Here is a 72089-nt window from a genome sequence, read left to right as displayed (position 1 = left end):
CATAGGGTCATAGATTATTTCTTCCTCTTGCAGTTTCCAGTTTCGTTTTCATAATGATTGGTTGCGTTTTGGAGGAGGAAACAGTCGAGAGCGAAACCACGATTTTAGAGTTTTTTGCGTGGGAATTTTAGTCCAAGCTGCTGTCCTTATCTCACGCATATACTCCCGCACACCGCAGCGCGACAGAAGCATAGCTTAAAAAATTCGAGATTTGAGAAGTTGCTCAGCTAGGAATTGCTCTTAATCAACAACTTTGATCCAACTTTGATTTTAAAACATATAGCTATTTAAATGTTGTACCTTCTTTTTACCTATCATTAAGAGGATACGGGAGGTGAGATTTAAATATTTTAAGTGAATATATCCGTCTCGCTAACGGAAGCGGCTCCTAAAACTAGTGTGATAAGGACAACTGACTGTTTCCTCCTTCAAAACTTAACCAAAAGTAACGACATTTTGAGATTTAAATGGTAATGAAATTATCTGTGATGGACCGTTTTGCTTTTTAGGCTAATTGATGTCAGTTTTGAATACCGTTTTTACGAATATTTGAAGTGCCGCTAGTGCCTTAAAAAAACAAAAATATCAAATAACGCAAAACAGTTCAACACAGATATTAATAATAATAATCTGCGTTGAAAAAATCATTGCTCTAGCTTCAAAAACCACGGAGGGAACAGCCGAGTACGTTTGTATGGAGAAATGGCCCGCAAATTAGGGCCAGCATGAAGAAAAACTGTTGTGTTACAACGAATTTCATATCTGTGGAAATGTTATAATTGCGTAATTATTTTATAACATCAAATTATAGTAATTATTAATTTTGTTTTTAGTATCTTTAAGTGATTATTTTCTTACTTGTAATTTATTTGTTTAAATAAATAGGCCCTTTTTTTTTAAAATAAACATAAAATTTAATTTTGATCACACTGTGTGATCAAGCCACAATGGCGGTCGAAACATGGTTCGTATACCGCTCGCTAAATTGCACTAGAAAATAAATTCCCACTTGTTACCACCAAACCAAGTTGATGGTAACTAGTGGGATATTTTTCTTCCCGGTAGTTAGGTAGTTACTAGTGGTAAAAGGTGGGAAGAAATTCCCAGTAGTTACCACTGGTGGTAACTAGTGGGAATAACCCACAGTGACAGAAAATATTGTATGGCATTTTTCAAAATCGTTCACACGGCGTCTATACGGGAATGGGAAAGCCGTCTAGCCTATATATTTATTATCTGTAAATATCTTATTAGAATTATATTTTAAATTATTTGGATATAGTTAAGTTAATGTTTTGCGTAACCGTATCTTTAATATCTTTACAGTATATGGTGCTACTGTACCGCACTAGTACGAAAATTAGTATATTACGTTACTATGTCGAACATTTAAAATTTTAAAGGGCCATATGTACTGTAAAACGTTGTACGATACCTGTGCGAATTGGTAATTCGCAACTCGTGTCGATTTAAAACACTCCCTTCGGTCGTGTTTTAATTTATCGCCCCTCGTTATGAATTTTCTTGTTTTCGCACTTGTATCGTAATGTACTATTACAGTCACTGGGCTACATGGTTTTCAGTATAGGCACAATTTAAATTACTGACGTATGTATTTTAGTCACTGCGCGTGGCATGTTTCAGAGTCCTTAATAATTTAGACCGAAAAGGAAAGTGTCGCGCATAATGACTAACAAAATGAGTCGTGAATTAAACAACCGTGAAATTTAGTTAAGTTATACGATATGAGTGTGACGTGAATTTGAATTATGTTGAAAATAAGATTGTTTTCCTTATAGCGATCACACACAAATTTTAAAACAAAAGTTGTCACTCCTGTGGACCATAGATAACCGCATATTGTGCAATTAGAAAAATAATATCATTGCAAATCGCAGCAATACTTTTTTACTATTGGGTCATTGATCCAAAGTGACGGCAACATCGACCGTGACGTGAAAAATAGAATAAATGCGGGATGGATGAAATGGCGACAGGTCTCTGGAACAACTTGCGATCCACGAATGCCCCTTAAACTTAAGGGGAAAATCTACAGGACGATCGTGAGACCTGTTGTAATGTATGGATCAGAATGCTGGGCGACGAAAGTGACGGATGAAAGAAGAGTGCACGCAGCGGAAATGAGAATGTTGAGATGGATGTGTGGAGTGACGAGAAAGGATCGGATTAAGAATGAGTATATAAGGGGAAGTTTGAAAGTTGCACCGGTAGCGGAGAAGATAAGGAGTGGTAGGTTAGCGTGGTATGGGCATTTAATGAGGAGGGATGAATGCCATATAGGAAAAAGAATGTTAGAAATGAATGTTGATGGACGGAGAGCGGATGGTAGACCCAAAAAACGATGGATGGATTGTGTGAAAGAGGATATGAGAAAGAAAGGAGTGAGTGCTGAGGTGACGAAAGATAGAGGAGAATGGAAGAGAAGAACATGTTGTGCCGACCCCACATAAAGTGGGATAAGGGCAGGAGGAAGAAGAAGACTTTTTTACTATTTACAAACTGCACAAACAAGTAAAAATTATATGATTTCATTTCATTTATTTCATAATAATAAATTAAAGTATAAATTATGCTATGTCAATCTACACGAATTTATATTATGATCGTCAGTATATATAATAATATATGTATAATGGTACATGTACTTATAATGATTTCCGATATAATTACTTGGCCGTCACTAATAGGTATTTATTGTTTGTTTTACTTAATGTATTTCATCTTGCCCTGTCTGCTATTAGAAGTAAGATAGATAAGATACCAGTGGCACTGCAGGCGATACCTGTAGTCCCATACAAACAGAACTCTTAAATATCACTTAGGTAGCTGTACCTACTTCATAATAGTACATTACTAACTAAACGAAAAATTGCGTAAACATTCATTATTCTTGGTCGCACTAATAAATGTAGATTGTGAAATTTGCACTTGAATCGTCTAAACGAAAAATTGCGTAAACATTCATTATTCTTGGTCGCAATAATAAATGTAGATTGTGAAATTTGCACTTGAATCGTCTGTGTAACTATATTTTCAAATGTTGTACGCGTTTGTATTAATTAATCGGAATATGTGATATACGGCACCAGTCATGAAACCTACCTATACCTACTATCTATAAATATAAGTACAACATTTAAGCTACTATACTTAGGCCAAGTTTGGTATCGTTTTCTTATACATCGATGATGTCGCATTAATTTAGGGTAACACATAGATACCATTCCGAAGCAAAACATATAAAATATACCTAATAACCTTTTTTTAAATTCCTCTTGTTAAGGGGGGTAGAAGTTTTTATGGGGAATTAATCGATTTAGAAAAAAATTGGTATAAACTAATTAAACTCAGACGTCACCGACTGCATCAAAAAACTAGATAGCCACTTTTCAAATATATCTTAGGAATTTTTGTTTCAAAAAAAGCCCTATTTGACTTTTTATATCGTGTACAAACGCAACTATAAAAGTAATATTTCCATCTTCATCACTTAGACGGTTGGCAGTCCTCAACTGTGCGTTTCTCCAGAAACTTCCTACCTCGTACAGCTAAACTGTGGAATGAACTGTCGCCAGTGTCGCCTGCGGTATTTCCGGACCGATACGACCTTCAAACCTTCAAGAATAAAGCGTACTCTCATCTTAAATGCCGGCAACGCACTTACAATTCCTCCTGTGTTGCGGGAGTCCATAGGCGGCGGTAATCGCTTACCATCAGGTAATCCGTCTGCTCGTTTGACTCCTATAATATAAAAAAGTGCACGCGATTAAGTCCCGTTGTCAGTTTTTAAATTATGACCGTTAGTTATTGTATTGAAAAGTATATTTATTTACACGTAATAAAAATGAAAATAAAATATTAATCACAATTATCTGTGTCAGAATAATATTCACAGTTTATTTATTTAAAGTAAATTACGGAGATTAATCCTAAGAAAGGATCAAAAAGGAAGAGCGAGCTAGCTACAAGGTATGCAAAAGCAATTTAGTCGTTTTAGGCGAGAGATTGGCAGATTATTAATCCTTGCGCTCCGCTGACTTAAAAAGAAAAGTGTTAATAAGAGTAGAAATAATAGCCGTTGTAACTTTGATTAAGATTAGATTTAAGGAATAAAACGAAGTCGCTGCTCTCTCTATGATATGCAGTGTTATAAAGCAACACAATTGTTATATTTAACCGATATTCATAAAGGAGTCTCTCGTAAGAAAGACCCAGGAAAATTTAAATAATTAGTCTCTATGGTAAGCAACTAATTAGTTATCCTTAGGGCCTTCGTGAAAACTAGTTATAATTGGGATTATCAGTCAAACTAGTTTTCGCGAAGTGCCTTGGTTAAAAACTGAAAACTGTTTGAACTAAGTTAATTGTTCATAAAAATATTTTTTATTTAAAACTACTTGTTGCCTTGTTACTGTCTAGACGATGCACGTAACGTAACAAAAAAAAATTTTTTTTTTCTATGTTGATGACGTTACAATCCTAAAAGTCGGTTCTGTTCTAGCGCTCGCCGGCCGCTGAAACGGCACGTTCGCTTCGCTCGCTCTGCTTCGCGCGCTATGTATTTGATCTCGGTTAACCTAACACGATCCTCCTCAGTTAAACTAGTAATATCTGGGAGGGAGACCGAGCGTTGCTCAGAAAACATAAAATTTCAAAAAAAATCCAGAGATAAGACCTAATAGCTAGATTGATTTTTTAGCCACCGAAAACTCCCATATAGTAAATTACATCGAAATCGTTAGAGCCCTTTCCGAGATCCGCGAAATATATAAATATACAAGAATTGCTAGTTTAAAGGTATAAAGTATTAACTAGTGAAAACGCGTTTTCGCTAAAAATGGCTTTTTACGGTAGCATAGGTACCTATTCAATATTCAATACTACGATACATTGAATAGGTAGACGAGGATTATACGATCGTGAATGGCGCCTTTGCCGCGCCGCGCTCGAAAACCTATTCACGACATCACGACATCGCCAGTTTGAATCGTACATAACGAAAATTGGCACATATTGAAACGCCTAATTAAGATATACATCTGGAGCATCGCTTTGTATGGGTGTGAGACGTGGACAATGAGGCAGAAGGATAGGAAACGCTTGGAGGCTTTTGAGATGTGGTTGTGGAGAAGAATGGAGAGAATAAGTTGGACTGAGAAAAAAACGAACGAGGAAGTGCTGGGAATTGTTGGAGAGAGGAGAAACCTACTGAGGACCATAGAGAATAGACGAGGAAAAATGATAGGTCACTTGATAAGACACGACACTTTCTTTAAAACTATTTTGGAAGGCAAGATCGAAGGTAGAAGAGGAAGAGGAAAACCACGAGCAAGTTACACGCAGCAACTAAAAGGAAAAGTAAATGTCGTGTCTTACAGGGACCTAAAGAACTTGGCCGAGGACCGCGAAAACTGGCGTCTACTCCACCGACAAGAGCCATGCTCTTAAATGATGATGATGATGATGAAACGTGCTGATCAGATGCTTATCGAGGTTTATTAATGAGATATCACTTAGATACTTACCTAAAGTTGCGTCAATCAACCAACTGTTACCTACTCCTGTCAATTGATCTGATTTTCTTCTTGACTGTTTTTGTAGGATTTAGTAACAATTTGAAGAATGTCCGAATCGTTCCGGGCAGCTACTTTTAATTCATCGGTTAAGTTATGCATGTAGATAACTATCTACCTAATTATTATTTTTTCTACGTGTTGTCTCTGGGACACTTGCGCCATCCAGGGTTATTGGTTTAGCCACTAACTCAGGGTTAACCGGTTAAACGCGGAGTTGCCAGTACAATTTAAACCTGGGTTAACGGTTAACTCCAAGTTAGTGACTAACCCAGGATTGGTACAAGTGGCAATTTTTTCTCACTTGTCAATTATGTCAGTACCGTCGAGCAGATTTATTGAGCAATAGTTTTGATTACTCGCATCAAACTAAACCATAATACACCGATAAACATCAGGTTTACGGCTAAAGTTCATTGATCATAAGACGTATAATTTAAATAGTAATTAGGAAGCATCGATCACGCTGCGAACTGTCAACCCTCCCCGACTGCGTCATCAATTTTGCTGTGGGTTTCATCTTCGTAAGGTACACCTATTTCGGGTCCATTGAATAAATTTGAAACAACACTGCTTACTTAAGGATCTTTATAATTCTTATTTTCTGAGGAAAACAGCGACCACGTAGCTAAACGGAAAGGTCCCAGTGACAATCATTTGTGTGTTACTCGTCTTATGTTTGGATTGTTTCTAATATGAAGTGTTTTTTTTTTTAATTTAGTACTACGTCTACTATGCTTATGTCATTATAACGGTATCGATATAACTTGACGACTTTCACCTATCCTTTGGTCTAGCAGGCCAATTCGAACGTATCCTGCCATGATGTCATTCAGGTATCGTGCATTTAGCTCGTACTTGTCCATGTATTGGCGCAAATGAAACGCACGATAACTAAGTGAATGACATCATCCAGGTATCATTCTGATGTCAGTGTACGTTCGAATTGGCCTGTGAGGTTTAGGTATAAGATTATAAGTAATTAAGTAAAACATGAAATTAAGAGTCAAAGTAAATCGCTTACCATCATATCGTATACTCGTTTGCCTCCTAATATTTAGGTATCATAAAAAAAGATATTCAGTCAAACAATTACGGGCAAATATAATAAATACACAGTGAAAGAAATTTGTAAGTATTTATCAAAATAACCCCAAGATCAGGTTCATTCCAACCATAAGCCATAATTGCTATCAACACGAGACATATGTATTGTATACCTTCATATAAATGTAGTCCCAAATAGAACTCAAGGGATTGCCTAAGTACTACTGAGGATTACCTACTCGTATCGCATCAAGAGCTCGCTATACAACCCAGAGCTTAGACACATGAGGCCTACTTAAGTTATTGATTAGGTGTTCAGGTCTCGTATGCAGAAATAGAACACTTTGAGGATTAATTTGGTAGCATACCTACTTGTATGGCTACCATCTCTATCCAACATCCAGTCAAGGTGCTTCTAGCCAGTCAGAATCAGAATTGATTTGTACCTATAACTTGGTACGAGTATAACATAGGTTTAATGGGTGTTTAGTATCGAGGGAAATATTCCTTAAAGATAGATCTTGATCGTCGAAGATTATTTTATTCGTATAAGCTTAACTAGACTAGAGGCAACACTATTTTCCTCTACTAGACTAGTGTGACGGTACTGAGGAGGTTGACATTTATAGGTGATGGGTGGTAGGTTGAGTGGCCGTCCTTAGTAACGATGAAAATTACATGGAAAATACATGTTTCAACGCCCCTATATTTTTCAATAAAATACAGTATATTTCCTTGCGGTTCTTTGGGTGAATCTTTCGCAAGTTTAAGTTTTTTATGTGTATTATACAATATATTTTTCGCATTATTATATTATATTATGAAAAGTGACTCGGAATGTATTGGCTCTCATACAAACAGGTGAATTTCATTACCATATCACGGGACCATGGGGTTTTTCATTAATCAAATAAATATTAATTAAATATGTAAAATAACCGTATAAAACAGATATAGACCGATTCATGCCTTGCTTTCTTTCTTTAAAATAGATTGTATTAGTTTTTTATAAATCAGGCTTCGTACATAAACCTAACTTGGGGTAAGATGTTTCTTAGCTCTCAATGTTAGTTTGATTAGCAACACGATAATGTAATGTTAAAATGGAGGTGTATTTTGCCATTCATACGAGTTTTTACGCCCAAATATATTTAACTGACTGCCCTAAGAAACTACATATAGGTACATATGTGCCTACCTACTAAACCAATTTGCGTATCCGCCCTGTGCCTACATCCCCTCACAGACAAAACAAAAGCAACAACTAACAGTGATAAAAGTCTAGTACTGTCACATTAGGATGGACAACTTCTCCCTGCAGGACCATTAAAACAACAAACCCGTGAAATGTTAAGTAATTATAATAAAGTCATGTCATAAGACATAACTCATGCTAAAGAGTAAAAGTTTGTTAACCCTTCTTTAATAACACGTCGTGTCATGACGACAACATGACCACTTGTGTAAAAATTAAGTGAAATTGGTGATTATGTTACAGGCAGCATCAAAAGTAGCAAATCAGACTACGCATCAAAAGTATTTATACGAGTATTTTTGCAGTGCCTTGGTGAAAATGAGTATTTTTCATTGAATAGTATTGTCAGTCAGTAATAGTATTCATGGTTTTCACCACTTTTCACCCAGAGTCAAAAATAGGTGCGACCACGAGCGAAGCGAGGAGCGTCTTAGGTTATCCGTGAGCAATCAGCGCCAGAACCAACTTTATATGTGTTATAAATTATAATGTTAATGTTAACCATGAAGGTCTTGTAGAATCAGACCGGCTGGTTTCAACCTCGATAAGCTAGGAGATCCTGAAATATGGGGGCAATTGTGCAGGCCGCGCATTCTGCTGCAGTGGCGAGGCAAGACCAAAATTGTATGTAGCAAGGTACATTTAGCGAGGCCCTTTGGTAGCGCAAGAAATAACGAACAGTTTTTCGTTGTCCGATATATACTTCTTTGAGGCGCGAGGCGAGGCCCTCGGACGGCGAGGCTGTAGGCAGTTGGCCCACGCCTAACACCGCCTCTGCAGTGCCGGATTAAGAAATTTTGATGCCCTAAGCATTTCTAGATCTTGGTGCCCCGTCTGCCTAGGCTCATCCAGATTACATTGACAACATTGTTTTTTTTTTGGTAAATTAAATGACGTTCATGGTCGAATTACTGCTGCAATTTGTATTTTCAATCCATTACTTATTTTATCAAGGAAATTGACAGTGCTGCAGCAGTAACGTTGCAACAGTAATGCTGGTGCAGTCGCCATCCTAATGTCACCTTTATCAAAGCATGCGTGAACTTAATGACTGAAATTACCTATATCTATGATTGTGTACTTGCCTTTCCGGCTAACTATGTGATTAAAACCTGCTTTGGTTCACTTCACAATTAAACCCTAGAAGTAACATGACTAAAAGTAACCCGAAAGTTACATAAGGACTAAGGCCCAGAGGCAATTGTAAATTCGTACGTGCGACGGGGAGACAACACGTTGAAAGTGGTTCGCGGTTGACCTTCAGTTGTTTCTACCGTGGCGGGCAATCTTGCAGAACTGCAGGATAGCAGTGCTTGGAATTAAACCAATGGTGGCAATAGTCAAAAAACGATTCCAACGGCCATGCTCTTCATAAGGTTGAAGATCCGGAGTGTCCACTTGGCGCTTCCAAGCAAGACCTAAAGGCGGAGTTCGAGAGAGCTGGGTTTTGTAACTGACTGAAAAAAATACCCAGTGTAAGCGAGGACTAAGGCCGAGCTCCACACAGGGTTGCAAAGAGAGGTTTTTTGAGAAGCGCATTCATGTGAGGCCAAAGGTCGAGCTTCAGCAGGGCCGAGCTCTGGCAAGAATCTATGGCCAAGTGTCTTAAAAAACTAAGTCGAAAGCCGAGCTCTTCATAAGGCTGAAAGTGCGGTCGGATCTGCGCTTTTATGTATGAGGCGAAAGGCCACGCTGCAAGAAAGCAGAACTTGGAATTGACAAATTGTGTGAATGAGGCCGAAGGCTGAGGTCTTCATAAGGTTAGACGCCTGGAGAGTCTGATGGCGGCGCGCTATAAAAAAAAAAAAACAAAAAACAAAAAAACCAATGGCGAATTGTAAACAAGGCATAATGCCCAGCCGCGAGAGACGAAAGCCTGGATTTGGACAAATGACCAAGTTTATGTGAGGCTTAAAGCCAACTTTTGCATAAAGTAAAAAGCCGAGTATGAATAAGACCTAAGGAAATCGAACCAATGTGATCATGACTCTCCTGCTGCTCGGCATTTGGTCTCGCTCAAACGGGCACTTGATTAGAGTTAGTTGCAGCCGATTAAATAGGCGTTTCGAACCGAGGATTTCCTTTGGCAGGATTCGCCCCTAGGAGTTAGGACCCAAGGGTTGATTTAGTTAAGAAGTGAAGCCACCAAGTTTTGTAGTGTACATCTTTAGAGGAGAGGGGTGGGCTCTCAACTTTATCTTGATATCTACATGAGTTAATCTAGTAGGCTATGTTTGGTATCGTTTTCGTATAAATCGGGAATGCCGAACTCATTTACGAGTATGGTATCACATTGACACCATTTCGAAGTGGAAACATGTAAAATTTTCATTGATTTTTTAATATTCCCCTTCACGCTTCAACCGCTGAACCAATTTAGTTGAAATTTGGTATAGAGATAATTAGTTTAGTCCCCAGAAAGGACATAGGAGAGTTTAATCTAAAAAAATCATCGCTAAGGATGTGTAAAGGAGGGTGGAAGTTTATACGTAACTTAGAACCTAAACTTAAACAGTTATTGACCTCCGACTGACCCACTTCGCCGAAGCTGAAATAAACCTGAATCAAAAATTACATCTTAGGAAAACAAAGATTAATTCTGCTAAAGGAAACCTTTGGTTCAAATAAAACCGTATGCTTTTGGTTTTCGACCTTCGTGGGGCCCCGAACCGGCACTTTAGCCTTTGATTCCGTCATCAGTTTTTTTATCATACAACTTTGACAATTAGTTCGCACGATCGCGGCTCTGCAGCTTGGCCTTGTGCAATACGTCGCAAACCAATTTGGTGTGCAAGAGCTCGGGCAGCATGAGTGACAAATTCCGATCCTCGAAAACCTGTTAAGACTTCGGTGCGAAGCCGAAGGCCGAGTTGCAAGAGAGCGAAATTCGGACAGGACATAATTATAAATTAAGACAAAAGTGTAGATCTACTATTAAATTCGACACTCCGAGAAGGCTGACGAACAAGCTCCACGTAGGGTTGAAGCCAAATAGCTTTCTAAAATTGAGCTCTACTTTGGGTGTCCTAAGCTGTAAGGCCCTTTGGCCCAAAGGCTGACAGATTTACAGAATTCTGGAAATCAAAAATCAACCACGAACCAATGGGTAAAGTATGAGGAAAAAATCAGCATATTGCAAGCTTGATGGAATGGGCCTCCTCGTAGGGGCAAAGGCCTGCGTTGGAGACGCGCTTACGTGCCCTGTACACGACGCACAAAGGTTCATGTACAAACTACCCGTTTTTTTGCCAACGATTTTGGTGCCCCCCTAGACGTGGTGCCCTAAGCAAGTGCTTATTTTGCTTAATGGTTGATCCGGCACTGCGCCTCTGCTGCTGCCACTGCTCCTGACACAGAGGATGGGATGCAGAAGCAATGAACTGGAAAACTGGAAGACTGTTCTCAAATATGGTCAGGGCTGTGGGGTCGATTAAAATAATTTAGTTAGCATCACTGACGCCTGTCTCGGAGTCGCAATTCACCAGATGTGTCAGAAGTGGAGTGAATTTGAGAAGCCTTACTCGAAATCTTAATGAAAAGTGGTGGATGGAAAAAACTAGGTTTTGCAGTGGCTATCTGATACGAATTAGCTTGGTGCCTTTTATGACGAATTGCGAAGACTGTTATTAGGCTCTACCAGCGGTAAAAATGTACCTCGACTAATTGCTGCTAAGTGTAAAGGATGCGGCGTGTGCGGCTGATCATTTCAACCAGTCGCTAATTGGGGACCGATACGAGTTGGTTGCACCAAACCATCTGCCACCATTAGAGTTTGCTAATTTTTATTATGTGGGTAGTTTACTGTTTTCAGTTTAGATTTTTTTTTCACTTCAACTATGGTGTGAGGTTAGGTACCTCCAGCCTCTTCCCTCCTCCTGTATCGAAAAAGTGCTGATGTCTCGAACGCATGATACCTAGTTTTGTTCGTACACACCCGTATAGTCGCTATATCAGATATATCGAAGCGGCTAAGGTGCCTCTATTGCCAAGGCTTTAGAGTGCGTGTCCAGATATGTTTGACCACCTCGGTCGCTCTGGCATATCTGATAGCGACTGCTCTCATGACATGTATGTTGTATCGAGGACAGTAGGTATTTCATAGTATAAATCTACTGCGACGGAAGGCAATAAAACATGTGTTTAAGCATTACTTGATAATTTATTTATAAATACTTCTTTGACCAATACAAAATTGAGTGTTTCCAAAAACAAATATTCAAAACCCTTTTGAACGCCAAGAACCACGCCGGTGGCGAACAAAGATGTCGTTACTATTCGGGCCCAAAGCGCCAAGGACAACTATAGGTGTTATGACGTACGCTGTCAAAGTTATCTTTACACATTCGAGTAAAGTTTACATTAGCTCCCTTGCGCCCGGGAGTTTAGCGTTTGGGTTTATGACATAAAGCGTTCAAAGGGTTAATACTTATTCAGTCATGTACGCGTATTACAAAAGGTCATCTTTATCTATATAACTAAGGCTGAATATCTAAAATAAGAAATACCTAGTAATATCTTAACATGATATTGCTTTCAATAAAGAAAAAATACATTAACTAGTTCTAGGCCACCGGTGTCACATTGTAAGAAATACTTAAAATACCGCAGATTCAGCCAGCAGGCTTTTTGAAAATACATAGCGTTTGTTAGACCATAAAACGAAGTTAAAATTTAAGAAAACCGGTTTCGAATCGATGAAGTTACTAGTATATAGAGAAATGCCTCGAGATTGCTATTAAAATTTTTGGCAACCGTATTTTGATCTAAAAAAAATGCTACGAGTTTTTAAAAACTCTGCTGGCTGTACCTACTGCACTTTAAATAATGTATAAGACTGCCAGCGATGACTGTGATCTTGTAAGGAACCATTTCAAGTTTTCCGTCACTATCCTTGACTGTGTGGTGGTTGCACCGACCCAACGCCGTCAACGGCCTTTAATTCCAATTCTCATATGCTTACAAGACAGGTTAATTGGCCACATTTATTTACGTTAATAAACTGTAACTGACTGAAATTATTTATGTACCAAGTCAAAATGCATTCAGCAAATATTGGTGTGACTGAATATCACCCAAAATTATTGATTTTCATTCGATCAGTAGCAGCTTAAGCAGCTTTTAATAGACAGATGGATTTTTTTAAAGCTAAGAGTTCCTCAATTTCTTTTTTACATAAACCTACATCAACTGGATTTTGTATATTTGTGGAAAGTTAGCTACACTGGGTATTCGTTGCAGGCGGTTAAAAGTTAAAACTAAAAGAGTGTCCATAATTGTGTTGTTAGAAAAGACCTACTTTTAGCGACTTTTTTTACGAAATATTTATACAGTATGGAACTAGTGTATCAAAAATTGTATCCCTTTTTCAATCAGATTACAAAAAAAATGGCGAGAACCCCTTGGCTCGCTTAGATGCGTAAAATCTAAAGGCCCATCCAGATCTGGGGAATGCTTCCCTAGCGCGCCATTTCATATGACACTGCCCGCGCTCTGCATATTATACATGCGAGCATTTACAGAACTTTCGCAAATAATTAATTGCGGGCTAGCGGTGCATTTGCTAGATTTGGACGCACCTTTATGGACGCGCCCATACATCAACGAAAATTAAAATAGTCCAGAAAAGAAGGCTAATACGAACGCTCGCAAATCACTCGAATATGCAAGAGCGAAAGGCAAATAGATGAACCAACGAACGTGGTTCGCCGTTACAGCCAAGGTCCTCACGCCTGGACGGCAAGCAACGTGTTGGCGTATTGGAACTCGGGGCTATTCTCGTACTCCGACATGTCCAGGGCCACCTCGCAGCTCTCGCGGACCACGGGCCGAGGGTCACTTAAATACCTGCAAAAACGAGGACAGTGGCGATTAGTAAATTATTCTTATTTATTGTGTCTTTGGGCTTTTACGCTGTAACTCACTTTTACACTGTAAAGGACCATGGGCACCTTTGTATGGAGCCTGATTCACAAACAAACAGAAATGAGAGTTAGGCCATTAGATAGGTATCTCTATGTACTTCATTTCGTTCTATCAGCCCCAACCGTAATTCCAGAACTGAGATATTTGTATTTTAATCAAAATGTTACCAGCTGCGAGCGTGGCAAAGCATTTACAATCGCCGCGCTCGCCCTGCGGTGGACTCTATTGCCTAGGTAATAAGGGTGATGACATTTCAACTAAGATACAAATATCTCAATACTGCAATGGAATTCCGCTTGGTTCCCATAGAACGAAATGAAGTACATAGAAATAAATATCTAAGGACCTAATGCTCAACTCTGTTGGCTTTTGGGCCATTTTAACGCATAGTTATTATCGCATTATGTAGCTTTATGCTTAAATTTTCAAAGTAGGTATAGTCAACAGCAGAAGTATAGTTACCAGGCAAAATGTTCACAATGATCTAAGCACAACTTGTTAAGAGAATAAAAATAAAATAGTGCAGACTATTTTGGACACTTGCCCCACTCAGCCCTCTGTTAAGTATAGGGAGCGTGCATGAACTGTAGGAGGCAGCACAGGAGCTGTCAGTTTTTTGGCGCGAGGCGTAAATGTGATGTCTATTGTTCTGATGTAGCCCACAAGATGGCAGAACCTACTATGCACAAGAAAACAGGTGACGTATAAATGTACATGTTTATGATTCCGATTCAAGCCACAAGATGGCAGACCCTCCAACGCGCACGGTCCCTATGACTATTACGACATTATGAGAGATGTCAATGTCACATACATAAAATTGTTATCATTCTTTGTATTTCTTAAATGCTAAGAATAGAGGCCTTTGCCGAAGGGCAAGCAGACAAAGAATACAAAAGATGGGAGATAATAGAGAGATAATGTGCTACTGTTCTTTGTTCTGTAAATAAAGGCTATTTTATTTTATTTATTAAATGCTAAGAATATAATTAATTGAAAGTTTATATCAAGTGTTTCAATGTAATTTTGAGTCCCCACAATACCTTTTCAGAACCTCAGTGCACTCTTCAGTGGCAATAGAGCCCATGGCCTCTGCAGCCTCATGGCGGACCATTTCATGCTCATTTGTGTCTTCCAGGGTTTTGACCAGGAAGGGCACACTTCGCTCATCCTGCATCTGGCCGAAAACGAAAGCTACCTCATGCCGAAACAGGGCACTGTTGGCTTTGAAACCTGAAAGACATTTTTTTTTTTTTACATACATAATAAGGTACTCAAGTTGTCTAAATGTTTTATCTCAGTGGTAGATTAGTCTTGTAACAAATAAAAGTTGTTGAATTAATGTTTTTTGTTGTCTCATTTTATAGTGTAGCTTTATCTGACATTCACAAGCGCATTGAAAAATAAACTCTATCTCTTCATCAGTACTAAATGGCTTATTAGAAAATAGGTATTTCTGAGGTTTTATTCTAGACTACTGGATAAAATAGAATCAGGGAAATTCTGAAACAAGAACAGGTCAAGAGCACCCTACACCGGTGAGCATGTATGAGAAACATTATGAAAATGAAGGAAGCGAAAGAGATATGTCAGGATCATAGTGGAAAACCTTGGTCTGTGCATACCTAAACAGGCATGATTATATGTACGTATGTAAAATAAAATCATTAATTCATAGCAGATAACAAAATAAAGTTCTTAAGGGTTCATCCATTAACTATGTGACACGTTTAGGGGGAGGGTCAAGAAATTGTGACATGTTGTGACAAGGGGAAGGAGGGAGTAACAACTCTGTGACGTCACTTCCAGGCCGCACCAATTGGCCCAGATGAATTGTTGTAATTTTCAGGCCATTTTCAACCATTTACCAATGTCACTAGTGAATATTCTAAACTACTGACATTGCTATTAAAGTATTCCAATCAAAAATACTACCAGTCATAATCAAAAAATCTATAGTAGCAAATATAAATTGCTTAACAGTAAAAGAAGTGCTTTCCAAAATTAACAGCTTACCTTCGCCTAAAGCCTTTATGCTTTCAGAAGTACCAATATTTCTAAGGCTAAACATAGCCCTATACCTCTCAAATAGAGGTTTAGTCTCATCCATCAGTGTCTGACTTAACTTAGAAATATCACTCTCTGTGCTGGGTGGAGCTGGGTCCACAGATGCATACAAGCTCTTTGATAGGTTTTCTTTCTCGGTATCATTTGCAACCCAATCTAGTCTTTGTAGAGCTATTTGGCATGTCTCCGCTACTTCGACTGCTGGGTCTTGTTGGTACTTCTCAAGCAGCTCACGAAGGTTCGGGTCACCAATTGCACCTAGAGCTTCACCTGAAATCATAGATTGACATATATTTAATAAGAGTTCATTAGTCCCTGTCTGATGGGGCCAAAAATGCACTAGTGCTAGTGATGAATTAAATATTGACTCAAGTGATATTTGATGTTGATATGAAGCAACTTCTAAATCATAATAACAATATGTGACTCCTCTTTCAACAGTGATGCAGTTATCAACATCTACTTAATAGTAAGTTTCACCTTCCTCACACTATATCCTCACGCGTTATACGTCAAACCAAATCGTCCCCGAAAATGAGATAAAGTGATGGATACTTTTATCTCAAATTGGACTATAATTTTATAACTTTGTAAACGTGCTTCATATAAATACAGCTTATCATAAGTTATCGTGTACGTGCAATAGAACTAATGATAAGAATAAACTCACCAGCCTCATGGCGCACTATGGGGTCTTGATTCTTATCCTCCAACACGCTTCTCAGAATCGGTATTGCTCTTTTATCCTGCATTTGGCCTAAACAGTAAGCTAGCTCGTGTTTCAACAGCACCGATTCATCCCCGAAGCACTCGCTTATGCGCTCAATCGCCGACTCGCCGCCAATATTTCTGAGTGTAAATAGCGCCCGAAAACGCTCTTTCATCGGCCGCGATGCATTGTTGAGAACCTTGCCGATACTCTCAACAGCAGATTCACTAACGTTCACCATCGTAGAAGTAATAAGAAAGAAAACACTAAAACGTGGTCTGTGACTAATAAACAAATGAACATCTGCGATCTGCGAATTCTCAATTCAATTCTGCGACTTCTGCTTGGACCGAACTGTCATATGTCAATATTGTCAATGTCTAAATGACAGCTGTAGCTGTTTCAGACACAAATAAACTCGCCCATACAATGAAAAATTTGAGAACAAAAATGTTATGCTTCAATAACAAAGATATGAATTTTGTGTGGGAAGACAACCTTTCGGCCTCATTCACAAGAGAGCTTAAAAAGCGTTGCGTTTAGAAGTTCTGTATGCCAAATTCGATTTAACATGAATTTAACCGCCAACGCTTAAAGTCGAAATTCCGACAACGTTATCCATTTGTGTCATTCAAACGCTTTTTTAACGCGCGTTCATTTTTTAAATTTGCCGCCTTTTTCTATTGTTACTTAAGCGCCAATTACATCCACAATTCCCGATATCGGGCTCGATAACTGTGCTGGGGGCCTACCGCGAAAATCGAAGTTCGTCAATTGCGGGCATTTTTCTCTGTCACTCTAATGACGTCTTAGAGAGAGTAAAAGAGAAAAATCCCCGCAATTGGCGAATTTCGGTTTTCGCGGTAGGCCTCCTGAGCTGATGATTATACGATTGTTTTCCGTTTCACGGAATATCAGCACATCGTTAACAATATTTGTTATGTAAGAAATACTTTGTCTCTAACTGCCAAAAATGTTCAGTGTTTGATATTTTTTGCATTTGAACCATTTTTTTTACATTTCAAATATTGTAAACGAATGATGATATTTGGTAAAATAGAAAAATACTCTTCTTCGGACCCGAAATCGGGTCTGTGCTATAACCGCGAAAATCGAAGTTCGTCAATTGCGGGATTTTTTTCTGTCACTATTATTTCGGTTTTCGCGGTAGGCCCCCTGATATCAGGCTGCGTACCCAACGTGTCAATCGTTAACGCTCCGTAGCGTATATGGAGTGTGAATTTAAGAGGAGTGAAATCTCTTATGGTAGAACTGTTGCAAGTGTCCAGCTGTCAGCTATAAATAATAGTTCCTAATCTCTCCAGAGTAGCGCTAGAGTAGGGGCGCTAACCTAGGCGTTATTGACGGAGCGAAGTGCGCTGTCTATAATTTGTTTTTTTTTTGTTCAAGTATTCTAGGTAATGTAGTGCTATCTATTTAAGGTTTTTTGATGACACTTTTTGGTACATGGAGATTTATTTCCTTTACTCCACCTTCCATAGTAGCGTATCGTAGTCATTTCTCTCTCTACCACTGTTCCATATTAGTGCGACAGTGGCAGTTGCGTTTTTTTCGCTACGGATCGTTAACTATTGGCACGTTGGCTACGCGGGCAGGCCTGATAAAGTGTGGATGTAATTGGCACTTTAGTGCAAAACGCCATTATGATAGCGATGTTGCCACTAAACGACGTAGTCTGAATCATATATTGAATAGTAGGTCTGAATATCCCATAGAGCTACAATAAGTAAAAGAACAAAGATCAAATAATACAATACTCACTAGGGGCGGCAGATGTTCTTATGGAACTTTCAGTAGAAGTAGCAGAGAAAGAGACACAGAGCGCTATGATTGTTTGTCCTTGTCACAGTTTCATTTTTTTTATACCAAATTGCAAATTTTAGTATGGTTTATGGTGGGCAACAAATAACCCGACCAAAATACGTAGGTTGATTTTGGTATGTTGTCAGGAATGATAAAACGTGTTTCTAATTTGGCGTATTGCGTATGTTCTGTCCCTTACGGGCCGCACGCGTATAGCACAATTAGCACATCTAGTTGATCCTACCATATATATTTTAAATGAAATTAAATTTCATTGATAGACATTTACCTCTGACTCCAAACACCATCAGTTCGCTCTTTACAGAGTTGTATTGTTACTAATATTATTAATACAAACGCCCAGCACGTGGCAACCGACATGTGTGCTGCTCAGCTTGGCAACAAGTCCATTAACGTATAGATTGAAGAGCTTTGGGAAGGTTAGCCCTCCTTGCCTTACTCCGCACTGCAAACTATACGGTTCCGACATTAACGGTACTTTACCAATAACATTTACTTTTTATGTACAGTCAACCAATTTGATTCCTAGGCCACTATAGAACCATGCCATAATGACTTCTACGACAGTGCAGCTTATTGAGTGATGCGTGTCAAGTATCTAGTACCTAGTTAAAGCGAAAAGGTTCTATAGTGGCCTAGGATTCAAATTGGTTGACTGTACAATAGGCTAAGCAATGAGAAGGTATAGAGGGAAATGCTTAGAACACAATTTTTGACTCAGTAACTTTGTTTGGACTAGTTAGGAGATAAACATATCAATCATCATCAACATTCATCAAAACTGGCTATGTAGTTCCGCTGCGGTGGCATTTGCAACATACTTTAATAAAAAAACAAATATTGACCGTTTCCCATCAGTGATTTTCTATTTCCGTTCATTACCTACTTAATAACTACTGTCGCTTTCGATAATTTATGTGAAATATTGTTACAGGGCACCAACAACTGCCACACCCCATAGATATAAACTATAGGTCTATGCCACACCCACTACAAATATCGTCATCAAAGTCATCATTAGGTAAGTGACGCTTACACAACATTCATTCATAAGGAAAGTATGTAAAGGCTAAAATTACCATAAGTAATACCAAGTAGTGGTTGGAATCCGCATCATCATCCAAGCATGCCGCAGGGCACGTAGTCAGTCATAAAATATCATTCACTTTAGTCATGATTACCTACTTTATTTTTCCATGTTACAGTCCTCCTCGTTAGCGAGGTGTTTTCTAGAAAAAAATAACATATTAATTACAGAAATCCTTTACACACAGCTCAATCAGTTTACCCGACGCACTCGGGATTCTGCGCCCGCGTGGATGGTATTATAGAAACAGTCCACGCGCGCCGCCGTCGCGAACTGGGACCGTGCGAAGTGCATGGTGGGGGTAAGTAAAGCGATCCCAGCGCTTAAGGTGGTAAAAATTAGAACTAACTGCGGATAGCGTCTTTAACATTTCGTACAATTTATATTCATTTAAATTGTATGGTGTAAGAGACCATTGTAATCTGTATGAAATGCTTAATATAACTAATGCATTTAATTTGATAATTGTTAATAATGTATCCAAATGCCACATATTACGTGATCTTTTTCTAGAAGTTAAGAATGGGTATAGTAAGTTATCCTTAAAAGATAGACATTTAACATCGCGGTCTTTTTAAACCCATGAATGAGAAACAACCCCACCATACATTGTGTTGTTATAGCTCAAACGGATTAGGCATCGTTTTCGATTAAAGCTCCTAGCCAGCGTAATTTTTTCCGACAACATCGTTATATTTCAACCAATTTACACAAAACCTTAACAAGTTATATACCTAAGCTTTCCTCAAGAATCACTCTATTGATAGATGAAAGTCGTATGAAAATCTGTTCAGTAGTTTTTAGTTTTGGAGTAGTTTTATAAGATGTAGTGAATTGACGTTTTCCCCTAGACTTGCGGACGCTAGGTTGCGTGACAGTCGTGCACATGGCGGAAACGAGGCAACCCCATCAACACCTGGAACCAGTGCCGGATTAAGAAATTTTGATGCCCTAAGCATTTCTAGATCTTGGTGCCCCGTCTGCCTAGGCTCATCCAGATTACATTGACAACATTGTTTTTTTTTTGGTAAATTAAATGACGTTCATGGTCGAATTACTGCTGCAATTTGTATTTTCAATCCATTACTTATTTTATCAAGGAAATTGACAGTGCTGCAGCAGTAACGTTGCAACAGTAATGCTGGTGCAGTCGCCATCCTAATGTCACCTTTATCAAAGCATGCGTGAACTTAATGACTGAAATTACCTATATCTATGATTGTGTACTTGCCTTTCCGGCTAACTATGTGATTAAAACCTGCTTTGGTTCACTTCACAATTAAACCCTAGAAGTAACATGACTAAAAGTAACCCGAAAGTTACATAAGGACTAAGGCCCAGAGGCAATTGTAAATTCGTACGTGCGACGGGGAGACAACACGTTGAAAGTGGTTCGCGGTTGACCTTCAGTTGTTTCTACCGTGGCGGGCAATCTTGCAGAACTGCAGGATAGCAGTGCTTGGAATTAAACCAATGGTGGCAATAGTCAAAAAACGATTCCAACGGCCATGCTCTTCATAAGGTTGAAGATCCGGAGTGTCCACTTGGCGCTTCCAAGCAAGACCTAAAGGCGGAGTTCGAGAGAGCTGGGTTTTGTAACTGACTGAAAAAAATACCCAGTGTAAGCGAGGACTAAGGCCGAGCTCCACACAGGGTTGCAAAGAGAGGTTTTTTGAGAAGCGCATTCATGTGAGGCCAAAGGTCGAGCTTCAGCAGGGCCGAGCTCTGGCAAGAATCTATGGCCAAGTGTCTTAAAAAACTAAGTCGAAAGCCGAGCTCTTCATAAGGCTGAAAGTGCGGTCGGATCTGCGCTTTTATGTATGAGGCGAAAGGCCACGCTGCAAGAAAGCAGAACTTGGAATTGACAAATTGTGTGAATGAGGCCGAAGGCTGAGGTCTTCATAAGGTTAGACGCCTGGAGAGTCTGATGGCGGCGCGCTATAAAAAAAAAAAAACAAAAAACAAAAAAACCAATGGCGAATTGTAAACAAGGCATAATGCCCAGCCGCGAGAGACGAAAGCCTGGATTTGGACAAATGACCAAGTTTATGTGAGGCTTAAAGCCAACTTTTGCATAAAGTAAAAAGCCGAGTATGAATAAGACCTAAGGAAATCGAACCAATGTGATCATGACTCTCCTGCTGCTCGGCATTTGGTCTCGCTCAAACGGGCACTTGATTAGAGTTAGTTGCAGCCGATTAAATAGGCGTTTCGAACCGAGGATTTCCTTTGGCAGGATTCGCCCCTAGGAGTTAGGACCCAAGGGTTGATTTAGTTAAGAAGTGAAGCCACCAAGTTTTGTAGTGTACATCTTTAGAGGAGAGGGGTGGGCTCTCAACTTTATCTTGATATCTACATGAGTTAATCTAGTAGGCTATGTTTGGTATCGTTTTCGTATAAATCGGGAATGCCGAACTCATTTACGAGTATGGTATCACATTGACACCATTTCGAAGTGGAAACATGTAAAATTTTCATTGATTTTTTAATATTCCCCTTCACGCTTCAACCGCTGAACCAATTTAGTTGAAATTTGGTATAGAGATAATTAGTTTAGTCCCCAGAAAGGACATAGGAGAGTTTAATCTAAAAAAATCATCGCTAAGGATGTGTAAAGGAGGGTGGAAGTTTATACGTAACTTAGAACCTAAACTTAAACAGTTATTGACCTCCGACTGACCCACTTCGCCGAAGCTGAAATAAACCTGAATCAAAAATTACATCTTAGGAAAACAAAGATTAATTCTGCTAAAGGAAACCTTTGGTTCAAATAAAACCGTATGCTTTTGGTTTTCGACCTTCGTGGGGCCCCGAACCGGCACTTTAGCCTTTGATTCCGTCATCAGTTTTTTTATCATACAACTTTGACAATTAGTTCGCACGATCGCGGCTCTGCAGCTTGGCCTTGTGCAATACGTCGCAAACCAATTTGGTGTGCAAGAGCTCGGGCAGCATGAGTGACAAATTCCGATCCTCGAAAACCTGTTAAGACTTCGGTGCGAAGCCGAAGGCCGAGTTGCAAGAGAGCGAAATTCGGACAGGACATAATTATAAATTAAGACAAAAGTGTAGATCTACTATTAAATTCGACACTCCGAGAAGGCTGACGAACAAGCTCCACGTAGGGTTGAAGCCAAATAGCTTTCTAAAATTGAGCTCTACTTTGGGTGTCCTAAGCTGTAAGGCCCTTTGGCCCAAAGGCTGACAGATTTACAGAATTCTGGAAATCAAAAATCAACCACGAACCAATGGGTAAAGTATGAGGAAAAAATCAGCATATTGCAAGCTTGATGGAATGGGCCTCCTCGTAGGGGCAAAGGCCTGCGTTGGAGACGCGCTTACGTGCCCTGTACACGACGCACAAAGGTTCATGTACAAACTACCCGTTTTTTTGCCAACGATTTTGGTGCCCCCCTAGACGTGGTGCCCTAAGCAAGTGCTTATTTTGCTTAATGGTTGATCCGGCACTGCCTGGAACGCATTGTTATACTGGACCTTAAGAGCCCCATATGCCCGTTGCGAATACTGCGCCCACAAATTGCAGGTATAGAGGGAAGTGCAAAACACCCTAAACAATGTAACTTTCACCTCTTTTGAGCACCTTGCAAATCTACCAGCGATCATATTCCCCCGCACTGACAGGGCCCTTCGTTCCCTTTTCGTCCATGTCGTCTTGAATACTACAAGTAGCTCTGCTGCAACCAATTAAATAAGGTCATCAAAAAATTCTTCAAAAAGAAACATTTTGACGACAAAGTGCCGACAATATATGAATACATCTATCATATGAGCAATAAGGTCGTGTATACCTAAATATTTTTGGCACTTTGTCCGTATGTATCTATATTTTTGGACGTGGCTCAGCATTTTCCAAAAATTGGTATACTTATGCATTTTATTTCCGGAAAAAATAAAAGGTAGAAAATATTTTGAAAATAGGTCTTCCTTGCTGACTATATTTTTCAAAACTTGGAAATTTTCACACATCATTCCAAAAATAATACATTTTTTTTCAATAAAGTCTTCCATGTATTTGTTATTCGATCCAACCATTTTCGCCGAGTCCTAATTAACCCGCGGGAAAATTCACACAAGAGGATTTCCCCATGGCAAATTGTTGCTTCTTTTTCCTTGATATCTGGAACTGAATAAAAATGTGAGTCAATAAGATATAGGATATAGGTGAGTAGTGTTGTTGTTGTGTTAAGTAAGCGGATATGAATGAATCGATGTGTGAATACAAGTGTATCGTGTATTGAAATAAAACTAAAAAAGTCAAATTTAATTCATTTTCGCACTTAATATCAGAGAGAATCATCACTAGAATTAAATTACAAATATTTCAATTTACAATTTGAACAAATAAACAATTGTAGTCTGCTGGGTATAACTGTTGATGAAAACATTCATTGGAAAGCACATGTAGAAAAAGTTCCTATGAAAATCTCTAGTTACACCTATGCCCTTAGAAATAAATATAAAAAAACAACAGATTCAAAAACGGCCACGAGTGCTTTTTACGCGTTCAGCCAATCGTAGCTCCAATATGGGATTATTCTGTGGAGTAACAGCACCGAGGTTTCAGGCCTGATTATACTACAAAAAACTGCGTCAAGATTCTCGCTAATATAAGAGAGAGCCCCCTATAGATAGTTGCAAACTGTTCATCAAGAAATGAGGTATATTAACTCTGTCATTTTTGTATATTTTAGAAGCCTGTAAATTTGTCCGAAAGCACCCAACTCTATATTCTAAGGCCAAAGATCACTGCACCTATCACATAAACCTGCGTCATAAAGACAGATTAGCCCTACCAAGTAGTAACTTGCAAATGAGCAGTAAGGGCACACATATGACAACTATATGAGTTTACAATGTTATATGAGTTTGGGATGCCACATGCGTTGACACTCTCGCGCCGTCTCACCTTCCGGGTACCAGCAGTGGTGCTGGTCGTGCCGCGTCCGCGGCCGAAGACCTCAAACGCCGAAAATACGCCACCCTCGTTAGTAGCTACATTTTCGAGGCGTTTGGGGTCGAAACGCTGGGGCCTTGGGGGCCAAGCGCGCGTCGGCTCTACAAGGACCTAGCGTCGCGCCTTATAGATGCCACAGGTGACCAGAGGGCTGGCCAGTATTTTGCTCAAAGGATAAGCATTGCCATCCAACGTGGCAATGCGGCCAGCCTTCTGGGCACACTGCCCATCGGCAGCGACTTGGGAGACGTTTTTTATTTACTTTAAGTTTATTTGTAGCCTTTTTAGGGTTCCGTAGCCAAATGGCAGAAAACGGAACCCTTATAGTTTCGCCATGTCCGTCTGTCTGTCTGTCTGTCTGTCTGTCTGTCTGTCTGTCTGTCTGTCTGTCTGTCTGTCTGTCCGAGGCTTTGCTCCGCGGTCGTTAGTGCTAGAAAGCTGAAATTTGGCATGAATATATAAATCAATAAAGCCGACAAAGTCGTACAATAAAATCTAAAAATTTAATTTTTTTTAGGGTACCTCCCCTACACGTAAAGTGGGGGTGAATTTTTTTTTTTCGCTTCAACCCTAGAGTGTGGGGTATCGTTGGAAAGGTCTTCCAAAACTAATGGGGGTTTTCAAGAAACATTTTTTGATAAAGTGAATATATTCGGAGATAATCACTCCGAAAGAAAAAAAAATGTGTCCCCCCCCCCTCTAACTTTTGAACCATAGGTCCAAAAAATATGAAAAAAATCGTGGAAGTAGAGCTTAAGAAAGACATTAAATGAAAACTATAGCGGACATGATCAGTTTAGCTGTTTTTGAGTTATCGCAAAAAGTTTTCCCTTTATAGTAAAAAGACTTACTTTAATTAGGTACTGATTATGCAAATTTGCCTATTTGTTTAACTCGGGTGAAAGGTACCGTTTCATCCCTTGGTTAACAATTTACTATACTTTAAACTCCAGTTTAGCTTATTGTGACGGAAGAGTAACTACGGAACCCTACACTGAGCGTGGCCCGACATGCTCTTGGCCGGTTATTTATTATTATTAAGTTTATTTATAGTTTATTGTTATGAATTATGTAATATCTGTGAAATAAATTTATTGAGTTTACAATAACCTACCTAAAGAGATAACCAAAGAGAACAAATATGGTAAATTTGTTAACAATTTGAAAAAATATTTATTTTTATTCAACACAAGATTATTTTGATTTATATAAATTTCAAAAATAGTTCGATTAATATACCTACTAATAAAAGATGTTTTGTGTATATGTTTTAAGTTATAGTTTTACAATACTCTAACAGGGTCTCATGTTATGCCTTAATTTTGTTCACCAGTCTTTGTTTCACTTTATTTTCGGCACTTCTTAGGGTTCCGTAGCCAAATGGCAAAAAACGGAACCCTTATAGATTCGTCATGTCCGTCTGTCTGTCCGTTTATGTCACAGCCACTTTTTTCCGAAACTATAAGAACTATACTGTTCAAACTTGTTAAGTAGATGTATTCTATAAACCGCATTAAGATTTTCACACAAAAATAGAAAAAAAAAAATTGTGGGTTCCCAATACTTAAAAGTGAAACTCAAAAAAAAAAATTTCTTCAAACCCATACGTGTGGGGTATCAATGGATAGGTCTTCAAAAATGATATTGAGATTTCTAATATCATTTTTTCTAAACTGAATAGTTTGCGCGAGAGACACTTCCAAAGTGGTAAAATGTGTGTCCAAGCTGTGCCCTACCACACAAAGCGAGATGACATTCACAATGTCCATACCTCTCTTTTGGACGTAGTTCAAGGACGTACCCGGGTCGTCTGCCGTTAAGCTTATGTAGAGATAAATCTATAACAACAGTTTATCTCTACATGAGCGCTACGGGAACCTTTCAAATGGTGCTATTGTATACGAATTGTACAAGTGCATATGAACGTTATTTTTTCGTGAACAATGTAGCATTTATACCTTAGTAAACTTTTATTGCACTCGGCACTCTAGCAACAATTTCCCATGAATGACGAGACAGTGTCAGAACGCTTATAAGTGTCTTAAGTCCAGTGTGTAGCAAAACAAACAGCTGACTTCAGTACACGTGTAACAGTTGACCGCAGCGCGCGCGCGACCACAGACCTTGCCAATAACCGCGAAAACTTTTCGAAACACGGTTCGGGAGTTTGGACGTACGTATTTTGAAATTGGAATTTGTTTGTTCTAGTTGGATTGAATTTCATTTGTTTTATTTTGCATTAGTGATTGCATTGCATAAACATCACTTTTTAATTTTAGCTAAACGGGGGTTTGAAAAAGTTTCTCTATTTAGACATTTTTGTCCTAAATAATATTAAGGACAAAATGTTGAATCATAAGACTGAAGTTATATAAAAAAATATAAATTTATTGAATTTATAAACATTTCCAAACCCCGATTACCTAACCCAAAGCCTAGATTTTTTTATTTAAATTCCGATTCTTCATAAAGCGATCAAAAGTTAAAAGATTCTAAGATGAATCCATCTTCATCAAGGTCTTAAGACCTTTAATTGTGTAAAAAAATAAATTTGTAGAAATGCATATCGAATTAAGGCTCTACCTATGCTTAATACGGGTCAAGTATAGGTAGAGCCTTAATTCTCTCAACTACATGGGCCATTTCTCTAGAGCTCGCTTGAGCCTTCTCTTAAGGGGCTTACTGATTAACAGTTCGCCGGACGATATCGGCCTGTCAGTTATTCGCAAAAGCTATCAATCATCCGGCGAACTGGTAATCAGGGGGCCTCTTTAGCGTAAGCTTTCTCTATCTCCCTATTTCTACTTAGGGTCTTTTTCAGTGCATGGCATCTTCTGCTACTGCTATATCTGCTACTTTTGACTCCATCTTGAGCCTAGTACTTAAATCCAGGAATGACTCTCATCCTTATTTTATGTATGTATTATATATAATATTACACATCCAGAAAAACTAGGTAGGATAGTTTCTGAGTAAATATGACTTATCGGGAATTAAAGCCAAAATCCTGTATTTTCCAGGATCGCCAGTAAGAGACGATGGGCAGTTGGTTGAGCTACCTGTGGTGGGGCGGGGATCCAGACGAGGTGAATTCGCTCTCAGGGCTGACGCGGCGTGAGGTGTACGCCGTGCAACATTCTTGGGCGCCCGTCTTCGCAAACTCAGTTGCTAATGGAACAGAACTTCTTAAAAGGTAACATGTTATAAAAAAACTTGGAATATAAAGCTAACTCAACCGCACCGTGGAAAATCTATCGCTACGTCCAACACATTTCCGATTTTAAGTTCCCTAATCATATTTCTTCGATGGGATGTTACGGTACCGTGACCAACCGTGACCATAAGACATTTGTGTTGTGCAATAAGTATGACCAGTTCCAAGCATAAATAATATTCCTGCTGTTATATACCTTTATAAAAGATCACTCTACAGGAGTGTTGCTATTGTTTACACAATTACAAGAAATGTTATTTATCTTTATAGATAAATCTGATAGTGAAAATGTCCCGTGAAACATGTGCTATTCAACCGATCCAAATGTGCATAAGTACATAAATATATCGACTTTACACACAGCTCGGCCCACAATACAGAGGAAACTTGGAGCCAAGTGTCACATCTTCTAATTGGTATTGAATATGTAGTGTCCCCAATTGAATACAAGTCGATTCAATTCACTCCCATTGCGCTGCTGGTTGAATACGCTTTGTAGACAGGAATCGGAGTGGCAACTACACATACCTACTCGCACAGCTATAATCTCCACATATCATCGGAAAACTATCATTCAATAGGTTATTTTCTACATTTATGTTAAAATATACTCGTATTTATATTTTTTTCATCTCTTTAATTGGAAAGTTCACCTTTCATAGACTGATAGCCAGGTGGAAAATTGCATTTCCCACCCTAGGATGGAAAGTATTTTTTATTTTTATTTGTACTTCAAGCAACAGCTAACAGCCAGCATTAGCTTCCGCATTTTCATACCGAGTATTATCGAAATTAAATGTCAATTGCATTGCATTATTTAAAAAATATACTACTTGTATTAAATGTATAAAGTAAACATAAATATTTGTTAATAAATCAATTTAAATCACAAAGAATGTTTAAAATATTATCGTTACATTACATTCATTCAGTTCCACTTTTTTTAAGGCGCGTATACATTAAGGCCGGTTTAAACACATCCTAATTTAAGATCGGTTTGTCTATGGTTTTAGATTTTTTCCGAACAAAATGTAAATGGCGCCAATTCCTGCAGTCATAACTCATAACCTACATTTCTTGTTTGTTTTTGACTTTCCTCATAGTCGAAATGAAAAGTAGAGTGTTTAACTCGGGTAAAAGTAACCATCGAACCCACGAATTATTGGCAAAATATCTTGGGTGGTATGGTTCACTTTCCGCCCTCGGTTAACAATCTACTATTGTATCTATAGCTACGATAGCCAATTGGTATTTTTATTTCCTGAAAAAAAATTGCAAGGATAAAATGTTTAAAATTTAAACGATAAATATTCGCGCCAAAAAAGCAGCCGCCATTCTCGTGACGTCATAAGAGCGGCGCAGAGACATAGAAACGTCTACATAACTTTTCACCGTTGCTACAAATAACACTTGTTTCTGCTATAGTGACGTCACTTACGGGAAAAAATGGTGGTCGGCGTTTTCGGTCAGTGACATACTACAAATAACCACTATTATTAACAACGATTTTGAAATTTAAAATTAATCTCAGGTTTATATAACAAAATTAAATTCGTTTTTCTTATGGTAAAAACTATACATACTCGTAATTACTATTATACTAGTAACAACATATGTACCTACTTTCATATTTTAATTTTGATAGATGAAACTCCCCTATTGTATGTACGAGTATGTGTATTGTATATAAACACTATTTGTACATAAGACAGATTACAAATACAGTGAAAACCAAATATATACAAGGCGAGCTTATCCCTATAAGAGTCTCTTCCAGTCAACCTTTAAGCTTTTATTGTTTACTGTATTCTCGCGTAATGAAGTACACTGTTCCAATATCCGAATATACTTAGTTACTATTATTATGAGTGTTAGGTTATTTATATTGAATTCGATCTAATCTCTGAATATAGCAGATGTTTTCGTGCATTTTATTTATTTCCATACGTACGCCTAATTAATAATAATGTTCATACCGAATCGAGTGACTTTTGCAAATATATGTTTGTTTGGGTGAAGTTGTTAGCAAAAATGGCGGACTTATTATAGATATTTCTCCAGCGCTCGTGAATTTTCATAAATCCAGAGTAGCTCGACATGTTAAGAACATAATATTAATCGGTCGAAATGACCGCGTTAATGACATAGTAAAACTACAAGTGGCGTTAGTTTTATAGCCCGCATCAAAGCTACCGAACGATATGTGCAACATATGTATGCATCTTAGATCGAACGCCCGGAGGAGCAGAGGTTTAGTTATTTTTTCTTATTACTAAAAGATGACTTATTATAATTGCTCCCAGATGATGACGGCCTGCCATTTGTCATGCAAAGACGATAAAGACATCGTCATTATTCTTGCTCGATTCTTACAGATTCTAAATAAATAACTTTTGCCAGTCCTCAAGGGAGCAGTATTCTGGATGCCATCGCATTTTATACCTATAAACACACGCCCACTCACTTAGCCTAGCTTAGATCTAGCTAAATTTAATAAATAAATAAATAAATAATAATAATAAATATTATAGCACATTATTACACAAATTGACTAAGTCCCACAGTAAGCTCAATAAGGCTTGTGTTGAGGGTACTACAACGATATATATAATATATAAATATTTATAAATACTTAAATACATAGAAAACACCCATGACTCAGGAACAAATATCCATGCTCATCACACGAATAAATGCCCTTACCAGGATTTGAACCCGGGACCATCAGCTTCCTAGGCAGGGGGACCCACTAGGCCCAACCGGTCGTCAAATTAATAACATTCCATAACACGATTTTATAAAATGTATTTTGTAGAAATGTATTTTTAAGCTTGAAGTATTTGAAATACAAAATACTAAATACTTGTGAGTATAGTATTTGAAATACCAAATACAAAATACTTCCCCAAGTGGTATTTGAAATACAAATACAAAATACCGTATTTGTATTTCAAATACATGTTATTGAAATACTGCCCAACCCTGGTTATGTGTATCTAAGTATGCATTTATCTATAATAAGTCTTCTTCTTCCTCGCGTTGTCCCGGCATTTTGCCACGGCTTATGGTAGCCTGGGGTCTGCTTGGCAACTAATCCCCATAATTGGCGTAGGTACTAGTTTTTACGAAAGCGACTGCCATCTGACCATCCAACCCAGAGAGTAAACGAGGCATTATTGGGATTAGTCCGGTTTCCTCACGATGTTTTCCTTCACCGAAAAGCATGCATTTATCTATAAGTATAATTACTTATTTATATTTTCGCCTAGTACCCATAGTAGGTATGTAGGTACAAGCTTTGGTTAGTTTGGGGCTAGGTCGATCTGTGTAAGATTGTCCCCAAATATTTATTATTTATAGGTACATGCGTTGTAACCTGAATAGAAACCCTGCTATACTCAGCGAAAACAAATTATATTTGGCTAAGTAAGTGGTCGTGGACGAAGGCGTAAATCAAAATAGTCATAAAGCTAAAAATTAAAGTCAAAAGCCGCAAAAGCGCAAACGAGGTTTCCTCAATTCGAATCCAAGCGTCAATCATCATGCAACAAGTATCGAAAATATACGACTGGGTTAATGACTTTGAAGCTTTTATTAATAAAGTATACGTAATTTATTCCTACACTGGTACTTATCATAGTTTGTTTTTGTTGCATTCGTCAACAAAAATCAATAAGGTCAACATTTATTATTATCACAGGTCACAGGTTTTTTGTTTTCTATCATCATATTGTTGAATAATTTATGAGGTTGTTGAATTATTGTTAAAGGTCATGAGTTTTGTGTTTTAGCATATTGGTTGGTATTATGTAAATGATATAAAATCTTTATTTGCATAATAGATATATACAGAAGTATTACTATAACTAACTTAAATCTAAAATAGGCCCTTGGGGCATTGTACCAAGGATGCTTGTGGCATTTCCTCGTTGTATCGCAATGCTGATACGTTGTGCGAGGAAGCCACCAGCTCTTCGAGCGCCAGTTATGTCAACCAGACGCTTCGCGATTCCTGCAAATAAACTTGTGCGCGCTAGGACCCCATGGGCCTAGAGTTTAAATGATTAATAAATAAGGTCTTATGACCGAGGATAATTAGGTATTGATTATTGTGGTTGCTATTGAAAGATAATATGTGATTATGGTTAATATAATAACTGTACTCGCTTGTATCATCTTCATCATAACTCAACTAAGTACTCTTTTATTTCTACTTTTTCAATAAATATATGTAACTATCTGAATTGCTATCTTTTGTATAACATTAATTTTAAAATGTTTAAGCATAATTAAATAAACCAAAAAATATATATAATTTTCGTATTACATGGGTACGACAGAACACACTTTCCAATGCCTTACAGTATAAAAATAACACCGATTTTTTTTGCAGACTATTCCGCGCCTATCCCGAAACGCGTGAGTTTTTCAAAATGGTCCGAAAGCTCCCGGAACACGAATATGAGTCCAACATGCAATTTACAGCGCATGTCATCAACTTGATGAACTCAATCGATCTGGCGGTGGGACACATGAACCAGCCAGATATGGTCGCAGCTATGATGGAAAAAATAGGAGAGTCTCACAAGAAGAGGAGGATTAGTGAGCGACACTTTTTAGTGAGTCTTGCAATTTATTGAACAGTATTTACAAGAGGTATCATACTACTACTTAAATCCAAACAACGGAACCTTATGTCGCCTAGTCAAGTAAAAAACGCCCATAACAATTTTTTCATACTATGTATACCAAATATGCTTTTATGTATATTGGTTGCACTCTGTAACATATTAAGCCGAGATGTACAGGTGACCACGCACTTGTTACCAGCTTCCAATATGCATGGGTTTTCTGGTTGTCCTGAAAACTGCGCAATTACAAAATTGCTGTCGTAAAGTGATGTTTTTCCTTAATGAACTCTCTTTTCCCAAAAAGTATAAGTAAGTTTAAAAAAAAAATATAGGTACCTTTTTAAATGTTGTTTTTTGTGCCAATGTTCAAATTGTTAAATGCCATTTTCGAACGCTACCACAAAATTTTGTTTTGTTACAGGAACTGAAAGACGTGCTAATTAAAATGTTTATTGAAGTACTTAAATTGGACGACACAGCACTAAGCGCCTGGTCGAAAACCGTCGACTTCTGGTTCGAACACCTATTCGCAAGCCTAAATTGATCTTATTTAATATAATGAGTTGTGTGTATTAAATAACATACATGGTAGTAAGTTAGTATATTATACGGTTAAAATATACAGATTTGCTTTACTTGTTATCATATGAAAGTAATGCAAACATGTAGTTGTATGTTTCTAAAAATTATTTATAATTTTTATTTATGTAAGGTAAAAGTCTTAGTGCTCGACATACTAATAGGTAGGTACCTAGACGACACCCTGCCGTTACCTTTATTGACTTGACAATGACTTTAGATTAGAGATGACATGTACTAGGTCAATGACGAGCACTGAGATGTCTACTTTATGTACAATTTAGCTGTGCAGGTACCATATTGTAACAGTTACCTATATATTACCATTATTGTGTCACAATAATGTACAAAATCAAGGCTGTTTAAAAAAAAATTAGAAAGATTATTTTAACTGTTGACCAATTTATAAACATAGATAGGTAGGTAGGTTTTGTATTTTGCTATTTATGAAATGGTAACAATAGGTACAAATAAAACACTAATAATTAAATGCATTTTCTTTTTTTTCGTCGTCTACTTGTATTCTTAATCTTCTTATAAATCTATAATGGTATTTTCTCTATGACACTCCTAAGTGAACTGAAATACAAATAATACGACTGTCCACAAAATTTAAATAGTAAAGTACCTACTTACTCATTATACAACTCTTTATCGCTGAATGAAATTAATTTCACCGCCGCTATATGGGCATAGGGTGACCAGATGTCCAGTATTTTACGGGTTGTCCCGTATTTCAGGCACGTTTTTTTCATTTTCCCGTAATTTGGCGAAATCAATACGGGACCGTAAAAAATCCCGTAATTTTAGCGAGATAGACTACCCGTCCCTTTTTAATTAACATAGAAAAAACGAGCCAGAGGCCTACAGATAATATAAAAATGGCGTCTCCTGTATTTTAACCTCGAATCCCGTATTTTCAATGCAGTTTTCCCGTAAAACCGGAAATCAGATCTGGTCACCCTATATGGGCACCTGATTCTGAACTTTGATATTGTGGAACTTAGATTTTCAATTGGTAGTATTGGTACTATTATTGGTACGTCATAATCGTATTGATTGTATAAAACACATTTTTTATTGGAAAGGCAAAAGGTACGTATTTAGTTAGGTGATTTGTTTACCGGGTGCGGCGCCTAGCGGTCACTGTTTGTCCGCAAAAACCACAATGATTTGACACAACTTGTTTTATAAGTCAATGTGGTATAGAATTATTCAATAAACACTTCATTTTTATTGCCCTGTACATTCATAATAATGTTTGATTTCTATGTCCTTCTTGAAAGAAACAAATGATTTTTACCTTATGACGAACCCACCAGGAGACTGGTAACTGCTAAAATGACTGCTCGTTATACATGCTCGTCGGTTTACATGGTCGTAAAAACATACGTGATCATTATCAGCTATCCGCGATAGACGGCCAGTATTATTTTTGTCACAGAGTGAGTCGCGCGTCGGGTGCATTCTCTCTTGTCTCCATTATTATAACCTCAATATATTCCAAATACAAATCACGCGGGGAAAAAGAGCGCGAAAACAAACGTCAAACGAAGTGAGTATTTACGTAAGCGTTGTGAATGATTAAATTGATGTAATAAAAACTTGTTTACTGTTGAGGACGGTAAATATACGAGATTCTCATAACTGATGCGTCACTTGTCACAATACTCTTCGATAGATTCATGAACATTGTAATAGTACAATTTGCCGCCAAGGAATCCCCAGAAGGAAAATAATTGCTTATCCAAGCCTTTATCACGAATGATAGAATAAGAAAAGTGTTCCGTAAACATACATTCTACTAACTTTAAGCCCAGTTGATGGCAGACGGGACAATTTTTCGCACAATCTGAATAAATTGTCATTTGGGTTGTGTGGACGCAAAAATTTAATTACTTTATTAAATTGTAAGATTGTGACCGATTAAATTAGAAGGTGCGAACGCAAAAATACCACATATGCGCGTTTCGGTATATTATTTACTTCGAGCGCTCGACTGTCACTATAATTCAAAATTGGTGATTAAATTCTGTGCGTGAGGACACTACCTATAGGTAGATGAGATTGGCGACAATTTAATTTCTGATCATATAATGGACTGGCTTTTACTCAAATGATGGAGTACATTAAACAATTCGAAGAAGCTCTGTGTGTCAAACTCTTGATGGTGCTTGTGCTTATGTCACAAATAAAATTAATAAATTATACTTGACAGGTATTAATGTTACTTATTTCTTATTTCATATTATTTTGAAATCCTTCGATTAGGGGCATTTCCCACACAATGCTGAGCCATGAACTTAGGTTTCATAACACCGACAGGTCCGACGGCCAATTTCATTCGAATTTAATAGACAAATCTGGGTATCGGTACTTCGCGCATTTGCCGACGCATGTACATTTCAATTCGGCTTGTTTTATTTAAAGCAATACCTTCGGAGTAGGTATATGCAATGCACCTTGTTTGAGGCAAATATCAATGGCGTATAAACTTACGGCAAATATTATGCTAATACGAACATAACTCGGACATACGAGTAATATGATAAACATGAAGACCAAAACAACGAGTATACCATTAGAAACAAAATTTTACAGTCAGATGCAAATATGTACGTACACGTACCTATTTAGTACTCTACTTTGATTCTTGAATAGATTCGGTAATTATTGTCTATAAGTACGTTAGTAGCAAACAATTTTACACTTATATACAACGTGTTACACCAGCCACTGAAAGTGGGTTGGGTGCACGTTGTATAGGTCATACTGAGACTTACTATGAGACCTCAAAATCGTGATAAAAAAAATTGAATCTCCCATACAAAATATCAACATCAGCCAGCCAAAATGTATGAGAGTAATTTTTTTCGCGTTTTTGAGTTGGTCCTATAGTAAAAGTTGGTCAGTATGACCTATACAACGTGTACCCACCCCACTTTAAGTGGCTGGGTTAACACGTTGTATAATGTAATTATATGTTTTAAGTTTGAATAGCTTTTTTTATACGCAAATAAATAAATTAGAAAAAGTTACGTGGTAGGTGCATTTTATTCACGTCCTTTCGTAGTTTCATTGATATGCTCAAGAACAGCATTTCTTGGTAACATGAGTCAAATACTACGATTAGTTGTAGGTAGCGTACGTACGAGCAAAAAAGTAAGCGTCGGCGTCGCGTCAGTTTCAACAGTATATATACTTAGACATGTGAGTTTATAGGCTGATATATCCATAGCTTACCGAGGTAAACGAGTGTTCGCCTCTAGAGATCACCATCTGTTGGAGTGAGAAGCCAATTTTTACGTACTTTACGTTACTCTCTCACTTTTTCCGCTGCATTGCTGCCTACATTGCTTTCGCAGGACTGAGAGCAGGACCTGATATTTAAAACGTGTTCATCTTTGCGGATCAGGATCGGTAGGTGTTAACAATACAGAGCGAGGAAACCAAAAAACGAAAAGAGGGATTTTCTGGAAAAAATGGCTAGTTCATAAAAGTTAAGTGAGATGTCATGTAATTAATTCTGGTTCCACAGGGCGGGGTGAATAAGGGTGACTAGGGTGAATGGGAACAAAACTTAAAATGTGATTTACCTGACAATTAAAAAAAATATTTATATAATTAAAAATAATAATAGTAGATTTTGTATGATACAGTTTGTGTGGGTTATCAAGAAATTGTCAGATAAATCACATTTTTAGTTTTATCCCTATTCACCCCAGCTATCCTAATTCATCCTGGTTGACGGTACCGTCCAATGCTCCATTGAGCGTGCGTTGACTCTAGGTAGCGCTCACTCATTGGCATTAAATGTCAATGTCAAGTTTTTAATTCCGAATTAGGCCACAGCGTATTGTATGCACTCAGAGTTCACTTATACTAGTTCACTTAGGCAAAGCTTTCCTGCTCAGTGAGCAATAGGAACAAACAGCTGGCTGTTACGCCGTTAATTCATTAAGCTGCGAATTCGCAAGGTAATACCTACACGCGCCGGTTTTCCTCATTCAACTCATTCTTTTGCCGTCTACGACGTCGTCTGCTCTTAATTTATGGCTTAGTGTGTATGGTTTCGAGGTTTTACCAGTTACTAAATTTATTAAGGAGTAAATTTAATTAAACAAATTCTGAGCATCGCTTTTATAATATCTTAAAAAACTTTTTTTATGATTAGTAAGAGTTTGAGCAGTCAAACGGTAGTAAATATTTTTCTTCACACCTAAATTACACAAAAATAGCACACACTTGTGTGTTCACAGGTTGTCTACGGGTCAAAAATATTTTTTTCTAAAATGGGACTATCGGACAACCCAACAGTATATCTAAGGCTCACCAAAAGTACCTATTAGCAGTAGAGCAACTCCGAGCCAAAATAATTCAAAGCGCTCATTACCAATTAGCTTGAGTTGAGTTGGTCACTCAAACACATAGGATAAGTGACAGAAATTCTTATTGATAAACTTGACAGATTCATAAAGATTCAATATTTTCAACATAAGCTGAGGCTGAGCTAAACTATTTATTTATTTTAAGTTTTACATATCTTTGTTATTTTATACTTTTGTATGTTATAGTTTATCACGAATAAATGCGATGCGATGATAACGCTCCATAGCGTAACGTCTATCATATCTCTCTATCACTTTTCCATATTAGTGCGACAGTGACAGTTACGTTTCGTTCGCTACGGAGCGTTAACGATTGGTATGTTGGCTACGCGGGCCAATTAGCTTAGTAATTAGCTTACTTATAAGTTAATAATATATATTGTAATTGTAATTAAATATAAACAAAAGTACTGCAATAATATTTGTAACTGACGATTAGAAAGTGCTTTTTGCTATAACTTTTGCATCAAGTGATGGTCCCTCTGACAGTTCTTTCATGTCTCTTTTAGTTGGATATAATTTAAAAAATAATTGAACAAGTATGTTTTTACCTTATTTCCATGAAAAATGGTTAAACTTTTTACGTGACAACTACTCCACATAATAATGAACTGCCATAGGGACCATCATTCGACGCAAATGTTATAGCAAAAAGCACTTTCTAATCGTCAGTTACAAATATTATTTTCTTACAACTTAAGCTAATTAGTAATTACTAACTAGTTGAATAAAATTATTTTGACATTTATGACTTTTGACTTAAATAAGTTCACTATATAATGCTGTGGGGCTGTCGATACGCTGGCCCCGTCCCACGTAGGAGTGTCGGCTCGGAAGGCCGGGACCGCCGCGGACCAGGCCCAGACTCTCAAGCTCCGCAAATACGCTTTCGTAATGAACGACTACGAGTTTTCAGCGCTTGCAATAGAAAGATTGGGCCCATGGTCGACTGACACAAAACAACAAAAACATAAAAGAAGTGTCGGTCCGACTAATAGGTATCTCGGACGACAATAGAGCGGGCTCTTTCTTTGTCCAGAGTTTAAGTCTGGTGGTGCAAAGGGACAAAGCCGCCAACATCCTTGGCTCCATTCCAGAGGCAGGAGACTCTGGTGAGGTTTTTTACTTGTGTGTGTGAAAAAAAACACGCTACTCTTAAGCACGAGTTTTTTCTTTGAAATTAGCATATATTTATAAAAATCTTTACACTGCTGACCGTACATCATCCGCTTTCGGCTCGAATCCGTTTTCATGCTCATGGTTTAATATGTAGATTTTGCATTGCAGTAAGTATGTTGAACAGTTAGGATGACCTCTTTTATAAAGTTATTTTTAAATAAAATAATAAATTAGAGAAAGAAATGCATTTATTTCAGACAACGTTTTGGGTCCATATTTTGTTAGTAAAAACTTAAAACGAAACTGACTTTCGTTATTACGGAGGTTAACATTATTGCACAATATACGTGTAATTTTTAACATGATTACACAATATACAATCATTTTCATCAGCTTGAGTCATTCTGGATTATATGCGGGTTTCTTATAAATCTAAACGTCGATGTGTCATAAATATTTCGGAGAATGCTTTCGTTGATACGTAAGTTTAATAAAACTTTTAGTAAAATAATTTTAAAATAGTACATTACGATACAAGTGCGAAAAATAGGAAATTATCTATTCGCACATGTATCGTACAACGTTTTACAGTACATATGGCCCTTTAAATGTTTGACACAGTAACGTAATATGCTAATTATCGCACTAGTGCGGTAAAGTAGCACCATATGTACTGTAAAGGTATTTTGCTGCCCATATATTCCAGTGACTGTTAATGCCCTTAAAGTTGACACTACCTTAATATGCATCAATATTAATTATATAAGCAGGTTGCCAAGTATTAGAATTGGCGGTATTATTGGAATATTTATTTAGTAAGAAATAATGCATTTTACCTAGATAACTAAACCGCCTATTTAAAGCTAATATAAACCTTGGTCTGGTTATTTAACAACTAGGCTACTACTAGAAAATCTAGAATTACTTCTGTAACATGAATCCTAAGCTATCAAACGTGCAAGTTGATACCAATTCTGTTCTTGACATCTAATTAACCTTCGAATGTTTGAGAGGATGCAATGACAGTACATACAACCCGATTTAAACTTTTTAGATACGTCAAACATTTGCTAAAGATCCGATATGGATTAGATATGTCAGAGTCAAAAGTGACGTTTCTTCAAACAAACACGTCACTTTTGAGACTGGCATATCCAACCATATTGTATCTTTAGGAAACTTTTGACGTATCTTGAAGTTCGAATCGGGCAGATAGAAATACTTGTACGCGGCATTAGGCGGAAGTATGTGACACATAATGATGTTGTAGTTGTTTTTCGGTTATTATTAAGGACGTCCCGGAGGATAGATGTTGTTGTGTTCCGTGTTCCTGTATTTTGATATTTTTATAATGACACGCATCGCGTTTCACATGTTTTTTTTTTTCAAGCCTTGAAATTCAAAGTTTTAATATTCTATGTAAGTTTCTAACTAAAAAAGCTCCTTGTCTGATAAATCGATGCAACTACTGATCCAAGATAAAATTATCTAAGACCTACTTACTCATCAGCTTCCTCGCGTTGTCCCAGCATATTGCTGCGGCTCGTGGGAGCCTGGGGTAAACTTATACCGAGAATTAACGTAGGCCATCTGAACTTCCAACCCAGAGGGTAAACTAGGCCTTATTGGGATTAGTCCGGTTTCCTCACGATGTTTTCCTTCACCGAAAAGCGACTAGTAAATATCAAATGATATTTCGTATATAAGTTCCGAAAAACTCATTGGTCAAACAGCCGGGGTTTGAACCCGCGACCTCCGGCTTGCAAGTCGCACGCTCGTGCCGCCAGCGCTTTTTAAGACCAAGTATTTGTCTGGTGTAAGTTTTAGATGAAATAAGAAATGTTATGAACTAACGACAAAGCTTATTACTATATTCTTTCCTATCTCTCCTTTTACTATATTCAAATATTTCATGTGAATAAATATAACTGTATGTTTTCGCTACAGTTTCAGCATTATGGGGCACCTGTTAAGCCGCTGGTGGTGGGGCGGCGACCCCGAAGCTGCGAACCCGGTATCGGGCCTAACTTTACGCCAGGTCTACCAGATCCAAATCACCTGGCAGCTCGTGAACGCAGACGCGGGTAAATACGGAATGGAGCTGTTCTTAAGGTTTGTTACTAGTCGATATTGTAAAACTCTACATATATAAATGGATTTGAATATATGTAGCTGAAGAGTTCATGACACCTACAATTTAATTCTGAAACCCTTTGTTCGGTTATCTAAGAAGCTTAGAACATACCTCATGTATGTATAGAGTTGGACCAAGCTAACTCTGCATGTAACTTGCAATGACAAAGTGTTGGTAATGTTCTATATGATCATTTCTATGATAGTCTAATTGCGACTTTGTCAAATGCTATATGTCATACTTATCTGTTTACATTTTCTTTATGATTAACTTCACTTAAATTTATGATTGACAGCCGTCAAAGTGACACGTTAACCGAAGATTGAAGTTTTTTTGAAATAATATAATAAACAGTTAATTTCACTTTGCGAATAAAGGGAGACCTTGGGGTCGTGATCTTCACAATGTCACCAAGAACCATCGTATGCACGTTCACTTGCCATAAAATGTGCGCTAAATCGGGCCAAAAGGTCAATGCCACTGCTCCGGCCCTTCATGAAAATATTCGATGCGGAAGAATCGCGGACCCAACCCTGCAATAGGTATCTATAGGAATCCCAGTATTACCTCTATTAATGATCTGTGGTAAACCTAGAATACAAATTGAACTTGTTTCAAGAACATCGTAATACAATCATCGTTACTACAAAGCGCTACAGAGATAAGAAATATATTTTATGTTAAATATAATAAATAAATATATTGAAACAATAAACCTTAGCTAGATTAGGTATGTCACAAGCCTTGGGAGGCAAAACCAAAAAATTACCGCATCTACATTTTTGTAATTTCGCGACACTACGAAAATATTTCATTTAGAATAGGCACTTACTGACGTTGAAATTGTCTACACCCTTACCCTTAATCCTTTTTAAATCTTAGACAGTGCACTGTTAATTGGGAATACGAAATAAATGAATCTTTGTAAGTACTTACTTGAAAGGAAAGAAATATTTCACATTTTATTCAAAGGGTAAATGAAATTAAATAACAAAAGGACAGAATTAAATAATAACTAACATAAAACTTAAAACCTAAATCTAAAAACAAATAAAACTAGAGGAAAGAAGACGGCCGATTCTCCATATAAACGTAGTCCCCATTTTCCTCTCCGGATACTGACATTTTGGAAAATATGTTTACATAATTTATTGTATATTAACCATGGCTATGCCCCTACGTTTGACTTTTTTCGATTTTTGTATTACTTATTATAAAAATTAAGAGAGAAAAACAGATTTCATACAAAATTTTAAATGCTTAACTCCTATAATAATTAAAAATTCAAAAAATCAAACGTAGAGTCATAGCTGTGGTTGATATACAACAAATTGTGTCAAAATATTTTCAATAATGTTAATATCCAGAGAGGAAAATGAGGACTAAGTTTGTATGAAAAGGTGATTTCGTGCGGGTCCTCTACTTTCGTCTTAAAATAAACTACTAACAATTATCCCTGCAGCATGGTGCCGTAGATGCTGGGAGCATTTCCTCGCTGTATCGCAATACTAATTCTTTGTGCGCGGAAGCTGCCAGCTCTACGAGCACCGGTGGCCGGCGTCTGATATTCTTTTTGATAACTCCTAAATAATATTCACAGATTATTTCGTGCCAATCCAGAATCAAAGACATTCTTCAAAGCTATCCGCGATCTCGACGAAGACAGGATAAGAAACAGCTACCAGTTCAAAGCACACGCCATTAACTTCATGTCAGCTATTAGCCTGGCCGTGACCAACCTGAGGCAACCAGAAGTGGTTGTGGCTATGATGGATAAGCTTGGAGAGTCACATGGCAACAGGAAAATTTCTACGAAGTATTTCTACGTAAGTTTCAGTGCTGTGCTTGATGCAGTGACAGCCAATGTTGTTCTTTCCCATGCAACAGTTAGTGTAAGCAAGGTATTTAAAAAGATAGGGTGATATGAGAGAAACAACGCCACCAACTTGTATTAAGTAACACTTTATTAAATTAAATCAGGGACTGGCAAACCGCGGCTCTGGGGACTTGAAACCACGGGTTAAAAGCACCCAAACAATTAATACATAGAGGATACCTATAGGCTAATATTTTGTAGCTCTTCAGGTTGCGAACCGCTCACCATTCTCAAACTCCACGAAACCATGGGCATGCCGTCCGGGCTCTTGCACGTTGACGTGACGGTTTCGAGAGACCGGCGGATTATGTCATTCGATGCGGTGTGTCTAGAAAAGTGGCCACAACATAATTATAGTTTGGGCCAAAACTGTCTCATTTCAAACTTAAAGGGCTTATTAGATCCATCCGGTCACCGGGCATTTGCGATCGGAAGCTGATTTGAGCCCGATGACCCTTGCAAGAGTTGCAAGGATCGTTTATACGAAATATCTGAACATCGTTTTCCTACTCCTCTACTCTCTCTCCTCTACAGGCTGACGCAACTAGGAACAAAATAAGTTTTGTATGGAACTTGTTTCGCAAATCTTTGCCAACGAAGAAAAATAAAACGTCAGTGCTATTTATTCTGTCAAGTTTACATCAAGTCAACTGTCAGCCTAATTGTTTTGTTTGTTATGAAGGCTTCAATGTTTTGTTCGGGTATTTCGTGCAATTTCTTTATTATTTAGTGAAAATATCGAAAATAGTGAACCGTGATCAGAGTAAAGAGCGACTTTGTTATAATGCCACCGAGAAAATGGTTTACTAAGTGTGAAATATGTGGCAAGCGAGCTACTCGAGAAAATCTCGAAAAAAGGGATTTTATGGCGAAATTTCCCTTGGATAAAGACCGGTACGTATTGCTTTAGATACTTTTGACCTTATTTTGGTGCAGCAGGCTTTAAACACATCGAAAATTTGATATTTTATATGATTTTTAGTTGTGAACTAGGGATGTACTAAAACTATCGATAATTGTATGTTTGTTTGTATATCAGTGTAAGTAATAAAATAAAATATGTGAAATTTCCTGAGAACTTGCATGCAATATGACACAAAATTAATTCGTCGAAGATTTTCAGTGGAAAATTATCTATCATCTATGCATTAATGGTCATTATTTGACATATTTTTTTTAATCTAGTAATTATTTAATATATTAATCTGAAATGTAAGTAAATTAATCTCTCTTTTTGTGATCAATAAAAATATTATACGACATTATTACACAAATTGACTTAATCCCATAGGAAGCTCAATAAGACATGTGTTGTGGGTACTTAGACAACGATATATACATATCGAGGGCTTCAGGCCAAAGGGGCGTATACGCAAAAATGCCATTTTTCGTTTTTAACGGCATCGTATTCGTCTTGTAACAATACGTAAGCACAATTTTTTTCATAATTTTATCATAACAATTAGTTAATTAAATAATTAAAAAATCATTTGGCGTATAACTGACAGCATCATTTTAATGTCGTTCCAAAAAGCCGTACTGAAGGCGTATAAGTGATATTTTCATTCAGTCCCCAATATTCATCGGAGTATAAAGGCGTACGTACATACTTCTCTCACGTAACAGTGCGAACCACGAAATAGTGTCACGCTATATAGGCGTACATACATACGACCATAAACTTTTACCAACTATCCTCAAAGTGCGTCGCGGCAAAGAGGCGTATGAACATACGACCGTACAAAAATTACGTTGGCCTTCATATAATGACGGGCCAAAGAGGCGCGGAGAGAGCGTCCTTGATTGCCGCATATTGCTATCCCTTTCTGTCAAGCGGGTAAGCGCACTAGGGCCGCCTGTCTCTCAGTCAGTGTCTAGTGCGTTACAGTATGGTGTGCATCTCGTGCGAATACCTAATAACAATGAAGTGGAGCGCTCTGATGCTGATGGCTCTGCCCTGGGCATTCAAGAATGACGTGGGTGGCTGTCTCCTCTGCCTCCATGTACGCTCTGCAGAGGGGGCTATCTGTAATACGTAGAGTTAGTAGGTGTTTGTGTTTGGGGCCGGTTATGGCCCCAGTCAAAAGCCGGAGCTGTGGCCTCTTCAGCTGTCTCAGCCTCCTCGACAAACCGGGGTCGATTGTCGGGCGGGCTTCCTTCGCCTGCCTGCACGTGCCTAGGTTAGACAAGTACTGTTGGTGTTTTACCTTGGTGTTGTATCGCAGCATGTTCCGGAGCCAGGCATAAGGCAGAGGTATAATTGGCTCCGGTGCTGCCACCCTCAGTTCCGAGCCTCCTCTCGCCAATATGTCGGCCGCATCGTTCCCTCGCGAGTTGCTGTGTCCCTTGATCCACTGCAGAGTTACGCTGGTGGTGGTGCTTACCTCTGACAGAGCTTTGTGGCATTCGTAGATTAGCCCTGAGGTCAAAGTATAACTTTGCAGAGCCCATAGTACTGACCGACTATTAGAGAGTATGCGGATGGGGTAGTCCAATACTTTCCTTGAGGCGATTGCGTGTGCTGCCATTATGATGCCCATACATTCTGCCTGGAAGACTGTGTTGTGGGCACCTAGTGGTGTTGAGATATGTATGTTTAGGTCCTCTGAGATTACTCCAGCGCCAGTGCCTGACCTTGTCTTTTATCCATCCGTGAAAATTCCCAGCTCTCTTGGGTTGAGTCCTTCACGAGGTTCTTCGTGTAACTGTATCTTGTATTTCTTGTCGAAGACGAATTGTCTGGGTATCCTGTCAGTCACCACTTCTATTAGCGGTTCCTTGCCTATCCCCTCGTAGAGGATCTCGGTGTGTGGTACCCTAGGTGGTCTCCAGAGATTAGATTTTTTGAGACGTATCGCCGTAGCTTAGCGCTTCCTGTTGTATAAAGAGGTGCAGCGGCGGCAGGCCCAGTAAGCCCGTGGTCGCCATACAGGCCAACCTCTGGAGTCGTTGTAGTTTAGCTTCAACTATGGATAGTTTGGTGCGTGGCCACCAAACTATCGCACCGTAGCTTATTATTGGTCGTATGGCTGCCTGGTAAAGCCATAGAGTTATCTTTGGGGTTAGCCCCCAGGTTCTACCCATCATTCTACGACATTGCCAGAATACAACTGTGGCTTTGTCAATTTTGCCGTTTAGGTGATTGCTCCAATTCAATTTGCTGTCAAGTATTACCCCTAAACACTTTACCTCCGCAGATAGTTGGAGTTCAGTGTCGAACAGTTTGGGAAGGCGGAAGTTTCCCAAGTTGCGTTTGTTGGTGAACATAACCAGCTCAGTTTTGTTGGGATTGACTGAGAGTTCGTTGTTAAAACACCAGCGCTCCACGATGGCTAGTGCAGAGCGGATAACACTGCTTGAGTGCCGCTCGTCAGTATCACTATGTCGTCAGCATAGCCGATTGTGTAATAGTGATTATTGATTAGTGTGGTGATCAGGTCATACACCACAAGGTTCCGTAGTAGTGGCGATAGGATTCCTCCTTTGGGGCATCGTTTTGCCATTAATGCCTGCTTCGCCCGTCCCGAGTTTGATGGTTCGTTGGCTCAACATGTTGTTTATCCACTCTGTCTTAACTGCATTCGCGGCATGTCTTACCAGTGCTGCTGTAATGCTGCTGAACCTGGTCCTGTCGAAAGCCCCTTCTATATCTATGAAGGTACCTAAGCACATGGATCTGTTTTTGATCGCCACCTCAATTTTACTTACTACTGCATGAAGTGCCGATTCTGTAGATTTGCCAGGGCTGTAGGCAGGTTGGTTTGGATGCAAGGGCACATGAATTAGCACCCTCTCTCTAAGGTACCTGTCACACAACCTCTCTAATGTTTTCAACATGAAAGAGGTCAGGCTGATGGGCCTAAAGGATTTGGGGTCCGAGTAGTCGCTTTTACCTGGTTTCGGTATGAAGATAACCTTGACCTCCCTCCATTGCTTCGGCATGTACCTGTGAGCCAGACAGGCGCGCAGAACGATGGTCAGCTTCAGAGTGAGATGGTTCCCGCCCCATTTAAGAAGCGCAGGGAAGATCCCATCCATTCCTGGAGATTTGAAGGAGTCAAAGCTGTTTAAGCCCACTGCGTGCGCTGCGGGCTGATTACGTCATATGTCTGTAGCCACTCGTCCTCCATCGGGGTGGTTGTAATTCTTAAGTGTAACATTCCTCTGTTATAATTTGATGGAGACGTAAGTGGGTTAAGTTGTTAGCTAAACTACTTTTAGGTTTATTAGTACAGAAGATTTAATATTGTTTCTTTTTATGAAATGACGATAAATGATGTCGTATTTATTTGTTTAGAAGTTTTGATTAATAATTTATTGTTTAAGATAGTTATAATTTTGTTACCAGTGGCACCATTAAAGAAGGAGTAATGTTTATTGTCTGAATACAAGTTTTGATTTGTTTTAACCTTTTGTTTTTGTTTAGTTAATGCACTCTAAATTTTATCGTTTGATTGTTTCTTGACTGCTTTTTTGGTAAATCATTGTGTTGTCTTAGCAATTTCCATGCATCCCTTACTACCGATTTCAATTCTTTTCTATAAAATCGTTTTGTACTACTCGACTTTTGAGTGACTACCAATTACCTACTATCACAAATAGTAAAAATGATCTTATTGGAATTCAGTTAAGTCAGTTTTCTTAAGTAAGCCCACACGTCTTAACTCTAACTCCCACCGAAGGGCTAAACGACTGCTATTATAGGCAAAAATCTGAATAAGCGGCGTGATTGTCTTTTGAAACACGTCTTCTTATCGTGTGGGTTGTAAGATTGATGTACCTTAAAAACCCTGGTGTTAGAGTTATTGAGCCGCCAAAGGCCTCTGACATGGCTCTCATGACGAGCACCACCGGATAGATAGCAGCCGGGACCAACGACTTTACACCGTGCCTTCCGCAGCACAGAATCATCTTACTTTTCGGACAATCAGGTGATTCAGCCTGCAATGTCCTAGCCAAACCGGGAATAGTCTCACAAAGTCACAAAGCGACTTTTGCTTGACAGTCATGTCCCCACCGGGATTCGAACCCGGAACCTCCGAATCGAGAGACAACCGCTCTAACCACTAGACCATGGAGGCTATTGAAACACTGAAATGCTCAAAGTGGCAATTCAAAACAGTTACTTACCCAATCGGTAACCAGCTCGAGTCGACATTGCTTAATCTCTTGGACAGTTGTGACACTATCAAAACATTCAGGAATCATTTCAATGGTAAAATCTAGATGAACTTATGAATATTTACTCTAAATATAATTTGGCGCCCTATTATACGACCACAAATAAAGGATACTTACACGATAGATTCGTCGGCCCAGACGGGCGTATAAAAATCAGAAAAAATAGAAGAAACTACACAATGATGACTAAATTACTGTAGAATTAAAGTATTTCGAATTATTAACAGTGTTTCCACCTTTCATGATCAAATTATCGAAAAGAAAAAAAAAATGAATTATACGACCATAAATCTCAAGTATTTTTCAAAAAATTTCAACCTAAATGTCGGTAATTACTGTCGTGGTAAAGAGGCGTAACTACATAATTACTGCTTTTTAGAATACGTAGAACGAAACTAGGCATGACACATGAAAAAGATAGTAATTTAAATACTCTATGCAAAATTGTAGAACAATCGGTACATTGTAACAAAAGTTATTCAGTTTTTTGTCTCTCCTGAAAAGTAGGGTTCTTGCTTATACGCCCCTTTAGCATGAAGCCCTCGATATATAAAAACACAACTCACTCGAACTATTGGTAACTCGGGTTTGGTAGATTTGGAGGTTACTTGAAACTCAAACTTGAGACAAATACTTTTATTATCTAGTAAAACTAGGTAGGTGTTTTACACGACTGTCTTTCTTCACGACCGACACTAGAATGTCGCAACTGGCCCGGTTCCCAATCGTCGACCCTCGTCATCCCCTCCAATCGATAATCACCTCCCAGATTTTAACCAATCACCGATCAATAATATCGCGCCATTTTACTATAGACCGATATTGTTATTATCCATATATACCATTATTATTATTTTTTTAATTAAAAATAAAGCAATCAGATACACGAACCCTAACAATCGACCATCCTGATAACGGTTCCGTCCCGGAACACGTCCCCAGGTGGAAACCCTAACAATCGGGATCATGGCCAGTTGCACAAACTTCACATTAACTATACTTAATGTCACATTAACTAGACTTATACTACCTGTTAAGTAACCATTACTAGTATTTAACATATTAATCCTGTTGCTTTTACATACAAATTATAAATTCGAAATCAATTGAACAGTATTGAATTTTTCAAAACAACAATTTTATATAAACACTAGTTCAAAATTACTTTTACAGTAAACTTAATAATGGAAGGTCAATCAATAGCAAGATCTGTACTTGTGAATTCGCATAATCAACTCAAAGCGTATCAACAGTAGCAACAATTTATTTCACGAACAAATATCGCGATAAACTGAAGACAACATAACAACTTACATTCGTCAGTGACCATAAATTCCAATAAAATGTCTCAATGACATAAATCGACTAACTTACAAATCAAAATATCTTACCGAATCATTCCTTATTAAGATAATATCATGATCAAGAGAAAAAGCAACTTTCGAAAAACTCTTGTAAGACTGATTGCCGATCGATTAGCAATAGCTCACACAACTAGTGGAATTCCCAACGATCGATTATGGGTATCCATTTCAAAAATCTCGGTTTTCGTCCGATCGAATAACGAAAAACCAGTAAAAACCCCGAACGATCGATTATCGGGTTGCCTTACCGTTGGCCACACGAGCCGATCGATTACTCGTGATGGGCGCGGAAGGACTTAGTCGAGTTGCCTCGCCGTTGACCTTAGGAGCCGATCGAATACTCGTGAAGGTGCGGGAGGACTTTCGAAACATCGAAACACGAACCAATCGTCGTGGTCTGAAACAATGTTAATCATCCTGTAGTTACATGTTACTTTTCACTATGTTAGAGTACAAATAATAATACATATTTATAATCGACTTATACCGTTAATCTCGAATATTATCATCATCATCATTATCACTGTTGCTATTAGAGTCCGAATCGCTATTTACCTCAAGGGCAGCAATACTGATCCAAGGTTTTATACGGTCCGCAGCAACCGTCGTAGGTCGTCGGTTTTCCATACATGAGAGCCCTGGCACGGGCGCGACCGTGTATCTATCCATGCCTAAATCCTTAATAATACGGTAAGGCCCTATGAATGATGGCATAAGTTTTTTACTCTGACCGTCGTTGTTAAAACATGTCTTAGTTATTTTGACAAGGTCTCCTAATTTGTACAAGCGAGCTGGCCTCCTACCTTTGTCATAATATTTTTTTTGTTTGTCCTGTTCTGCGTCTATCCTAGTTTTAACTTCCCTGCGAATATCGGATACATCGCCATCATCTCTGGTATCACGAGTGATTATGTTTAACGCGGGGTTAACCTCACTATTCATACCCGGTCCAAACATTACCTCTGCAGGTGCCCGCCCAATAGTCTTTTGAATAGTGTTATTGAGACCCCACTGCACTTTCCCCAGGTGGCTGTCCCAGTTCTTTTCGCCAAACTTCACACTCAGTGATCTCAAAGATTCGAGTACGGTGCGGTTATACCGCTCGACTTGACCGTTTGATCTGGGGCTAGCTACTGCATTTAATATGTGCTTAATCCCTTTGTCAATGCAAAAACGTTCAAAAGCGCGAGAGGTGTAGCAACTGCCGCGATCGCTAATAAGACGGTCGGGGTTCCTAAACGTGCAAAATATATCTTCTAAGGCTTTGATTGTATTCTGTGTGTTAGTATTTCGAACAGGCTTCAAGAAACAGAATTTTGTGAAGCCATCCACAACAACAAGCAAATGGGTATAACCTTTATTGGATTTGACGAAGGGTCCAAGGTGGTCAACGTGTAGCGTGTGGAAAGGCACTTCTACTTTTTCGATAGGGTGAAGTAAACCCTCGCGTGTACTTACATTGTTCCTTCCGTACGCACACTCAAGGCAAGAGTTGACGTACTTCCTAACGAATTTGGTAATCTTGGGAAACCAATAATTCTTTTTAATCCTCTCCAAGGTCTTTTCCACCCCAAAATGACCAATCTCGTCGTGGTTGACCGACACAGTTGCCACCTTGCACCCTTCGGTACAACCCACCTAATTTCTTCCTTATCGCCACCCAAATAACGGTATAGCTTGTTTTCCTTAATGACAAAATTGTCCTTTATATATCGCAAACCCTTTTCGTCCACTCCGTCGCTCAAAATTGCCCTTATCCTATTTAACTCCGAATCACCTAACTGAAGAGTATGCAGCCAGTCCTCTTCGCTGATGGACATTACGATTGGAAATGGATCCACAAGGATATCTGACGGTTCCACAATTGGGTTACGAGAAAGAGCGTCTACGTGTCCCATTTTTGTGCCAGCTCTATATTCTACGGAACAGTCGAACTCCTGCAGCGTCAACCACCAGCGCGCTATCCTAGGAATAAGATCCCGTTTCGAGAACGTTGATCGCAAGGCACTACAGTCTGTAACGATCTTGAATTTTCGCCCTAACAAATAGACCCTGAATTTACGAAGAGCGCATACCACTGCCAGAGTTTCCAACTCATATGAGTGAAAATTCTTCTCTTCTGGAGAAGTTTGACGGCTGAAATAAGCAACGGGATGAAAGGGATCTTTATCTGAGGATCGTTGCAGAAGTATACCTCCGACACCTAGCCTACTAGCGTCTGTGTGTAGCTCCGTCTCGGCTGCCGGGTCGTAAATAGAGAGTACGGGCCTTTCGACCAACCTCGCCTTCAGATTCTGGAACGCCATTTCCTGACTATCTCCCCACTCCCAAACTGAATCCTTCTTTAGCAGTTTGCTGAGTGGCAAGGATATCTGTGCGAAATCTCTAACGAATTTCCGAAAATAACCCGCCAACCCTAGAAATTGACGAACGTTGTGAATGTTTCCAGGTCGGGGAAACTTAGACACGCTCAAGATTTTCTTTTCACCAGGCCTAACTCCTCTAGCACTAACCTCATACCCCAAATAATCAATCTCCTGGAGTAAAAAGTGACATTTGGACATATTGAGAGTAAGGTTAGCGCTTTCGATAGCCTTCAACACGTCTTCGAGGCGCTCTAAACATTGCGCGGGGCTGTTACCATAGATGAGAATGTCGTCGATGTATGCTGTCGCCTTGCCAAAGCGGGCCGATCCTAGTATAGAATTGATCATGCGTTGAAAAACGGCAGGTGCGTTTGCTAGCCCGAACGGCATGCGATTAAACTCGTATTGGCCGTCCGGGGTAACAAACGACGTGAAATGCTTGCTATGCTCTGAAATGGGCACCTGGTAGTACCCAGAAGCGAGGTCGAGAGTGATAAACCAAGTCTGCCCAGAAAGGCGAGCTATTTCGTCCTCAATAATGGGCATTGGGTACCTTTCTTTTACCGTCACTGAGTTCAACATTCGATAGTCGACACATAACCGAAGAGATCCATCTTTTTTTCGAACAAGTATAATGGGACTCGCGTAGTCGGACGCAGACTCTCTGACTATGCCAGCCTCTAGCATCTCTCCTACCATTGAGCGCACCTTTTCCCGTTCGTGATGAGATAGTCTATAAGGACGATACACGACCGGACGTTGACTGCTCAATTCAATACTCATCTCAGCAGCGTTGGTGCAACCTAGACTAGTAAGAGAAGAAGCAAAACAATGACTATATTTCTTCAGTAAGTCTAACAATTTACCTCTATCATCGGCAGACACTCCTTCACCTATCCGGACCTGCTTGACATCAAACTCTGTCTCGACACCTGCATCTTTAGGGACCTGGGCAACTCGCTTAATCATATGAACGCGTTCTACACGACAAAATACAACACTTGGTAGAATCTGACAAAACTTGGCGCACGGCATCACCAATACATAACATATATGTACCTTTCACAGAACGATGAAGACCGCCGCTTATAATGTATTGTTCATTTGGTCTACCGGCGATAGTCTGCTTCACTAGGACATCGCCATCGAATGCTGTTTCCGTCCTGACCCTAACCGAAGCTGCACCATGAAGCTGAACAACGCTGAAAGTATGATACCGCAACAATGATGCCTCGTCCTCGACTGCATCAACGCAGGTGAATTCATTCGTAATATTGAAGAACTGCAGTTTGTTGGCATCTTTGTATACTGTTATATGAGCCTGCTCGGTGTAAGACTGCCCTACCAGAATGGGCCTCTCCAATAATTCGTCACTGACAGCTCTGAAGCTTACCGTTGCTCCTACCCCATCAACCGAGAGATCAAGTGACAGGCTACCCAGCGACATAGTTAGGCCATTACCGAAACCCTTCATGAGCGTTGGAGTTTTGTCGTGCGATACACCTAACTCATTAACCGTAGACTCCCTAATCAAGGTAAGTTGGCTACCAAAATCTATGAATGCCTCAATAGTCCTGCCCTGCACCACTACGTCCTTGAAGTACTTAGAACTGGGTTTAGAGGTAATATCTGAGTCTAAACGATTAATTTTCATGACCTTCGGTATAGTAGTGTTGGAGCTAGTCGATTTATCGCCAGGGACGCTGTTCTTAGTAAAACACTTATCCGCTGTATGTCCTATCCTGTTGCACTTTGTGCATTTAATGATGGGTCTAGTACAATAAAGGTAACTATGACCAGGTTCCTTGCAATTATAGCAACCAGATTGCTGCGCCAGCTTGTAACCAGGTTTAGATTGAGTTGTAGTATTCCCCCCAACAAAAGAATTACCCGTGGCTCTATTTCTGACGTGGTAACGGTCTGAACTAATTTGACTGGATTCTTTGTAACTCATCAGAAAAGGCAATAATTGATCCGGGCGAGTACAGCGCAACGCTAAAGCACCCGACCTAAGCGTTCGATCAGTAATTCCATGTATTATACAATCCGCGGCGCGTTTCCCTACTATGTCACACTGGTTAACCAGACTCAGTTTTTCGTAATAATATACTTCTATGGGTTCGCTAAACTTGCTTTTCCTTTTGAGCATGTCCTCCAAGATCTGGCCATAGTTTTGGTCACAAGGAAATGCGTCTAACAATTTTGTTTGCCACTCTTGCCAAGTAAAAAGAATCGTATTTAGGCTTTCGTACCATGTCTTGGCCAGACCTTGCAATTTCTGCATGGCGAAATGCGTGGTAGTCCTCTCATCCCAACCATACACTGCAGCGCATTCATTAACCTTCTTCAACCAAATATCAATGCGTTGATTTTTGGTGGAAGGGTCAAAGCCAGGTAGGATGTTTTTGTGGTCTATTTTCTGTAAAGGCAGTTGTGCGGGCTGTGCAGGTGGTTGAGATGTAAGACCACCCCTTAATTGTATAAGAATATCAACTAAATCTCTTTTAGAAAAAGAAGGGCTACGTGACCTTTCATATTGTCCAGCGTCGTCACGATGCTCTGCTTGACGGTTGGCCTGTGTCTCAGACCGATGATCAGCATGCTGTTCCACCTGCTGCTCGGCGTGGCTTGTGACCCGTTGCTCAGCGTGGGCCGAGGTGTGGTGCCGACCAGGTGGAGACCGGCTGCGGTGCATCCGGCTCGTCGATCTTCTGTCGCAGTTACGTCTTAAAGAACGACGCCGGCCTTCAGCTTCCCGAAGTCTTGCTCTTTCTATCTTCAGCTCCCTTTCCAACATGTGACATCGCGCGCTGCCAGATTCTCGACTAGGATTAAGCGTAGGGCTGGGACTCCGTTCCTTGTCACTAGGGGCCCTTCGCTTTCGTGTAGAACCCCGATCAGGAGGTTCCGGTGAAGACATGGCGTCTGAAACTCAAAACGAAGGCATTAGAATAAATTTGTAGTGAACACCACCACTAATAGCGTTCATGTCAACTGTTTATTTATTTATTTATTTTGTTACATACAACTATAGGAATATAGAATATAGCAATAAGAACTACATAATAAACCATAGGAATGTACTTAAAGGGGAAATGATGCATTGTGCTTTTCACTACCAGGCAACTAAAGGACTAAACAGAGACCGGTAAATACGGTACAGGGAAAAACACGTAGCAATGTTCAAATTCGAGGTGTGAGGAACGTGTATAATAATAGTAGGTAATTTAACCTATACAAACATAAAATATCACAAGTTTATTAACCTTGTATTGTATTTCCTATTAATTGAATAGTAATGATGAGTGGCAAAATTGTATAACATAAGGCACCAGATTAATTAAATACCCACGTTCCTCGCAGTGTCAAATTAAATAATAAAATTTGATTAACACGGATTGGGAAAACAGCCAAATTAATGTATTCTATACGTAGTGAAAGTAGTCGGATAAATCCGTTCCCTATAAAATACTTATAGTCAACGTCACGTTTTTATTCAAAACCGATTGCACCCACTCTTGAAAAAACAGAAATGTAGGTAAGCATATTTATTTCTATTGAATGCTATTTAACGGACAAGAAAACACGACCAGTACCGTGGATCTTCCAGAAATATGTTTCCTAGTTAACGCATGTTGTGATGTCTACCCGAAAACTAACAACAATTAGGATGGTAAATAATAAAACCACTTTTATAATAAATGTTCATGAAAACTATGGATTACGGCACAAAATGTTTTGCTAACTCGACTGACTCACAGGTAGGTAGTCGTATATAACTATTCTTAACACTGCTTTTAACGGCTGTATGTATTCAATAATACATTACGTTATTTTATGAAGGTAGACGTCTAAGCGATGAATTTAATATCTCGAAAAGCTACAGCACTATTTATATGGGTAGCACCAATCCGAGTTTGGACCCTAACTTCATTACTAGACCTAACGAACGTAACGAAATTTAATTAACTATGTTTAAAACGAAAATTGGTTCGAAATTACACCGTGCTATAATTAAAAATAAATTGTGGGTGTGTACTTACGTTTTGGTTGCGTTTTCCAACTTCTGAAATATAAAAACACAACTCACTCGAACTATTGGTAACTCGGGTTTGGTAGATTTGGAGGTTACTTGAAACTCAAACTTGAGACAAATACTTTTATTATCTAGTAAAACTAGGTAGGTGTTTTACACGACTGTCTTTCTTCACGACCGACACTAGAATGTCGCAACTGGCCCGGTTCCCAATCGTCGACCCTCGTCATCCCCTCCAATCGATAATCACCTCCCAGATTTTAACCAATCACCGATCAATAATATCGCGCCATTTTACTATAGACCGATATTGTTATTATCCATATATACCATTATTATTATTTTTTTAATTAAAAATAAAGCAATCAGATACACGAACCCTAACACATATAAATACATAGAAAACACACATGACTCAGGAACAAATACGCATCACACAAATAAATGCCCGTACCATAATTTGAACCTGGGACCATCGGCTTCATAGGCAGGGTTACTGCCCAGTAGGCCAGACCGGTTCTCATGACAGACATATACATACATAAAAAGTTAGAGCATTGATAAAGGGTTGTTGATAACTGGATGCCAAAAAACATGATTTATAGATGCATATTAGCGCTAAATAATCAGTTGATCATCTCATTAACAAATACTTGGAATATAAACTGTAGATAAAGTCATGTTTGTCCAGGGCTGTATGTTTTCAGATGCAGGCAGTGGGTCAAATTTGTTGGGAACGAAGACCTGACGATACATCTTCCCATAGAAAAGTAACATTTATTGAAACATGTATGTGCAGAACATTTTGAAAATAAAGCTTTATATAAAAAAAAATACACGACTTAAAAACTGTATTAAAATAATTCGGATCCACATTAAGCCCGACCAGATATTAGTCCACTCAAAGAACTATCCACTATATAACATACAACTTAAATGTGGACTCGATGCTAACCTGATTTCGAGTACAAAATTTGTAGACAGGAGCCTATGTTTCAACCCTCCCCATTTTATCGATATCGATAAGAATCGCAAGCGTGTAGCGTACTACACTATTTAAATCGGTTATGTTGGTGTTATGGTTCCTTGACAGTTCTTTGTCGTAGATTTTGGTAATGATTTGCGAAACAAACCGAGTCCACTCGCTAGTACGGAAGTCCCGTCTCTTAAAACGTAGTGATTATATGCTCTTTGCTCCTCTACTGTTATCTGTCATTTATGCATTCATTAACACGAATATAAGAACATACATAAAAGGTTTCAAGAAAAGTCTATATTGTCTATTCCTCATAAAGCTCTTGTGCTTTTAATCGCTATAACGTTACTGCGATTAATGGCTACCAACCTAACAAAACCAAAACGAATACAGTTTTAAACTAAGTGCATTGCTGCCAACTGCATAGTAAAAATAATTACTTCATAAGTCAGAAACACGCATGTGACACCCGTAATATAGCAACACCCATAGACTACGAAGACCGCTTAGCGTTGCTTGTTAGTCTCCGTAGGCTACGGTGGCCAAAATTAAGAAAAAACTGTCCAAAAATTTAATTTAGCAAGTAGCAAGCACCAGGGCCTCATGAGTTACGAGGTGTCGCTGACCGGCCGGCCGCGGCCCGGGGCGGGCCGGGCGCGTAACAAGGTATGCTCGCGCGTCTTGGCTATATAGTTTTGCTTTGTTTACCTAAATTAAGATTTTTTTTTTGACTCGTAGGAAAAATATTGTATGCAACGTTGTATAAGTAGGTCAAAAAATGCTCGTGGCGTATTCCTTTACAGTGTTCGCCTATGCCTTCGGCTCCGGCTCACATTGTAACTCACGCCACTCGCCTTTTTGACCCTTCTTATACAACTGTTGCATAAAATACTATAACAATAGTTCAAGTGCAAAAAGACAGTATTTTTTACATGTCAAATATTGTTAAAAATATTCTTACATTTCGTGAAACGGAAGACGATCTCTATGTCTATAGCGGTTATTAAGATCCGCACATGCGCACGAGATCACGTTAATAACCGCCATAGACATAGAGAATCAGACTGTCTTTGTCTTTACTAGCACCCAAAATAAAGGGATGAGTATAGTTTCCTGGTTCTTTCTGACTGACAAGTTCTGTTTCCAGACTATACCTCAAATGTCTACATTTTATTAAATTATACAAATATTAATATTTAAACTGAAGCCCAAACAAATCGTTGCCGTGCCAATTTCTACTTTGGAGAGTTTATCGTCTCAAAAGTTCGTACCGATGCACTTTGAGTGCAATTTGTTGCTCTAGAGACCGCATAAATTTGTCTTGTATGTGGCAGTTCGTGACATCTCGTAAATGGGAGTGAGTAATTTGTGACAGTTCAACAAATGATAAGTGACAAATAAGTGCACAATTTTAAAACCTACTCATAACTTATGAAGAGATAACTTATCGGGGCAAAAAGTTATAATTCCAATAACGTAAAATAATAATAATAATATTGTGTTGCCCTTAAGCCATCTCAATTGTCCCTTTTTGTGGGGTCTGCTGGAAATAAAATTGTAGGTATACCATTTTATTAGCCAAGTGTCCGGTTTTATATCCCCTAGCCCAGTATTTAGTCCATCGCTTTCACCCAACACACTAGTTCATTTTAAATTTCATCAACTCTCAATAGTCCTTACACCCTGGCTTGTGCTGCCTTTGTGTGCGTCCCATGACATGGGCAAGGGTAGCATCCGCTCGGTATACCCCTTACATTTCATTAAAGTGTAAAAGGGGACCTAACGTGTTGGCTTCGGTTCCGCGAACGCCTCCCAAATATCCGGAACACCATTGCATCTTGATGGGAAAGACATTATTAATAACAGAGTTAGACAAAGATAATTTGACAGCGATTTTGATAGCCCAGCCTGTGCAAGTGTTAAGTCAGCGTCATAACTTCATAGAAGTTTGACGTTTATAGTAGTTTATATGACTGCTACATAATAAAAGGCATTAAAATATGCCTAATTATGTACAGTTACATACACTATTTTATCTACACACATATTATAACCTTTCTATGAAATATTCACTAACCCAAATTACAGCCTCCGTTAGGGCTCCGTTGCCAAATCGTTGCTCTCTTGGCGGAACTCGCGGATATGTGGTGGCGTCACCGAAATATTTTTATCGCTTATTTTACACGATTTTTTTGCTAGGTACCTTAAAAACAATAAAACATATTAATTTTATACTTAAAACTAATTAAAAGATAAACTGTAGGTACGTCAAATGGCGGTAAATGAAAACTTTTCCACGCATGTAGTTTTTTTTTAAATTCAGAGACAAACTAGAGTCGGGGGGCCTATTTCCGTATCATTCGATACAAACTAACATGCGAGATATGACAAAATTGTATGCAATTGATATTTTATTTCGAACAAAAAGGCATTTCGACTGATATTAGAATAGAGGTCAAGTCGAATTGCTTTTTTTTCAGAGATGTTCCAAATTTGAATGCATAACCAAATCGATTTTGATGTAGTTATGAAGCAATAACTATATTATCACAGATAAGAAATTTGTTGTAACAAAACGGTATATCGTAATGTTGGCCATTATTAACGGATTTTGAAGGCAACATAGAGGGTTTATGATATGTGTGTAGATAAAAATAATAGTTGCACTGTCTTGGCTGCCAAAATCTCTGCCGACTTATTATGGTCTGGCTCTAACATTTCTTATTTTAAAACATCCAACAATAAAAGTTTTTTTTTTTGCAGGAAACAAAAGCCGTCTTGGTTGGCATGCTGAAGAATGATTTAAAATTAACAAGCGATCAAATTATGGCGTGGGAATCATTCATAAGTTTTATGTACAAACATATTCTTGATAAGTTATAGCGAACAAAATTATATTTAACATAGTTATGTACTCGTAGATTGTTTTTACTGTTAAGTACTGACTGAAAATTTAAATACCTTTTAAGTACTATTGTTATATTTATACATACGTGTTATTAAATGTACTTTTTTTTACAATTCTAGTTTTTTAAATTGCATTGTAGATATTATACAGTTAAGCACCAAAATTGTCTGTTGTGTTGCGTTATTAAACAGTGCTATTTAATTTTCATAATATTAGTTTTTAGGGTTCCTTAGCCAAATAGCAAAAAGCGGAACCCTTATAGATTCGTCATGTCCGTCTGTCTGTCCGTTCATGTCACAGCCACTTTTTTCCGAAACTATAAGAGCTATACTGTTCAAACTTGGTAAGTAGATGTATTCTATGAACCGCATTAAGATTTTTACACAAAAATAGAAAAAAAAAAACAATAAATTTTGGGGGTTCCCCATACTCTACTCTACTACACTTCCAAAGTGCTAAAATGTGTGTTCCCCCCCCCCCCCCTGTAACTTCTAAAATAAGAGAATGATAAACCTAAAAAAAATATATGATGTACATTACATGACATCTAGTAAGTGTTTTTTTAATACATCATAAAATTAAAAAATAATAATTTTTTCATCAAACCCATACGTGTGGGGTATATCTATTTGGATAGGTCTTCAAAAATGATATTTAGGTTTCTAATATAATTTTTTTGTTTTAAAAGGGGGCAAAGTTGTTATTTAACCGCTCGTGCTAATATTGATACGCACGCACGAGCGTAACGAGTGGTGGCTTTAGCGTTGCGAGGGTTTCAAGCCACGAGGGTTAGACAAACTTTGCCTCCGAGAGAAACACAATTTTTTTCACCACACCAACGCGAGGAAAATACTGACTAAAAAATACCAAAAAAATCAATCAATCAATATTTTATTTGTCATTCAAAAAAACTTATCATTCAAAATCTTCATTTAAAAGTCAATTCTACCATCTAGTAACATAATTACATAAGGAAACAACTCAAAATTTGCATGTGATTAATTTGCCCCACATGTGGATAAAATGCAACTTTCTCCTTAGTTTTTGAACAATCAAGAGGGCCTTTACCAGTTGGTATGGTGGCTTTACCGTTATATTAAACTCTATGAGTTTTGAAGTAAAGCCCTTAAATAGTAGGTATAACTCGAAAAATCTATCTAGCGCGCAAATTGTAAGTAAAGTATAAAAGTATCGAGACGATTCTTCAGATTTTATTTAATAATTTGTGGATATGAAGAAGAAAAAAGAACAATTTACTCAGGACGCATACAATATTGCTTAGGACTAAAACACTAATTCCTTATTATACCTATAGTCCATCGAGAACAAATGAGCGGTTTTGATTCAATCACAGTGTTAGGCCGTTTAGACTAAACCACCGAGATAACTGGTTTGCGGCGTCGTTGAGACAGGTCTCCAAGTCATCCACATTTGGCGCCGTTATAATACCTGCATCATCATCTGCATACATTAAAATGTCGGTTGTTGTAATTGCTTGAGGCAGATCATTCAGTAGCAGGGAAAACAGAATATTCGAAACCGGTGATCCTTGGGCTACCCCCATGTATGTAGTTAGCGGATCGGACTTAGCTAATCCCCCATCCCCCACCACAACTTGGGATCGGCTACACAAAGCGTCAGTGAGGAGGCTATGAGCATTACCACCTATTCCGTAATGTAGCAAGTTGGCAGCGATGATGCTGTGGTCGGCCACATCGAATGCCTTGAAGAGGTCGCAGCACAGCATCGCAACTTGCTGCTTCCTCTCTAGGGCATCCATAATCTTACGTATGGCTTCTTTCGTATAGCTATTTACGTTAAACGATCTCTGTAAAAACCGCATTTCACCGATTTATTTATTATATACATATTTATTTAGACCACAGTGATCCCATAATTGCTCGGTGAACAAAGTTTTGTACGGACCACACAAAACTAAAGGCCATTCAGGAAAAAAGCAATAAGGCATTCAGGAAAACTAGTAAAGAGCGATATTTTAAAAGTATGATATTCATTTGTTAATCTCAGTTAGGGATTGCAATCCGGTCCGGCGGATCCGGTAATCCGGCCGGATCCGGCACTTTTCAGGAGCTACCGGATCCGGTAAAAATCACCGGATCCGGACCGGATCCGGTAAAATTAAAAAACGCCTAAATACAGCACGCGCTGTGCGTTTCAGATGAGGAAAAGGCGCTGGATGCGAGGTATGAAGTTGAACAGAACAAAAAACGAATGAAAAAGTTTAAATTTAGTAAGATAAAAATATATTTATTATGACGATGACTGGGAACAGAAGAGGATTTCTTCTTCTTTCATGTTGGTGGCACGATATGACGATTACATAAATACTGTAATAGAAGGAAAAATTTAAGGATGGAGATGCCATGGAAGGCATTTGTAATTTATGCTAAAGAGAAGGTGTCCTAATGTTGTCCTAAGGTCGTGTCATAATGTTGGGATAGGAGATTAAAAGTAAACAAATGAGCAGGATTAAGTCGGCGGTACTCAACCGACTACAGTTGGGCTCATCAATATGTGTGAATCAATATATGATAATATTGATAATTTTTAGTTTTCTCCGATATATGTATATATATGATAAAATATAGATTCTTTTCTTTTCAAATTTAAGAGAGAATTTATTGTCTTTACAATTTCATCCAATCTTATGCAATTTCCTTAATCATAATCATAACATAAATAGTAAAATATCTTCTTTTCTAATCAAAGTGAATTAAGAAGACCAAAAGTGCTCACTCCATACAACGGTTTTGTTACCAAAAATACTATTATTTTCGTAGTCTACATCTAGCGTCAAGTGGCGGAACTCTCAGTACTGCTATTCGACAATATCACGACAAACAAAAAGTCTAATGCTCAACGATTTTCATCTAATATTATAACCAGAGTAAGCGTAGGAGTTGAAAATATAGTTCCGGTTACTCTGGTTATAATATTAGGTAGATATCGACTACGAATATAATAAGCGTTTTGGTGCCAAAACTGATGTATAGAGTGAGCATTCTATGTACTTCTTATTTCTCTATGCTAGAATGGATGTCAATACAAAGAATTCAATCAAAGAACAGTTACGAAAACTTGTCCTTTCAAGGAGCTCCACCCCACATCCCATAATCAGGCTTTGGAAAGTAATCAAATATATAATTGTAAACGAAAATTTGAGCACTTGTGAATGGTTAAATATGATAAATTACCAATTTCAAATTTTGTTTTTAAAGTGATATTGATATTATAACACTTTTTACTACCAAGTTCTATTTTATTCTTAAGAAGTTATTTATTAACTTCAAATGATAGATTTAGGAATACGTATTACGCAAAAAATTAGAAAAATATGTAATTTAATTAACTTTAATAACCCTATACCAAACCGGATCTGGTCCGGCCGGATCCGGCCGGATTATGGCAAAAATTTGGCCGGATCCGGCCGGATTGAAAATCAATCCGGTTTGCAATCCCTAATCTCAGTGCATATCGTTTGCATCGATATAAAATAATACCAAATTAGGCTCAAATGAAGATCATATATTTTTTAATACTTGATGTTCCTCTTTCTTTCCTTGAACAAGTTCAAGTTATCAAGGTTACTAGGTACTTCAAAACGCCCACCGTAGCTACTATGTTTTATTTGAGAATGATTTGGTTAGCCACATCCATTATTTATGAGGAAAATGTTGTTTATGAATTTTACAAGCCTACCGTGCCTTCATCAATATTAATAGGACAGAGATTCTTCAGCACGGCCGTGGCTTGCCATTGCAAAATCATGTCACGCCATCGTAAAAAGTTCGGCAACGGAAAAGTCGAAAGATTTTACTTCAGCTTAGAATTTATATTACCTGATAAATACACCTGTTAGAAATAAAATATTACTTTGCTAATCCACGAAATGGTAACGTGCCTACAATCGGTGCTATCGCGTAACGGAGACTCCGTTGACGGACGCCAGACCGTCAACATTTCCAGCATCTCCTGAGGATGCCTCGTAGAGAGGTGAATCAAGTGTCGAATTTAGTAATTTTGGTGGTGGTTTGTTATATTCATTTGCGTACCTATATTTTGCGGTGGCAGGTGGCGGTGGCCATAATTTGTCATAGTTGCTAAGCGCAGGAAGAAATCTAGCACAGATTAATACGTTGGAGGTAACCTCCTCCCCCTCTTTTAGGGGGGTAGCCAAGGCAAGAATTCGTGGCTACCGGGCTAGATCAGCTTTGTATATCCCAAGGAATAATTGTGCTAAGCTGCGTCGCCTGAGACAAAAGTGCATACTCACTGCACTTTCCTACCCTATGCTAATGTGCAATAAATGTTTAGAAAGCTAACCTGGTTAAATTGTTCATGTCTTTCAATACATGGACGGCCAATATACCGTACCCAGTTAGGCCGGGCTTTAATTTTATACTACAAATGTACCGCAAATCTGTGCATTAAGGTTGGCAACCCTAGTGGGAACATTAGGTACCTAATCTAATTGCATGTTAAAATACGCAAGTAAGTAATGTTTTTTGTTGTATATAATTGTCATTATTACTGTAAAATTGGACAATTTTCTAAATAATCCGTGATATACTGGCATCGCTGGCATCGGTCACGGAGAGCTGCAGCCCGCAATCTGCGCCAACGCGTGCTCCCGTTGAAACTCCTCGTTATGGAGCGAAACCTGTCCAGCAATCTTTGATTTTAAAATTTAGTGACCGACCGAAACATGTTTTTTTGCCGAAATCGAAGATTCGGCTTTGGCTCTAGTTTCAGCCGAAACCGAAACTTTTGTAGACTAGTTAAAATGGTTGAAAAATGTTATAAAACCGCTTTTATACACATATGACCGTCCAGTGGCGCCCTCATTAGGGATATTGTGTTTTCTTATTCATTTATGTAATAAACCAATTCATTTCTATATACATAAATGAGTATATGTACTCATTGTTGTCTCACTTGTTCCCCAACTTTTGGTCTTTGTCACATAGTTTAGTTTCATAGCACGAAGTATCATTTCGTAAGTTTCGGTCCGGCCGAAGCCGAATCTACGGCCAAAAATTTATTATTTGGATGAAACTGGCCGGACACTAAAACAAATATCTGGCCGGAACAAATAGCTGTGTTCATGACACAAATAAATGCCCTTACCAGGATTCGAACCCGGGACCATCGGTTTCATAGGCAGGATCACTTCGGCCAGACCGATCCTCCGGACGTCGATCGGTTATTGTTGTATATACGTGTCGTTTATATAAAACATAGTGTTTTGTATGTAGACTGACCCCGTTTTGTTTATGGACTAGTTCAATTGGATCCAATTTGTATATGGACTGGTTTTGTAAGGTTAAATCTGTCAGCAATCTAGTAGAATGTCCCATACTGTTTTTCAGAGACCTAATTTTTGTTACATTAAAGAAATGAATGATAGTAACCTGGACGTGGTCTTGGCTCGGGAGTGCATTGGTGAGGTGAGAGTACCTCGTGTGTATATTATGTTAGGGTCCATTAATTGGAGAAGAAAATTGCTGACTGGACCCCACTGAATAGAGTTTGGCGGAGATAGATTTTTATAAAAAGGGGAACACAACAAAAAAATAGGTAGGTTTGTACCTACCCTACAGTATTATTTATGTGCCTTTAAACACCTAACCTATTAGCCTCCTAGCCTTATAAAAATACTTAGGTTCAATTTATAAAGGTTTGTAGTGGAGTCACATACAAGCAGACCTGCGACAACTACGGATATGAGAGCAGCTGTCCTGGACGAGATCGGCCGTGGAGCTTTTTTTGCCTATATGATAGGTAGAACGGTTTAAAGTTGTAATTATCATATTTCATATAAATTAAATGCACAAATTGTAAAAGAACTGTATGTTTAGATAAAACAAGTACTGTGGATTTTCTTCCCTAAAGGTAAACAATAAATTTAATCGTCACATGATTATGGCGCGTGCGCAGAGGCTAATGCTAAATACCTGCTCAGCCTGCATATAGTGCATATTCTCTACGCATACCGAGCGTATCACTACACCGTCGACCGCCCGAGCTGTTAAAATTAAACAGCGACTAAATAAAGGGATACAGAAGTTCATATTATATACACTTCTTAGCTTAAGAAAATCTTTATTTGCAATAACAATACATATACATAATGGATATATACAATATAGGCCCTTGAGGCATTGTACCAAGGATGCTGGCGGCATTTCGGCCTCGTTGTATCGCAATAGATACTGATACGTTGTGCGAGAAAGCCGTTGTTAGCTTAATTGTTAGGGTTCCAAATCAAAAAGGTTACAAAGGTGCGACTATGTCCGTCACATTACTCAATATCTGTACGAGTAGTATCATGACAATATACTATATATTGCATGACAATATATAATTTACTTAGATTTTGTCGTTATAATAATATAATAGTAGTATTAGCCTGTCCGATTTCTAAGATCAAATTCGCCATACATTTACTATGGCGTACTTTATGTTAGAAAACCGGGCAGACTATACTTAGATAGTTTATGTGACTACATAATGAAATGCCTCATTATGTAAAGTAACAAACACTGTTTTATCCACACACTTAAGTTCTCTATGATTTGTTGATTAAACGCATGTTACGACCGGTATTGCGGCATCGTAGCTGTCTTGGATATCAATCAGATGGCGTCTAAGAAATATTTTGATATGAGCACATATTACACGAAATGGTGCTATAGTTAGTTTATAAGCAAAAAAACTACTACTACTACTAGCTTTATAAAAATTAACTAAAAGAGAAATTAACTAGATAGGCTAGTCAAAATAGATTTTTTCGAAGAATTAACTCCCATCAAGCTGGACATCATTTTAATACCTGAAGGTTGAAAGGAAGGTATGTTTGGTCCAAAATATGCGTGTAATCTGAGTTTGTACGAGCCCAGAAAGTGAGCAAAAAAGAAATCAAAATCATGATGAAAAAAAAGTTGTAAAAAATGGCCGCCGTAAAAAATTTAAAATCCGAAAACACATTTTCACCAGTGTCTGATCCACCAAACTTTGCTAGTAGTGACTTTGTAATAAATGGTGGGTTCCTTCTACATCGAGTATTAAAACCATTTCCAGCTTGCTGGGAATTCATTCCTCAAAACGCTTTTTTTGGATCCTAAGAGCCTAAGAGTCGGCCTCAACTGCAAGCCATATCGTTCGACATGCGAAATTTCTTAAAATTGTACTTAGTGTATCTCCTACGCAATTTTGATAGCTGTCTCAGTGGTCCCGTCAAAGCACGGGCCCAAGTGGCCAAACCAGTCCGACACGGGGACTCGGGGCTGCTAGGCTAACTTCGCATATTCAAAAGTGTAACCTAATTGTGGCATTATCTATGAAAAGGGACCTTATTGTCGATGGCGCTTACGCCGCACTGTGTCGCGCAGCGTTGTACGAGTATTTGTATCGGAGCATCGTTTATAACGGCGGAAGCGCCATCGACAATAAGGTCCCTTCTCATAGATAACGTCACAATTAGACGTATATTCAAAAGTGTTACCTGACGAGACACAAACTAGAATCTTTGCGGAAAGAGAACTGTAAGGGACCCCATACATTCTACGACTCTTCTCTTTCCGCACAAACTCTAGTTTATGACTCGTTCAGCTGTCGCAATAACGGGAGTGTTTAGTATGCATTACCGAATGTCCATCACGTTGGACAATGGGCCATTAGACGGTTCTTATCAATGCTAAACGATGCATAATACGTATGACATTATGAATGCATATGCGATATAATAAGACAAGTATGAACTAAATATCTTCATAAGGAGGGTTAATAAAATCATGTTTTGTTTTACGTTCTCAGTTTATCAATAAGGTCAAGAAGAATTGTCAACACATGAAGATAACTGAAATATAAACAAAAATATGCAATTTAATATTTATAAAAGTTAGTGCTTACTACGTCGTAGCGTCTTATTTAACACAATCAAATGCAATCCATTTCTAATAAATGTTTGATTATTAAATCTGTAACTGTTGTTGTGGGCCAAAAGCATTAATTTCCACTACCTAAAGGTTATCTCAAAGAGATCGCTTTTTAGCGAAAAGACCTCCTGTTGTTTACCTTCTACTTGTGTTGCTGTTTTCTTTTTATACTATTTTATTTTATTGAGGTATGCAATAAATAGATTTTCTACTCGTCGACTGTAATAGTTGGATTAAGATTTCGTGTACCAAACTATAATTGCGTAAATGCGTAGATACATCTCATGTATGGGCTCCCGACTCAACTATAATAGTACATTATGATACAAGTGTGCTAAGTTGGTACACGAGGCGATATTGTGCGCGCGAGCTGTAAGCGAGCGCGCAATAAGAAAGCCGATGTGGATAATGACCATAGCACACGCGTTTCATACGACGTTTTTCAACACACGTGCGAGGAAAAATGAAAACTTATAAATTAGATTTTTATAAGGCAAAACAGTAAAAGTACAATTTTCAAAATGGTGGCTTCCAATTTTAACATCGAATAATTGCACCAAAGCGTGCTGGGTTTGTAGGCACTTATTCCCCAATTCATTGAAGTAAGCTACCAACACGTTTTCCAAGAAAGAAGAATAAAAGTTTCATATGCCGCCAATTATTTTTCATCCGATTTTGATGGTAAAAGGCTATCGTTATCGGCTCTTGCCTCTATTAGTATTACTGGCAGCGTCAATTTTATGTGTTAAAACTTGAAAATGACATTTTCGTCGATATATAAACTAAAAACATGCAAAACTATTCCAATTTTATGACAAATACGGAAAATGGCTGGCGCGTTATTTTTTTTACGCACGATTCCAATGCGCGCCATACAACCAATGTTCCAATTGACGAGTTCCTGTGTGATTCAAATACAGCCAATTAAAAAAAATTAAAAACTTATATTTTCGTATTTCTATTCGACGGATGGAGATCAAATCGATAAAATGTTATGTTTATTCATTAATGTAATTTACGAGATAATTTAATCTATAAATTATGTTTGAAGTGATAAAACCTCTTTGAACTAACATTTGAAACCTTATAGTTGATTAAAAAAAATGTATTACTAGACCAAATTAGGAAGGCTCCGTTTCCATGCATATTATTAGCAATCAGTTACCTTCTTAACTCAGTCGGATAATATAATGAAAAAGAACGAGTGTTATAATATACTGAAAAAGCACGCGTGTTTAATATAAGCCAAAAATCGGTGGAAAAAAAGTCGTTTTGAGCAAGTGTGTTGAAAAATTTCTTTCGATACGCTGTAGTCAACTATAAAAAAAATTGACCAATCACGTGCCGCCGCGCTCTCATAGAACGGGGGACGGGCGGGCGGGGGCTCGCGCGTTTATGTCTTTCTAGATAAGATACTTACCAATTTTCATTACTCATTTAGGTTTTATAGTAAAAACAAATATTATTTTTGATGACTTGTAGAAAAAGTAGTGTATACAATAGTGATATAATCAAGCTTAAATCACGTACCTCACTTAGGCAACTCAGCAAGATTCGTTGCCTAAACACGGTACTCGACTGAAAAGCTCTCTTTTATATCGCTATTGTATAAAATACTAATTAAAACAAAAAAAAAATACTTAAAAAAACAAAACTTAAGACTAACTTAAGTCTAGTCAAAAAGACCCCCCCCCCCCCCCCACCCCGAGTTACTAATTTGTATTGAAACAAACATAGACATTAACCCAACCTTTAGGTAGCGGTTACATATGAATACTAAAGAAATGATCAGAAGTACCTATACTAAGTATAATTGTGTACAGCGCCATCTATCGCATGATACTACTGGTGTGGGTATTTCTTAAGATCATCAGTTAAATCACATTTCAAGTTTTGTCCCTATTCACCCCAGCCGTTCCTATTCACCCCGGTTGACAGGATTTGTGATTCTTTAATATTTCCTGAGTAAATGTAGAAAATTACTTGCATTCCGCTTGAAGGAATCATGCGGGTCGTTAGTAGGTATTGTTTGATAAAGACTGTACCTTGACAATTGTCAATGTCATGTACTAAAGTTAATAAAGTGTAAACGGTACAGTTAAGCACAGATTTAACGGATTTTATCTACACACATATAATAAATGCATCAGAACGCGTTAAAACCCCGCAAATCACGGCCAACATAAAAATAAACTGTGTTGTTACAACAAATTTATTATTTGTGAAAATGTTTATTGCGTAATAATAATGTCGATATCGATTTAATAATTACATTAAAATTTCGAACATCTCTGAAAAACAAGGGAGTTTGATTTGACCTCATTTCTAATATAAGTCGAGATGACGTTTTATTGTGTGTTCAAATGCAGCAATGGCGCGGTGGTCGTAACATGCGGTCTTGAACACATCATAGAAAGGTGTGTAGATAAAGCAGAGTAATTAAAACATTATATTAATGTTATAAACCGACACTCCTATTTTAACGCCTTTCATTGTGTAGCAGACATATAAACTGCTATTAAGTGTTACCAGGCATTACATACCAGAAAATAAAAACTTCAACATTTATTAATTAGTAGCATATCTAATTGACCCTTAAATTCCACAAAAAGTAATACATACATAGGATACGACGTGTTTACAGAGGCCAATTTGGGTGAGCCAAGAATTATCGATAATGAAAGAGTTTTATTGGATTAACGAATGCCATATTCGCCTGGGATTCTTATTGTATTACAATCTGTGGCTACGTGACGAAGTTTAATAACAGGCTCCAGAAGCATTATTTATTGGGCCAAACGTTGCATGTAGCATATTAATCCGACTTTGGAGTCAGCTGCAGAGATAACTGGCCCCCTGAATAGAAATTTCTTTGCACGGGGGTCAACTATCTCTGCAGCTAATTGTACATATGTTGTACCTACAATTGGACGTGCATACGAAATTCCATGTACAGTAGGGTTCAAAAGTGCATGGACAAGTTATGAGTAAAATTATTTATAAATTGTCCATGCTTGAACCTGATGGTACATTACGTCTACCTAAATACTGTATTTTTTTTTTAATTTAAAGAAATATCACTTTCTTTTCGATGTCCCGGCTTTTTGCCACTATTGGTGAGTTGAAGAAATTACAGAAATTAGAGATCTATCCTACTCATACTTAGGTACCTGTTTTGTATTACTTTAGTGTTTAGGCAAGTCGTTACAACGGTGAGCATTAATATTGAAATGAACATATTTTAACAAGAAATTAATCCACTATTTAATATACTCGAGTACTTCTGAGGATCGATTTTTTTACTATTCTGAGGGGCTGCCCTAGACTTTTAAGGATGGGGGAGGTAATCAACAGAATACAAAGTATCCCCCTTATATATTAACCTGACGCTCTCGAGTAACTTCAAAAATTCCCTCTTGGGCTCCCCTACCCCCTACCAAGTGGTTGATATAGATTCCATAATGGCTAATCGTTTTGTTAAAAAAAAACTGATGTTCATTCGCCCGGGTACGGAAACGATTTCGTTTCCTCGGCGTGTTTTAATTTAAGCAGCGGTGTGGAGAGCATGTAAGCAATAAAAACAGTACGCTTACGGTGCGTCATCGTCACTGAGATTCCGTACCGTCACCGTTTGAAAGCAGCAGTGTAGTCGTACCTTAAGAGCCCCCAGCAAGCTCGGTTCTCCATACAAATGTAGTTACGCTCTCATTTTAAAACGAAACTTCTCTGAAACTTTGTACTTGCTCTGAAACTTTGTACTTACAATGGGGGTATATCTTATATCTTCAGATACCAAATTTAAAAAAATACAGCTAATTTGTTTTTGCTCTATTTTCTTTATTATTTTATTTATTTACAAGCTGGAGCTATATAAACTAATTACAGGACTAGATATAACTCATGTCAACACGTAGTTTTTAAATGAGAACGTCTGTTTGTATGGGAAGGTGAAATTCGACCGAGCTTGCTGGGGATTCTTAAAACTAAAAACAGGTGAAATCTATGCTGGCGTTATAAAACATTTGACACATACCAACCCCATCTTTGACCATCAGAACTACCATATAATAATGTACGGGGCCGTATACCTACATCTACTTCAGCCCGCGTAGCCTACATGCCAATCGTTAATGCTTCGTAGCGTAGCATAGTCATCTCTATCACTCTTATATATTAGTGCGACAGTGACCATTGCGTTCCGCTCGCTACGGAGCGATAACGATTGGCACTTTGGCTACGCGGGCAGCTGTTAAGTTCGAAGCACACATTTTTAACTGTCAGCCGGTGAGTAGTGTTAGCAACTACAATAGCTGAGCTATGAATCAGAGTGCAAAGTTATTTATTATATTTGCTTAGTAAAAATTTTACGGTGGAAAACCTTATAAACGTACTGATGATTTAATAACAAAACATTTGTCAATAATATTATTTTAATCGGTGATGTCATAACCACATTAAAAATCATTGTTTGGTTTTATTTTAAATATTATTATTTTTGTTATTATAATAAGGGCAGTAGATTCAAAAACATATGAGTGGTGATGACGATAAATAACTTCATGGAACTTGACACCTTTTTTAACCGACTTCAAATTAAAACGGAAAAAACCTAACAATTTAGTTAAACGATTTTTTCATCACGATAACGGCTGACCTGATTAATATTATGATTTACAATTATATTTAAATTGTACTTGTTAACTGTTTTTTAAGTACTTACTCATATTTTACGTACCTGCCATTTCTAAAGACTACGTGATGCTTGTACTCTGACGCAGGTTATGGGCCCATCGTATGATTATTACCATCGATAAATCAACTATCATGAGAATTTCGCCATGAACAATCGCTGCTATTT

General features: G+C 38.2%; 2 protein-coding genes across 4 annotated transcripts; one reads left to right on the top strand and one right to left on the bottom strand.

Moving 5' to 3' along the window:
* Nucleotides 1-12035: 12035 nt before the first annotated feature.
* Nucleotides 12036-17032, bottom strand: LOC133522057 (deoxyhypusine hydroxylase). Its single transcript, XM_061857246.1, has 4 exons — nucleotides 16556-17032; nucleotides 15835-16155; nucleotides 14862-15051; nucleotides 12036-13740 (listed from the first exon to the last, which is right to left on the bottom strand). The coding sequence occupies exons 1-4, from the start codon at nucleotides 16833-16835 to the stop codon at nucleotides 13620-13622; spliced, it is 912 nt and encodes a 303-aa protein (XP_061713230.1). The 5' UTR covers nucleotides 16836-17032; the 3' UTR covers nucleotides 12036-13619.
* A 9219-nt stretch (nucleotides 17033-26251) lies between these two features.
* Nucleotides 26252-59386, top strand: LOC133522056 (cytoglobin-1-like). 3 transcript variants are annotated; one of them, XM_061857244.1, is made up of 5 exons: nucleotides 26252-26674; nucleotides 27522-27694; nucleotides 40380-40544; nucleotides 42167-42392; nucleotides 59129-59386. In XM_061857244.1, the coding sequence occupies exons 2-5, from the start codon at nucleotides 27540-27542 to the stop codon at nucleotides 59246-59248; spliced, it is 666 nt and encodes a 221-aa protein (XP_061713228.1). In that variant the 5' UTR covers nucleotides 26252-26674; nucleotides 27522-27539; the 3' UTR covers nucleotides 59249-59386. The 3 variants fall into 3 exon arrangements, with proteins under 3 accessions (XP_061713228.1, XP_061713229.1, XP_061713227.1); XM_061857245.1 differs by lacking the exons at nucleotides 40380-40544; nucleotides 42167-42392; nucleotides 59129-59386 and adding exons at nucleotides 32109-32334; nucleotides 32768-33032 and having other exon boundaries at nucleotides 26266-26674; XM_061857243.1 differs by lacking the exons at nucleotides 26252-26674; nucleotides 27522-27694 and adding an exon at nucleotides 33739-34480.
* The last annotated feature ends 12703 nt before the right edge of the window (nucleotides 59387-72089 follow it).

This window comes from Cydia pomonella, chromosome 10 (assembly GCF_033807575.1).
Source record: "Cydia pomonella isolate Wapato2018A chromosome 10, ilCydPomo1, whole genome shotgun sequence".
NCBI classification, from domain to species: domain Eukaryota; kingdom Metazoa; phylum Arthropoda; class Insecta; order Lepidoptera; family Tortricidae; genus Cydia; species Cydia pomonella.
Note: the sequence above shows the minus strand (reverse complement) of the source record. Positions and strands in the feature narration are given on the sequence as shown.

Coding starts and splice junctions, on each gene's coding strand:
- LOC133522057 (XM_061857246.1), bottom strand. CDS start 16,835: ATGGTGAACGTTAGTGAATCTGCTGTTGAGAGTATCGGCAAGGTTCTC. Junction 16,156..16,555: donor CATAGTGCGCCATGAGGCTG/GTGAGTTTATTC, acceptor CTATGATTTCAG/GTGAAGCTCTAGGTGCAATT. Junction 15,052..15,834: donor CATAAAGGCTTTAGGCGAAG/GTAAGCTGTTAA, acceptor AATGTCTTTCAG/GTTTCAAAGCCAACAGTGCC.
- LOC133522056 (XM_061857243.1), top strand. CDS start 34,284: ATGCTCGTCGGTTTACATGGTCGTAAAAACATACGTGATCATTATCAG. Junction 34,481..40,379: donor GAAAACAAACGTCAAACGAA/GTGAGTATTTAC, acceptor TTTTCGCTACAG/TTTCAGCATTATGGGGCACC. Junction 42,393..59,128: donor TTTCTACGAAGTATTTCTAC/GTAAGTTTCAGT, acceptor TTTTTTTTGCAG/GAAACAAAAGCCGTCTTGGT.